Source organism: Nicotiana tabacum, chromosome 22, assembly GCF_000715075.1.
Source record: "Nicotiana tabacum cultivar K326 chromosome 22, ASM71507v2, whole genome shotgun sequence".
Taxonomy (NCBI): Eukaryota; Viridiplantae; Streptophyta; class Magnoliopsida; order Solanales; family Solanaceae; genus Nicotiana; species Nicotiana tabacum.
Genome location: NC_134101.1, coordinates 30,779,041 through 30,851,129, shown reverse-complemented (window position 1 = coordinate 30,851,129; position 72,089 = coordinate 30,779,041). Strand labels below are relative to the sequence as shown.

Genomic DNA, 72,089 nt, shown 5'->3' with positions numbered 1-72,089 from the left:
TTGACATCCTTAACTTTCCACATCACAAAGTGAAACAGATAAGAGCACCATGCTTTATCAAAAGCTTTTAGCTGAGAATTAAAAGCCAGCCTTGCTGGGCTTTCTTCTCCTGTAGACTCAATGGGACCTCCTATAATAATTTTAAGCAGCACTTCAAACTCTTTAACAAAGGTTCCAGCAGATTCAGCAAGAGCAACTTCAGACTGCCCCTTTTCAGTGAAAACTAAATCTGGATGTCCCAGAATCATATATGCACAGAGAACTACTCTGGCTGGGTACCTTGATAACTTGACTGGAGTAGCCACTTTCCCTTTAGATGGGCCTGAGGAAGCAACACGATTAAGAAGATGATCAATATTTTCAAAACAAAGTACATCTCTGGAACCGAGAAGCTCATGTTTGATACTAATGCGGCACTCCAGTCGATCGAGTAACCCTTTTGCCTTTTGGATGGTCGCATTTGACCCCATTTTCACTGCAAGTTGCTCAAAAGGCACTCCTTCAACAGATTTTCTGTTAACTTTTAGGGTCATATATGCTTTAGCCAATGAAAAAGTTGTTCGTCTTAGTTGGATGAACTGCCTCCAGCACCTGGAAATCATAATAATTATTGAGGTACTGCATATAAGGCTACAATCTATGTTGCTCCGACTCTCCAAAATACCGATGAGTGTGTGTCGGATCCTCCAAAAGTAGTGCATTTTTAGAGGATCCGACACGGGTGCGGCAGCTGTTTTGAAGAGTCCGTGCAACATAGGCTACAATGAGGAATGCAAGAGAACAACCACAATGCATGACCCATGCTATTGAGGAAGCCAATAAATAACAAGTTATATGTACATTATAAGATAGACTATTGAGTTCCTCTTTACATACAAGAACGTCCAAGTATGAAAAGCGGAAAAGGTGACACCACCTCACAGCGTTAGCACATCAAAACAGAGGGAACAAACACAAAGATTGCAATGTATTCCTTTTGTCTTTTCTTTTTTTAATTAAGATTGTGACGTATATTTCTTTTATTAAAAATAAAAAGAATATGTATTTCTCAAAGAAAAAGAGCAGCAATGATTGCTTTGTATTTTAACCACCAAGCAATATTCTGAAATCGTGGGATATGCTTCGGAGTTTATTGTTTCTTGGAAGAGGATGTAATTAAGGGCAAGCTGTTCTTGCCATTTGCTTTATCCTTAATGCATGGTACAGAATTCAGTACAAGAACAGGTTGATTACGCCATCCCTCCCATAATTTGTAGAACCAACTACATATTTGAGTAAACTGTAAGATATCTTTAAGATGCAAACTTACCTCAAAGCCACAGCCTAACTCCTCAGAACCACAAGAGAGAGATAGAGTGCTAATAAAAGAATGGTCGTAGCGTAATATGACAATATATGCCATGTAAGAATTATGACTATCCCTTCTATTTTACACGGTAGTACTTTAACTATTCCACTGGATCCCTACTATCTCCCACCAGCACGTATACAAAGTAAATCTGCCCATCAAAACTTAGACATATGGGAAAAAATCACCTAGAATTTTTTCTCTGTTGAGATTTAAACCCTGGTCACCCATGGGTTTCACCCACTTCATTGACTGCTAGGTCACACACTCGTGTGCACGAATTATGAACTTTCTCAAGAGCTTATTTGAAATGACATCGAAGTTCAGTATAACATACACTCCCATTTCACATTATGGAAGCCTAATAAACTTAGATACCATTGCTATTGCCTAATTGAACCTAGCATGTTGCAGCAATAAAAGTTCTTGAAATGGCCCTTCCAACCTACTTTTAAACATATTTGCTGAAGGAAGGGATGGAATAGTCTGGAACTCGACTTTCCATTCAGTTTGCTGATTTCCTTCCTTGGTTAATTAAGGGCAAATGACAAATACCTACTTTTAGTTTACAATTGATATCAACATGGGTGATCTACAAGAAGAAACATAAATAACAATGCATGCAAACATAAAGAAAGTATCTCAGAGCTCCAAATTTACCTTGCTAGCTTAATAGACAAAAACTCCCCCCACGCAATTATGTCTGAACAGGCGCGACGTGAACTTAGTAGACTTCTCCTCTGCTTCAAATATTCTGCTCTAAGCCTCTTAGCCTAGCGATTACAACAATATTAGACATTGGTAAAGCAATGATAGCTTGCACTTTCTTCATGTGAGAAAAAATTTAAAATCCAATAAGAACGGACGCCAAATCTATTGGGTTGTGAACATGTTTGTCAGTAACACCAGTCAGACAACACAGGCACATGTCTCATGCTAACCCAGTGTTGTCTTACCTTTTTAATGCATTAATTGAACGTGGACACATCTGTCACTCTACTAGACCCCAAGAGGATACTACTTTCATGTATGATGTTTATGTGAAGAATAGGTTTAGGTATATAGAAGGAACTTTATGAAAGGGTAAAAATTGGTTTAGTAGTAAAGAACTAATGAAAAACAGACTCTATGATTACCATTATCAGACCAAGCCTTAGCTTCGGAAACAAAGATAGGTACATTAATAGATTTAGACAATTGGTGTAGAATTAAATGCTTAGCATGTCAAACTCGTCAAATGCTCTTTTTAATTTTTAATCTGATTTCAAAACAACCCTTATACCCAAAACAATGTTCAACGACTTGAGCTCTATTACTTGTGATGTTAGAACAAATGCAAAAGCAGGAGTGCTGCTCTGAGTTTTTGTATATCTTCTGAAAATTCCCTCTGTAGGTTTTTTCCCCTTTATTTGGCCTCCTATTCATGTTGAGTCCCTTATATCTTCAAACTTGCACTCCTGAATCCATGTCTTTGTATGTGCTACAGAGCCTACTACCTAATTAATGTGACAAAACACGTAGTAATCTTGCACAATCCTTTAGATTACTACATACCTTTTGGAGACGATCCTCCAGCTGATCCTTTAGTCTTATCCTCTCAATCTCCCGTTGACTAAATACAGAGTTTGCTATCTGCTTAACTTGTAATACTCTTGCACGTGCCTTTGATCTCTCTGCTTCCAGCAATCCCAGCCGCTTCTTTTCAGCAGCAGCTCGCTTCTGATAAATAGCAGCCCGGACACACTCCCTGTATTTGCTCTCTTGCATTACCCTCCTCATTAACAACTGTGAAATCCTTTCCTTTTTTGCAGCCTTCCGTTGCCCACAAGCTTTAAGAAGAAGACTCCGATTCAATTCTGCCCGCTGAACTCGTGACTCAACCTTATTTCCCAGCTCATCACGTTCTTTCTCAAAACGCATTTCCACAGCATTTTTAGCCGCTTGTCTAAGCTCATCTAATCTTGCGAGGCGCTTCTGAACTTTTGCAAGGATGCTTAACCTGCTTGAATAACAATTAACAAGTACAAAGCCATTAACATCCATAAGTTTCTCAATATTTGACAGGTGTAGAAAGTTGCATGTACAGTTATTAGACTGAGGCAACCAGTAAAACAATAGGTTGGGCTTCAACTTGTCATCAAGGAAGCCCACCCCTTACCCAAAGGTTAATTGCACTTATTGTAGTCCTCACATTCTTCCATGTTCGGCCTTTTAACCTCATCCTTTATTCTCTTCTACACAAAAGTCCACTATGTCACGTGATTTACATTTAGTACAATTAGAGACTGCTAATTTTAACTCCAAATTATCCAAATGTAGTTAAAAGATAACCAATTAATAGATCCGTTCAGAGCACCAGCCTTTCCTCACCCTTCAACCCAATGATTGAGCCAATAGCCACCACGTTAACTCGCAGTTGCTGCTCCTCCTCTTTTATCCTCCTTGGACCTCTTCTCAATATGCCCCAACCTCAGACTTGCATCATGACTATATCCCTAAAACTAGCACACGAAATATTCATTTTTTTCTCAAAGTAAAATATTTTTTGGAACAAGCATCAAAAGGATGGAAACCACCCCTAAACATTGAAGCATGTAATGACCAAACTCAAACATCAAACACCGCATAAGAGAAGTGTAGAGAACTGTGCAGTTCAGCTTGGATGAATGGCATAATCTTGAGTGCTTGAGAAGCTTTGATCATAAGTATCTAGCTGGGAGAAAAGGGAAAAACATATTTCCTTTCACTCTGCTTTCTATTTTCCCCTTTTAATTCAGTTTTAATGTATTTTGTTTATTCTTTTTTTCAAATGTCAATCAATTTCCATATATTTCAGTTTTGAAATTACAAGCTGAATCCAAAAGAATTTTTTGCATTATGTTTTTTAATCAACGGAAAAATGGAAAACTAAGAATGTAAAACAGGAAAAAGCCAAATTCTCTTCCCAAAAATGAAAAGATGTCTAAAGTCGAAAGCTCAAGAATGATGAAGTTATAAAGATTAGAAATGAGATAAACTCACTACACCCCTTCCCAATTGAAAAATCAAAAAGAACCACAGGCCATATGTGCAACATTGAAGGCTTAATTTCTCCGATCATCATAGCTCAACTCTTAACAACATGACAAAAGTAAAACACTCGTTTAGCAATCAAAAAGGAGAATACGAGATGAAGACAATTGACATAAAGAGCCCGAACAATTTACCTCTTCTTTTCAGCAGCAAGAAGCTTCGCTTCTAGTTGCTTTCTGAGCTCTCCATCCTGCGAAAATGAGCATGTCGATGACCTCAATTTTGGCCGTGCCTTGCTCGCCAATAACTCATAAAATTGCTGCATTTTATTAAAAATTTGGTCAACGACTCAATAAAAAGGAACCACATCAAGCATAATAATATTTTGATAAAGTTCCTAGATTTTTGTCGCTCGGATCCTCCAAAAATGCCGCTGCACTCATGTTAGACCTCCAAGAATGCGTTGCTTTTGAAGGATCTGACACACACCCGATAGCAGTATTGGAGGATCCGTCAACTTAGCCTAGTTTAGCATTCATTTATACTCTATACCATCAAAGCAGCTTGACTTGGGTGAACTGAGTTAACTCATTTCAAGTTAAAAATTGTCGTAGCATAAAACTCAACAAGTTTTGACTAAACTTGATTGCTCACCAAGTTAAAGCGAGTACTTAGCTGAATCAAGTAAGTGAAAATCACACTATTTCAAATATTACATCAGACTAGACCTTTAAGGCTCAAATTTTTCGTAGCAGTATCATTCTATATCTTGTATTGTTCAAGAACTAGGCAAGTTAGCAACTTTCTAAAGTTCCGTTTATTCATAAGGATGAACTGGCACTATTCTTCCCTAATAGAATGCCGCCAAATCACAAACTTATTAAATTTTCACTTTCCACTACAAAACTTGTAAAAATCCTTCCGTTTTTGGAACATTCCAAATTTTGATACCAATCCATTAATAATATAGTCAAGAATGCAAATTCAATTTTTCAACAATTTCTATAATAATTTTGTTTCTGCTACCACTAATATAAATAGAAAATGTTAACATCTAAATTTCCTATCCTAGCAAACAGGATCACATATTTGCAATAATTGTGTAAACGTACAAGAAAATATAATATAATTAAGGGGTTTTGGCATGGTATAACAACATACCCATATAATTGGCAGAAAATAGCCCTAGTTATAGATATTGGCATCAAATAGCCAATAAATGTATATCACAATAATAATATGCATACCACAACTTTTGTTTTCTTCTTTGTCTATATCAACATGTATATTAAAATTTTATTTTCGTTCTTTGTATATAAATAATATTATTCTTTGTATATCAATAATATAAAATTATATATATAGTTATTGCTGCATTTATATCAATGTATATCACAATAAAAATATTGTATTATTTGTATATCACAGTGTATAGCACATCAGACATGTGTATACCAAAATAGATATCATAAGTTTATTTTTCTTCTTTGTGTATATCAAAAATTAATTTTCTTTGTATACCAAAATATTATTTACTCCCGCAATTATATTTATTATTTTTATATTTTAGAATTTGCTTAAACATGCTATATCAAAAAAACAATTCCTTTTTTGATCAATAATTAATAATTATATTATTTGTATATCACAGTGTATAACATAATAATAATGTGTATATCAAAAATATTTATTAAAATTTTATTTTCCTTCTTTGTATAATACATTTCAGATTGAAAACTCAAGTTCAAGACGACTCCACATGTGTATCCCCTATTGTAAGCCGTGTATATCTCTATGTACATCAGTGATATCTTATGTATATTATGTGTGTCTGTGTATATCCATGAAAATTTGTGTTATATATATGATATACAATGTGATATACACGGGCGTCCATAAATAAATTGTGTTGTATACACAATATACAAAGTGATATACACATACGTCCTTAAAAACTTGTGCGTGATATACACTGATGTACACGATATACAACGTGATAAACACATGTCGCAGTTGGATTTTTAGGTCTGATTTTTTAGGTCTAAATCACTTCTAATCTTGCTCAAATTTTGTATATAGCCTTGTTTAGGCATTTTCAATCAATTTCAATCACACCCCCTCATTCAATCCAAACAAAAAAAGGAAGAGAGAAGAAAAACGAAATTGAAATATATTTTTTCTCTCTTAGTTTTTGTTAATCTTGCTCAAATTTTGTATATAGCCTCGTTTAGTTATTTTCAACTAATTTCAATCACACTCACTCATTCAATCCAACCAAAAAAAGAAGAGAGAAGAAAAACAAAGTTAAAATATATTTTTTCTCTCTTAGTTTTTGCTTCTTATTTTCTCTGATGTGAGATCAACCTTAACTTTTCATCGCACTGATTTTTTTTGCATAATTTACAAGAATTTTTGCTAAACTATGAGGGAAAAGAGAAGAGATAGAACAAGAAATACAAGGAGAGAAAAGGGGTAGGAAGCCAAAGTAAGCGTGTAGTTTTTTTGGGGAGAATAAAAAAAAGAGTAGTTTTTTTTAAGATTTGGCTATATAATAACAATTGTTTAGAGCTATTTTGCCAAACCTAATATAAGCTAAAAAATTGTCAATTCCTAATATGTGTTGTTACAGGATGCCAATTTTTCTATAATTAATTACCTGCCGACGTAATTCGGCATCCTTAAGCTTAGCTTCGATATCTTGGGCGGTAATAATGGAAGGGCTTTTGGTTACCAGAAATCGTCGGCGAAGGCGTCTAGGGAGAAACGACGTCGCATTATTCACCGGAATGTTCAAAGCCATTCCGGCGACACGATCGGAATCTGGAGTCGCTGGCTCTATTCTCATCTCCATGTGCAGGCGATGATTGAACGACGATCGATGAAATCAACCGGCGAAAGTGTCCACGTTGAGGAGATGAGAATGGAATTGGCCCGAGCTGCAATTGATTCAATTGTTTCTACAAATATTTTTGGGTAAACCCAAAACTTCGAAAACTTTATGCACGTGCTATCCACGTGAGGTAATAGAAATACTACTACTAGTATATACTTAAAATCGATTTAGCTTATGGTGCTTGCATGAAACCACGTCCAGTTATCATAATTAAAATGATAAATTATGAGAAAATATATTTTAGATATTAATTTATCTTGATTAAGAGATTTAATTCAAAATTGCATGTCATATATTAATTTTTTCATTTAGAAAAAAGAAAAAATAAGGGTAGGAAAAGGAAAAATGGTGGAGGACATTACAGGATGAGTAATCAAATCCTCGCCAATAAGGTGAAAAATTCAGGTAACTAACCAATCGAGCTACTAATATTTTCATGTTGTTGATTGGTCTAGTTTAAGTACCATGTGTATAAAGGTTAAAAATAATACTAATATTCTACTAACATGTAATTCTGAGGATGATTTTCTATAAAAAAAAAAAAAAAACTCACGTTAAATAGACATAATTAATTGTGCAATTATGATGTGTTTCTTCCCCCGAATGCGAATCTATATCTATATATATATATATATATATATAATATATATATATATATATATATATATATATATATATATATTTACATATATACGCGACATATATATATTTATCCTTTAAAAATAGATTTCACAACGGATAAAATCGTAATTTAAATTAACTTCTTAATATTTACGATTTTCAAATCCACTTCAATTAATACTTAGCCTGATATTTAGGACTACAATGTATAATAAATTCTTTAGTTAAGATTAAAGAATCCTTTAATTATTACAAATCCTTTAAAGCTTCAAATGTACACGAAGTTAGAAAGCCACAAAACCTTGACATCATTGATAGCAAGTAATACTACAAAAGTGTACTTGTTTAATTATTATTATTATTATCATCATCATCATCAATATCGATTATTCGTTTAAGAGCATACCCCGAAAATTAGACATGAAATAACAATACATGAAGCTATCCGATTGCTCATTCAAAATATTATTGATGAAGTAATTTCAATACCACTACCATTGCTTGCCAAAACTCATGATGTTCCTATAATAGCTGGATTGTGGGATTTTCTAACTTTTTCTTTTGCAGGTTCATCACTCCAAGCAGAACTATTGGCATTAAAACATGGCCTTTAAGTAACAAATAATTTATGTCTCCTGTTATTGGAAATAGAAACAGATTCAACAGAAGCAGTACTCAAGCTTCTAAGTGATGATAATAGCATACTGACTTGCCTCACCAATGAATGCAGACTATTAATGCTCCAGGCAAAACACCCCATGGTCAGGCATAACTTCCAGGAAGGCAATGAAGTAGCACATTTACTAGCTAAGGAAGCTTCAAAAAGGTCCAAGATAAACAAGCCTATGTTTTGTGCATGTCCGCGTACTTTTGTTGAATCAAATGCTGCAAAAGAATTCGTGAAGGACTACCTCTTTGTGTTAAGCATCTATCAGATGCTACTTGTAATATGCTACCTAGTCTAGGAAACTTAAATATCCTAAGTGACACAACTATGTTGGAAAATTTTCCACCTTAGTATATATATAAGATATATCTCGTTTTCTCAACAAAAAAAAAAGTAATTTCACAATTGACATGTAGCATTATATTCAATGCGCGTGCTCAAAAATTACGAAAATTATAAAAGTACACTTACTTGCCAATTTTCTCCAAAACAATGAGTCAAGAATATTCAAAGCATGCATGATAGTACAAAAGAACAATCAAATTATATATTTACTGCATGCAAATTTAAACAAAAAAAAAATATTAGAAGTTAGAATATGTTATGAACCAAATATATGAATAAAATATATGGCTACATGATTGATTGCGCCAACACGAGAATAAAAATTGATATACCTAAAATGCATTATGAATTTGAAAGAAATCAGGATGATCTCAATTCTAATCGACAAAAGATATAGTATATAAATATGACTTGAATCCCAGAATCTTTACTTACTAAATTTTCTGATTATCTTCTTCTTCGGCACAATATTTTTCCAGTGTGTTTTACGACCATTGAGTGGTTCGAAGTTCACCCGCGTTTTTAGTACCAATACACTAGTGAGTTGAATCGTTTTATCCTGGGAGGATAATATTCCAGCACCTCGGGTACTTGAGGGGAATAATTTCCTTAAGGACACACTGTACATTCAGTGGGCTCGATTTATTCTGATATTGTTTTTCAAATTTTATTTTGTCAAACTGGTTCTACTAACCTTCTATTTCTGTTTCTATTTCAGAAAGTTTAATATTTTTATTGTTTATTACAACAATACAGATTGAATAACAATCTTAAGGAAATTAATTTATTGTATTCTGTTTGTGGAGATTAAAACTTGTGTGGTTTTCTACTCCTTCTGAATTTTACTATTCTGATTTGAAGATATAAAAACTTCATCAGAGTATTGAAATTCAGAAACGATTTGAAAAAACATAAAAACTTCATCGTTTTCTATAAAACAGTATATAAAAACTTTGATTTTTTATTTATTAAATGTACTGTTTATTGTAAATTACAATATTGTTTATTGTTATGTTTTCTGCCATTAATTGAACTCTTCTATTATTGACAGTGAGAAATAGCAATTGATAACGGAAATCCTTCTGTGACTGTTGCGACAACGACGATAGCCTCGTCAAGCCGAACTGTTGTTCCACCGCCCGAGAAACCGGGGGAATTTTCTGGAGCCAACTTCAAAGGATGGCAGCAAAGGGTATTCTTTTGGCTTACCACACTTGGTATACAGAAATTCACTAGTGAAGACCCTCCAGTGCCTACTTCGGACATGCCGGACAACGAAAAATTCATGCTTGTTGAGGCGTAGAAACATGCAGATTTTCTTTGCAAAGGCAATATCTTAAGCGCTTTAGAGGATGACTTGTACAATGTATACAGTGTGATGAATACTTTGAAAGAATTATGGGACGCACTTAAGAAGAAGTACAAGACTGAAGATGCATGCTTGAAGAAGTTCATGGTTGCCAAGTTTCTAAATTATAAAATGATAGACAGCAAAACTGTTGGAACCCAAGTTTAGGAGCTTCAACTTATTTTTCATGATCTTATTGTTGAAGGTATGGTTGTGAATGAAGCATTTCAAGTGGCTGCAATGATTGAAAAATTGCTTCCTTCGTGGAGAGATTTCAAGAACTATCTTAAGCACAAGCGCAAAGAAATGAAGTTAAAAGATCTTGTGATTCGTCTCAAGATTGAGGAAGAAAACAAAGCAGCCGAGAAGAAGTCTCGATGAAATTCAATGATCATGAGAGCTAATATCGTTGAGGAGACTACTCCAAAAAGTAAGAAGAGGAAGAGGTCTTCTGGACAGATGAAGGAGAAGAACAAAAAGAAATTCAAGGGCAACTGCTACAATTGTGAAAAAGTTGGTCACAAAGCCCCTAATTGTCGTCTCCCGAAAAAGGATAAGAAGAAGGGACAGGACAACATAGTAGAGAAGAATGATGACATTGATGATCTGTGTGCAATGCTTTCGGAATGCAACCTAGTTGGAAATCCGAAAGAGTGGTGGATTGACTCTGGAGCCACTCGATATGTTTGTGCTGTCAAAGAAGCATTTACAACTTACTCTACTGCTGGTCCCGAAGAAGAGCTTTCCATGGAAAATACTGCAACATCCAAAATTGAAGGTTATGGGAAGATATTCCTGAAGATGACTTCCGGCAAGGTGTTAACGCTCAACAACGTTCTTCATGTTCCTACTATTAGGAAGAATTTAGTTTATACTTCTTTACTTGTTAAGAATGGATTCAAATGTGTATTTGTTTCTGATGAAGTTGTTTTAAGCAAGAATGAAATGTGTCTTGGAAAGGGCTACCTCATAGAGGACCTTTTCAAACTAAATGTAATGGTTGTTGACAGTATGAATAAAATTTCAGCTTCTTCTTATTTATTGGAGTCAAATAATTTATGGCATATTCGTTTAGAACATGTCAATTACAAAACCTTGCGGAAGTTAATTAATTTAGAAGTATTACCTAAATTCGAGTGTAATAAATTAAAATATCAAATATGTGTTGAATCTAAGTTTGTAAAACATCCTTATAAGTCTGTTGAAAGGAACTTAAATCCTTTAGACTTAATTCATACTGACATTTGTGATATGAAGTCGACACCATCTCGAGGTAAGAAAAAAGTATTTTATTACTTTTATTGACGATTTCACTCGATATTGTTATGTTTATTTGTTAATAGTAAGGATGAAGCAATTGAAGCATTTAAGCAATACAAGAATGAAGTAAAGAATCAATTGGATAAAAAGATCAAAATGATTAGAAGTGATAGGGGTGGAGAATATGAATCTCTGTTTGCATAAATATGTTCGGAATATGGAATTATCCATCAAACTACTGCCCCATACACACATCAATCCAATGGAATTGCAGAAAGGAAAAATCGGACATTAAAGGAAATGATGAATTCTTTATTAATAAGTTCCGGATTACCGCAGAGTTTGTGGGGGAAGCTATCCTTACAACTAACCGAATACTCAACAGAGTACCCTACAGCAAAACACAATTTATTCCATATGAAAAATGGAAAGGAAGGAAACCCAACTTGAAATATTTCAAAGTGTGGGAGTATCCAACAAAGGTACAAGTTCCTTTACCTAAAAGGGTTAAAATCAGACAAAAAACTGTAGATTGTGTTTTCATTAGATATGCTACAAACGGTAAAGCATGTCGGTTTTTGGTTCATAAATCCGATAATCCCAAAATTCATGTTAATACGGTAATGGAATCAGATAATACTGAATTCTTTGAAAGCATCTATCCGTATAAAACTGAATGCGAGTCATTTAGTGAAAGATCTAAACGACCTTGGGAAGAACCAAAGAAAAATACTCCAAGTGTAGAAGATCCAAGGCGTAGCAAACGTCAAAGAACATCTACTTCCTTTGGACCAGATTTTGTGACATTCTTGCTTGAAAATGAGCCTCAAACTTTTAAAGCAGCTATGTCATCTTCTGATTCAGCATTTTGGAAAGAGGCGGTCAATAGTGATATTCAATCAATTTTGGATAACCATACATGAAAATTGGTTGATCTTTCTCCGAGAAATAAGCCTTTAGGTTCGAAATGGATCTTTAAACGGAAAATAAAAGTTGATATCACTATTGACAAATATAAGGCAAGACTTGTTGTCAAAGGTTATAGACAAAAGGAAGGCCTTGATTACTTTGACACTTACTTGTCAATAACTAGGATAACATCTATTAGGGTATTAGTGGCACTGGCGGTCGTGTATGGTTTTCAAATCAATCAAATGGATGTTAAAACAGCTTTCTTAAATGGAGAATTGAAGGAAAAAATTTACATGGAACAACCTGAGAGTTTTGTGGTTCCTGGTAAAGAAAAGAAAGTGTGCAAACTTATTAAGTCGCTTTATGGACTTAAACAAGCACCCAAACAATGGTATGCCAAATTTGACCAAACAATGTTGGCAAGTGGGTTTAAAATCAATGAGTGTGACAAATGTGTTTACATTAAAAACACCCCAGGACATGAAGTCATTGCTTATTTATATGTTGATGACATGTTGATAATGAGTAAAAATATGGTAGATATAAATGCTACTAAGCGCATGTTGGTTAGCAAATTCGATATGAAAGACTTAGGAGTTGCTGATGTGATCTTAGGAATCAGAATTCACAAGACTCCACAAGGTCTAGCATTATCACAGTCTCACTACATTGAAAAGGTACTTGACACGTTCAAGTATTTGGATTTCAAAATTGCCAAGACTCTAATTGATGTGAGTTATGCACTTCAAAAGAATGAAGGTGAAAGTGACTCACAACTTGACTATGCAAGAGTATTGGGAAGTTTGATGTATATCATTAATTGTACACGACCAGATATAACATTTGCTATTAGTAAACTGAGTTGGTTTACAAGTAATCCCAGTCAAATATATTGGATGGCAATGAAACGAGTTTTGGGGTATCTGAAACATACTCAAAATTACGCTTTGCATTATAACAAATATCCCTCCGTGATCGAGGGATATAGTGATGCAAATTGGATCACCGGATCATCTGAAGTTAAATCCACAAGTGGATATGTTTTCACAATTGGGGGTGGAGCAGTGTCTTGGAAATCATCCAAACAAATGTGCATCGCCCGTTCTACAATGGAATATGAATTTATAGCTTTAGATAAGACCGGTGAAGAAGCTGAATGGCTCCGAAATTTCTTGAAAGATATTCCATTTTGGCCCAAACCTTTGGCACCAATTTGTATACATTGTGATAGTCAAGCGTCAATAGGCAGGGCAGGGAGCATTATGTATAACGGAAAATCTCGTCATATACGACGGAGACACAATACCATTAGACAACTACTCTTTAGTGGTGTTATCACGATTGACTACGTAAAGTCAAGAGATAACGTGTCAGATCCACTTACAAAATGCCTATCTAGAGAGGCAGTTGAAAGATCATCAAAGGGAATAGGGTTAAGGCCTAGGACAAGTCATCATAACAGTAACTCTACCTAGCAGACTGGAGACCCCAAGAGCTAGGTTCAAAGAGATCAAACAAAGTTATGAAGGTTCAACATTGTCAAATAACTCACCTCATTATCGCGATGAAGACAATGTTCAGAAATCGAAGTAAAGCATTAAGCTTAAAGCTTTTTAATGATTTGCTAAGGCTGGCAGGATATGACCAGATAGTATGTCTATAGGATTACACGTTTAGAAATCACCTATGTGAGAGTGAAGTGTAAGCTGCTTTAAGGGGAATGAAAGTAAAGGCCCATTCTCTAAGCACTCATGAAACCAGACTGTGTTCATGGTTGAAACGAACACAACCGTGAGAACCATAGATGGTTAAGGGTTAATTGTGTGACTTATGTTGTCTAGGTATACAACAAAGCTCGACGGTTCAAAGATATCAAATCTACTGATTGACCGAGTATATCCGATATAAGTTCACTACGGAAAGTTCAAAGAGAAACTTACTTATCCAGATGCAATTAATTCTTGCATGTAAAACACACACGCGTCCGTGAATTCCTTTATTTTATAGCCATTCTCCATTCATGTGGGGGATTGTTGGGCTTTTAAGTCTGGTGTAGCTTAAAGAGGGTGAATAAAAAATGGAGGGAAAATGAAATATTTGAGTTTTCCTCCTTGGCAAAGGGACATTGTCCCATATTGTAGGAAGAAAAAACTTTTGATGGGTATATATATAATTGCTCTTCTTCTAGCTCTTAAAGAGTCAAGAAGAAGGCAAGCCTCGCGCCGTCGTCGTCGCTCACTCGGCTCGGCTTCGGCTTCGGATTTGGTCAAAGATCGATTGATTGATTAATCTTTTTGGACAAAATTTCTTTCAATTATTTAATTAATTAATTTAATTAATTAACAAAAATTCAATCCAGATTAACCCAGGATCCGCGACGCGACCCGGTCTGGTCCGTTTTCTTTCCCGGATTATTTTAAATCCGTTTTCTGTTTTCCCGCATTATTTCTGTTGAAATATTCCCACTTATTCCAACAGTTATGGCTGTTTCTGAAAAGTTGCAAACCTTTTCAGAAACAGTGCCAAATAGTCTATAAATATGCCTTGAATCCCAGAATATTTACTTACTAAATTTTATGATTATCTCCTTCTTTTTCTTCCGCACAACATTTTTTCAGTGTGTTTTAAGACCATTGAGTGGTTCGAAGTTCACCCGCTTTTTTGGTACCAATACACTGGTGAGTTGAATCGTTCTATCCTGGGAGGATAATATTCCAGCACCCCGGGTACTTGAGGGGAGTAATTTTCTTAAAGACACACTATGCATTCAGTGAGCTCGATTTATTCCGATATTATTTTTCAAAATTTATTTCGTTAAACTGGTTCTACTAACTTTCTGTTTCTGTTTCTATTTCAGAAAATTTAATGTTTTTATTGTTTATTACAACAATACAGATTGAGTAACAAAAATAAGTTTACTGTAACCGAAATAAAAAACTAAAAAGAAAAAAGAAAAAAGAAAAAAAATCATCTACATGAAAGGATTGTTTTAACTTCTTATAGAGGTTCACGCGACGATCATTATCCTCATTTATCTAAGACCGCGAGCTATCAAATACTTTGGTTTCAAGACTGAATCGAGACAGTGAAAACATAGATGTAACACAATTTTTCTTCTTATTATTTATACATGGTACATACGTAACGCGCTTACACTAAAACTAGTAAACCTAAATATGTTATTATGAAGCTTCAAAGTATAAACGTACAAAGCCAAATCATTTTATCATTTTTTCAAAATGAATTGTTTGTTTTATTTTTATTTTATAACTTAAATATATTTTTGAATAACGGTTATGTAATTCTTAAAAGGATATGAGGTACACATGCGACACATATACTTTAAAATTAGTGAGTAAAATAATATAAATATAACTGTTAGTGTGTAGATTTTCTTCAATGTATCGAGCATTTTCTAAGTTAATTGGCGATATGTCACATTTGACCGGAAAATAATCTGATTCGGGCCGCGTTCTGTCAAATATGCCGGTTTCAAAAGAATAATTTTTAGAGTTATAAGAATTATTTACATGAAAAATTTAGTTCGAGTGCTGGTATAAGATGTCGAAGTGGATTTATTGGAATGCTCTTGTGTTGAGTCAGGTTTGAAGCTTTTGGAAAAGACTTGAGCTAAATTGAGGAGCAAAAATTGAGAATGAAAAGAATTATATATTTTAAAGCGATAATTCTTAAAACTGATGAGTGTGATCAAACAATTAGACAATAAATTGTCAAAGATAAATGCAAGGACCCAATAATTTAAAGAAATTTTGAGATTTAAAATAAAAGCTTATGGTGAATTTATTGATAAAACTTATGTCAAATTTTGTGAAAGCTATTTTTTTTCATTATTTGAAAATGCAAAGTAACGCAAAACGGAAAAATTTAAATAATGTTTCGATATTTGATATTAGTGATATTGGTTTGGCCTCAATATTTAAGATAATGATAAATTATTTAACAACGTATAAGAACATTTCAAGTGAAATAGTGATTTTCACGTACAAAAATAAATTTCAACTTTAATTTTTAACTTCAAATACTTTTGTTCTAATTGCAACAAAAAATGTCCAAATACCTAAATTTTTTACGTTTATGTTTTATTGTGTTAAAAAGAAGGGTTAAGGTTCCCCTAATCCTAGTATAAGGAACCGTTTTAACTATTTATGTCACATAAAATATGCCGATAATTGTTTCATATTTTTTCAGAAAAGAGCATTTGCGGATTTTGGAGGGAACTAGAGTACACTTTTTGAACGCCTTCGTTAGTAAAAGAAAGACATTCCTAGACAGCTAAAAGTACCTTATTACCCTTCTAATCTAGATTAGTCTTCTCATTTAGTGTTGTGAAATTACGTTAAGACCCCTGTTAAGATTTCATCCAACCTTTGATTTTCCCTGATGTGAGTGATTGTTTCGTCAGACTAAAATATCATGAAGGACGAAACTGCCACTTAAGTTGAAATGTTGGTGGCATTTATGTAATTCCATGAAACTACAAACCTTATTTAATATAGTTACCCAAATAAAAATAATGAAGTTTCTAGACTCACCGAATTTCAAATAAATCATTCGCTCTGTTATTTTTTCTCCCTCCATATAACCAGAGCTTCTCTTTTCTTCTCTCGTTCGGCCTGTCTTCCCTTCGCATTTGCCTTTCGTTCTTCGATTTGTGAACCCTCTTTTCGTTCTTTGCTTTACTTTCCTGCTATTCATTTGATTTTTTTCTCAATAATTCAGTATTTTTCCTGCTTATTTATTGTTAAAGAGTATCTGAAACCCTCAACCGACTTCTTGCGCCGCCGCAAACAACTTATATTTTACCTAATTTATCGGAATTTAGCCCTAATCGGCGGATTCTCGGATCCAAAGTTTACAGGCTAACTTAAATTTGTGAGTTTTTTCTTTCCCTCTGTTTCTACAATTTGTACATTTTTTATTGTATTCTTTCGACTTCCGAAACCTAATTTGGAGTTGGAACCGAAGTGTATGATTCGATGGTACTCTTTTTGGGGTTTCTGTTTTTCTTCGAGGAGTGTTTTAAATTTTTAGATATTTTAAGTTTGGTTTGAAGGCTGTTGTGTTATTCTTAGCTTTCTTGAAACCCTAATTTTGTTGCACCTTAGGTATATTTGATGGAAATGTGCTTACTAAGTTTTGTGTCATGTTTTTAATTTGGGTGTTTGCACAGTTATATGGAAAAGCCCTAATTTTTTTCCGGACCATAAATTTTTGCAGTGAAGGTGTTAACCATTCGAAGTCATTTCCCTTTTCTTAGGTTTCTTTTTGAAAAGACATACTTGCTCTTTTATTTATTTTGATAATGATGATATGAGTTGAGCTAAATGAAAGGAATGCGGATTCATATCGCCGATCCCAACTTGTTTGGGACTTAGGCATAGTTGTTGTTGTTGTTGTTGTTGTTGTTGTTATTATTATTGTTGTTGTATGGTATGTTGCCTCTTCGTTGTTTACTAACTTGCATGTGATTGTCTTTTCTTGTCTACATTAGTGAAGGAATTATTGACGCAGCCATGGTTGAAGAGAGAAATGGAAATGGACCACCTTCAAATGGGAGTGTGGCAGGTGGAAATGCTTATACAATTGACTTGAATACTTTCAGTAGCCGACTGAAGGCCCTATATTCACACTGGCGCGAACATAAAGATGACTTTTGGGGTTCTTCTGATGTACTTGCTATAGCTACACCGCCACCTTCGGAGGACTTGAGATACTTGAAATCCTCAGCTGTCAATATTTGGTTGCTAGGGTATGAGTTCCCCGAGACAATTATGGTTTTTGGAGACAAGGAGATACATTTTTTGTGTAGCCAGAAGAAGGCATCGTTGCTCAATGTTGTGAAATCCGCTGCTAAAGAGGCTGTGAATGTGGAGGTTGTCATGCATGTGAAGGGGAAAAGTGAAGATGGGACTGCTCAAATGGAAAATGTGCTCCGGGCTATCCGTATGCAGTCAAAGTCAGATGGTCGTGATACCTCAGTCATTGGATATATTGCAAAAGAGGCGCCTGAAGGAAAACTCTTGGAGATATGGACCGATAAGATGAGAAATTCAAGCCTTTCTCTTAGTGATATCACAAATGGGCTGGCTAACCTCTTTGCCGTGAAGGACCAGAGTGAGATAATAAACGTGAAGAAAGCTGCATATTTGACTGCTTCTGCAATGAAGAACTATGTTGTTCCAAAGCTTGAGAAAATTATTGATGAGGAGAAGAAAGTTACTCATTCCTTATTAATGGATGACACAGAAAAGGCTATTCTGGAACCTACTAAAATCAAGGTGAAGCTGAAAGCTGAGAATGTTGACATATGTTACCCTCCAATCTTCCAGAGTGGTGGGAATTTCGATCTTAGACCTAGTGCTACAAGCAATGATGACCATTTGTACTATGATTCTGCCAGTGTGATCGTATGTGCAGTTGGATCGCGGTACAACAGCTACTGTTCAAATGTTGCCAGATCATTTCTTATTGATTCAACTTCGAAGCAGACCAAGGCTTATGAGGTTCTTCTTAAAGCTCATGAGGCAGCAATTGGTGCATTGAAGGCGGGAAACAAGCTTAGTGCCGTGTATCAAGCAGCTCTTGAAGTAGTTGAGAGGGATGCTCCTGAATTGATTAACAACCTAACAAAATCTGCTGGGACTGGGATTGGTCTCGAGTTCCGGGAGTCGGGGCTGATCCTTAATGTTAAGAATGAGAAGGTGCTGAGAGAGGGAATGGTTTTCAATGTGTCACTAGGTTTCCAGAATTTGCAAACTGAGACCAGCAAAGAAAAGAGTAGGAATTTTTCACTTTTGTTAGCAGATACAATTATTGTCACAAACGATGGCCGTGAGGTGGTTACTCAGCTGAGCTCCAAAGCCTTGAAGGATGTAGCCTATTCATTCAATGAAGAGGAGGAAGAGGAGGAGGAGGTTAAAGTGAAAACTGAGTCAAATAGGAAAGAGGCACTATATTCAAAGGCAACACTTAGATCAAACAACCAAGAAGAGCTCCGGAGGCAGCACCAGGCAGAACTTGCCCGTCAGAAGAATGAAGAAACTGCGCGTCGTCTTGCTGGTGGAGGGGCTTTATCTGGGAATAATAGGAGTGCTGCTAGGACCTCAACTGACCTTGTTGCCTATAAGAGCATTAATGACCTACCACCTCCTAGGGAGATGATTATTCAGGTTGACCAGAAGAATGAAGCCATTCTTCTACCGATATATGGTACTATGGTTCCTTTCCATGTGGCTACTGTTAAGACTGTGTCGAGCCAGCAGGATACCAACCGCAACTGCTACATCCGTATCATTTTCAATGTTCCTGGTGCCCCTTTTACACCTGTTGATGCAAATGCTTTGAAGAATCAGGGTGCCATTTACCTGAAGGAAGTTTCTTTTCGTTCTAAGGATCCAAGGCATATAAGTGAAGTAGTTCAGCTGATTAAAACTCTAAGACGGAATGTTATGGCCAGGGAGTCTGAGAGAGCCGAAAGGGCAACTTTGGTGACTCAGGAAAAACTTGTACTTGCGGGGAATAAATTCAAGCCAGTTAGGCTGTCCGACTTATGGATTCGCCCCTCTTTTGGTGGTCGTGCAAGAAAGCTTCCGGGTACATTGGAAGCTCATGTCAATGGTTTCCGGTACTCAACCTCAAGACCAGATGAGCGTGTTGACATCATGTTTGGCAACATCAAGCATGTGTTTTTTCAGCCAGCAGAGAAGGAAATGATTACCCTTCTTCACGTTCATCTACATAACCACATAATGGTAGGAAACAAGAAAACCAAGGATGTGCAGTTCTATGTTGAGGTAATGGATGTGGTCCAAACACTTGGAGGTGGAAAGCGGTCTGCGTATGACCCAGATGAGATTGAGGAAGAACAGAGAGAAAGAGATCGGAAGAACAAAATCAACATGGACTTCCAAAATTTTGTGAACCGGGTGAATGATATGTGGAGCCAGCCCCAGTTTAAAGGACTCGACCTGGAGTTTGATCAACCTCTGAGAGAACTTGGGTTCCATGGAGTCCCCTATAAATCATCAGCATTCATTGTGCCAACCTCAAGCTGTTTGGTTGAGCTGATAGAGACCCCATTTCTTGTGATAACCTTAAGTGAAATTGAGATTGTGAACTTGGAGAGAGTTGGGTTTGGGCAGAAGAATTTTGATATGGCAATTGTCTTCAAGGACTTCAAGCGTGATGTCATGCGCATAGATTCCATCCCGACCTCTGCACTTGATGGCATCAAGGAGTGGCTTGACACAACTGACATCAAATATTATGAGAGCAAGATGAATCTGAATTGGCGTGAAGTATTGAAGACCATAACTAGTGACCCTCAAAAGTTTATAGATGAAGGTGGCTGGGAATTTTTAAATATAGATGCTTCTGACTCAGAATCTGGATATTCAGAGGAATCAGATCAAGGTTATGAACCTTCAGATGCCGAACCTGAGTCAGATTCAGATGACGATGACTCTGATAGTGAATCTCTGGTTGATTCCGAGGAAGAAGAGGAAGAAGATGATGAGGAAGACTCAGAGGATGAAAAAGGCAAAACATGGGAGGAGTTGGAGAAGGAGGCAAGCAACGCAGATAGGGAGAAGGGGAATGAATCAGATAGTGAGGACGAGAGGAGGAGAAAGAAGAACTTTGGGAAGTCACGAGCTGGTCCAAATTCTGCTGCTCCTAAGCGAACGAAGTTCAGGTAGTTGTGACGGAAGAGCGTTCCAATTTGGAGCCTTAGATTGCTGAAGCGATTTGTTTTAGAACAATTATCTAGCATATTTAGTGTAGAATCTATTTAGAATGTTGGTTTGTTTGTTCCCTTTTCTTTATTTGTTTTTGCGCTTCAAGGGGGTCGGTAGTTTAGTTTTTTCTTGTAAATTTGTAGCCTTAGTGTTTGGCAAGTACTTTAAAACTGTTTCTTCGCACTCCACTTTGGGTGCTTGGAGCACGATTTTGTCAGCTGGTCCAACATTCTGATTACGCTCATTTAGCATGTGTTGTCTGGAGGTATATGGTGGAGTGTCTGAGCAAACATCTCATCTTAATGCCAATGGCAAACTGTTCCTTTCTGGTCAAGAGTTTTTGTTTAGGTTCTAAATTGATTTCAGATGGATGGATTCTTTTTCGCCATAGTCATCTGGGGAGTAAACGCTCCTTGTGTTTCAATGAGGAAAGGCTGTTGCACTTTAGAACTGGATTAAGGCAGCTGTTAAATTTCAAGGAATCTCTTACATAATTTCACTACAATGCTGCAAGTTTGAAGTGGCTTTAAACTAGTTTTTTTGACTATCGAGCTGATGACTGATGAGCGTTAAAGTGAGAGTGCTTAATTAGTGTCGCAACCCTGTAAAAATTTAAAAGAAAATGAAATACTAACACAAAAGCACGGGTTTAAAATTTAAATGCAACCAATTTTACATTCAAGAAGGGTCTTGTTTTAAACTCAAAAAGTTATTATTCAAAAGAATTCAGAGCGCCAACATCAGCTAAAAAATTGCGACTATTAAGTGTCCCAAGGTAGAAAGATGTTCACGTAAATAGTAAGTGAATGTGTTGGATTGGAGAATGAAAAGCCACGATACTCTTTTTTCAAGAAAGGCTTATTTATTCTCATCAGTTGATCCAACTCTCTGTATTCCGAACTGCAGTCTCTTTGTCAAGGTCAGCAAAAAGTTGTTCTTTTCCTTCTTACTTTCTCTCTTTTGTTTTTTTACTCCTTGTTACTGATTATGCCCATTTCATTCTCGTGTTATACATGATTTCATGTCGACGGTCCAAATTTGTGTTTTCTATAAAATGTAGAAAATGTTATTCTTGTCATCTTTTGCTTCTGTTATTGAGACTCCATCCACGGTCCCACGAAGATCTTTACGTACTTGTTTCAATTATTTCCTTCCAATATGGTTATAATTCTACATTTCCTCTACAGAGAAGTGCTTGTGGACTCTGCTTTTTTATATAATTATTCTGATCCGACCTTGTAGGTAATTTGATTCAACAAGATAAGATGGGTGGAAATGCAATGAACAATGATCGGGAATTTACTAGAAATAATGGAGAACGGACACCACTTGTTGGTCGTACAGGTAATGGAAAAAGTGGAACGGGCAATAGTATTCTTGGAAGAACTGCATTCAGGTCAATGCATTGCTCGTCTGGTGTTACAACTACTTGTCAGCTTCAGCGGACTCAATTAGACGACGGAAACATACTGAAAGTTATTGATACCCCTGGTATATATATAGCCAAATTTCTTCTTTAACTATAATTAGCTTGATTAGCATAATAATATGTTTACAGTATCTTGTAGGAGGATATAATATTTCAGAAAGTAATTCTGAAAATAAAAATATTATGACAATATAATTTTTTGTCTAAAAATTTCTAAAGAATTCATTTGTAAATTTATGGGGATTTACTTGCAGATATTTCCCTAGGAAAATCTGTAAGAAAACTCCTTTCTTTGGTGATCTTTTACCAAAAGTTTCATTCGATTTTTGGTATTTCTTACCAAAATATCCGCAAGTAATTTACGTGCGGTTCTAAAATCCCCGGCTAATTCACATGCAGATTCAAAATTCCCTTGGGACCAAAATATCCGCAAGTAATTTACGTGCGGATCTAAAATCCCCGGCTAATTCACATGCAGATTCAAAATTCCCTTGGGATTTCTAAAATCAGCAAGTAATAATTACCTACGAAGGTTTTTCCATTGGATTTTTTTTGGAAGGAAAATCCGCAAGAAAATTGAATTACCCGCGAATTTTCTTTTATAATTTCCAGAAAAATCCCCATGTAATACGCTATATTCTTGTAGTGTTTGTACAACCACCTTGATTGTCTCTTAAAGGTTTAAGTGAATTTCTGTTTCACTTTCACATATAGTAGCCTTTAATCTATCAATTGAAAGATCTCTTTTAGAAAAGATGTATTGAGACTCCATCCACGGTCCCACGAAGATCTTTACGTACTTGTTTCAATTATTTCCTTCCAATATGGTTATAATTCTACATTTCCTCTACAGAGAAGTGCTTGTGGACTCTGCTTTTTTATATAATTATTCTGATCCGACCTTTTGCTGTAGGTTATTTGATTCAACAAGATAAGATGGGTGGAAGTGCAATGAACAATGATCCGGAAATTACTACAGATAATGGAGACCGGACACTACTTCTTGTTGGGCGTACAGGTGATGGAAAAAGTGCAACGGGCAATAGTATTCTTGGCAGAACTGCATTCAGGTCAATGCATTGCTCTTCTGGTGTTACAACTACTTGTCAGCTTCAGTGGTCTCAATTAGACGACGGAAACATGTTGAATGTGATCGATACCCCTGGTATATATGTAGCCAAATTTCTTCTTTAACTATAATTAGCATAATTATATGTTTAAAGTATCTTGTAGGAGTATATAATATTCAGTAAGAACTCTAAGAGAGTTTCATTCTATAGTCAATGATAACTCTTAAGAATTCTTCACTGCGCTTATGTCTGTGATTTGTTAACATTTTTCACCTGTCTGTAAAACAACAATTTGGTACTTGCTGCGAGAGGCATATCCAAGGGAGGAAATGATCTCCTATGTCCAGTTAGAATTTGAATAGAAAAATAATAATCCTACAAAGATCTACTGTAATTTATTTATTGATCTCCTGTCAGTTTAATTGATCCCATTGTATTCGGTATGATCTATGTACAAAATGTGCAAATGGTTATAATGTATACAAAATAGTAAGATCAAATTCTCGACTAACATATGTTTGCTGCATCTTTTTTTGTTTCGTGATCTGTTAAGTTACTGATATGGCTGACGCTGTGGAAACTGTAGGACTGTTTAATATATCCCGTGGGCCTGATTATGTTCTAAATGAACTTGTTAAATGCATCGATTTGGCCAACGATGGTGTCCATGCTGTACTTCTAGTTCTGTCCATAAGAACTCGGTTTTCAAGAGAAGAACAAGCTACTTTTCAAAGCTTTTTGGACCTCTTTGGGAGCAAAATTAGTGACTACATGATCGTGGTATTCACTGGAGGAGATGAGTTTGATGAAAATGATGAGACTTTGGATGACTACTTAGGTCTTTGCCCCGAAGCCTTACAGGTTAGATGGAGATCTTTATGCTCGGATATTTTCGTACCCTAGCTAGCTTTTGGAGTAAGCTGACAGCGCTATCTACTAATAAAATTTATTTGCATCTGCTTGTTATACAGTTTGTGTGATGGATCGATATCTAGTATAACATCTTAATCAGTTTTCCTTTTCTCTTTATGATGCTCATGCCTGTGAAGGCTGATCCTATATATTGGATTATACAATTACAGGGAACTCTCAGCATGTGTGGAGAAAGACGAGTGCTTTTTGACAATAAGACTAAGGATCCAAAAAAGGTAGCTGACCAATTGAGTAATCTTCTTTTGCATGTGAATTTTGTTGTAGAAAAGAATGGTGGAAAACCATACACAAGCGACTTGTTCAAGGATTTAAAGGTACGTATTTAACTGTTACTAATTGGTTGTATTCATCAAAATCTTGTCTAGTTGCAAATGTTGGTTGGATATCAATTGAATGTTATTCCAAGGGAATGTTGGTTGGATATCTACGAGGGAGAAACAGCTAAACAAACAGCCGCGCGTGTTAACATATTTGACAGGTTAATTCTAACCTTCTGTTGGATATTAAGCATCTTGAAGAAGAAGTGGCAAAGGAGCGTGTTGCTCGGCTTGAAGCAGAAGAAAGTGCAGAAATAGCTCAAAAGAAATTGGAATATACGAGTCGTTTGATGAGAGCTAGCTTGGAGAGACCACGTCAAATGGCGACTGAGGAACTCCAAGCATCAAATCTGAGACTACCTGGAATGTGTCTTATTTTATGATTTAGCTATCAATGCAATGTATTAGAAAGACCTCAGATTAAGTTGAGGACTTATGGTTATGTTTTGCTGTCCTTTAATTTCTACCCCTCTTCTCTAATGTGGTAGAAAATTTTATGCTTTCACAACATATCTATCCAATTTTATGCTACTGTGGGTTTGATTTTATGAGAGCTAGCTCTCATGCTGGTCTGAAGGCTTTCTAATTATAACTCATAAATGTTTTATGATTTGTTGAAGTTTTTGATAAATTGATGATTAAGGCTCATTGGGATATCATTTGAAAGTTGTGATCAAAATTTAAAGTTATTCAATGAAAATTTTAGTTATTTGATGATTTTTTCATGAGTTGGAATTCGTAGGAGACAAAATCCAAATTTTTTAATACAATATTATACATTCAACGTTATATTAAGTCATGTATAATATTATATAATGAATGTATAAATACTGTTACAAGAAAATAAATTGAAAACATGCAATGAACTCAATAAAACATTCAAAGCGCGACTATTAAGTGTCCCGAGGTAGAAACTGTTTACGTAAATCGTAAGTGAATGTCAATGGATTGGAGAATGAAAAGCCACAAAAACTCTCTTTTACCAATAAATTAAGTTGTTATTTATTCTCATCCGTTGCTCAAACTCTCTCTATTCCAAACTGCAGCCTCTTTGTCACGGTTAGCAAACTGCTGCCTCTTTGCTCAAACTCTTGTTTCTATTTGTTGGAGAAACAGTTTTTTTGTTGGAGGATTTAGCCTATTTTATTAGTGTATAAAACATGGTTTAATGTTTAAAATCTGTGCACGTTAACATACTGTTTGTTTTTGCTTCTGTTTTGGTTTTGTTTTTCGACCCCATTAAACCATGAGGTTGCTAGCATATTTTTATGTCGTACGCTAAATGCATTTCTTTTTTTCGCATGGAGTGTGCAAGTTTGGTGGTAAGTTGTAATTTAGTGTCTTCCTTGCCTTTATTCACTTACCTAGTATGATATTTTCCTTTTTCTTTTTGGTTGAGTGTTTTGTTTTTGTGGGGTTGGGTTTTTCCCCCTTCCGTTTTAGATTAAGCTGAATTTATTTTTAGGGTAGCCTGTGTTACGTTCTTGCAAAATAAGGAGAACCTCTCATTTTTTATTTACTCTTGAAACTTACCACTTTTTATAATCCCAAACCAAACCAAGTGAAAAGTTCTTACCTGCACTAGGATTTTATTCCAATATGATTTTGAATACCATTTATTCATTTCGAACAATTCATCCTAAAGGTTTTTATTGTAGCTAGTAGGCATATTTTAACATCAGGATTAATCTCACATCTGATTCCTACCTCGAGTTTCATCTCTTATGTATATATATGTTGTTGCTCAACTTATATTATACTGAATTTGTAGTTGTCTTAAGCTTTGAAACGCCAGGAAAATGTAAATACTAAACTCATCCTAGTCTATTGTATGAGAACTTAATCTTCTCTTAAACACTTAAACAGTATATTTCTCATTCTTGTATTGTCAGTTGTATGTTCAGAACTCACATGACACTAGTTTTACTGTGTTTCTGTTAATGATGTATTTCTTCTGATGTTTCATCCTTTATTCTGACCGCGTCCTTTGTTGTAGGTATAGTTTGATTCAGAACGATAAATGGGTGGAAGTGCAGTTAATGATGATTGGGAATTTACTAAAAATGAAGCTCGGACACTAGTTCTGCTGGGCCGCACCGGTAATGGAAAAAGTGCGACAGGCAATAGCATTATTGGAAAAAAAGAATTCACGTCAAAGTACAGTTCTTCTGGTGTTACAAGTACTTGTGAACTTGAGAGTGCTCAATTAGACGATGGACTGACTATTAATGTGATCGATACTCCTGGTATAGCCAACTCCTTTCAAAGCTATAATGAACTTGATTAGCATATGTATCTTTTTTTACTTGTACTTTTATTTTATTTTGGTAATTAATGATAGATGATGAATTGAGTTAAATGAAAGGAACGAGGATTCATATCGCTAATCCCAACTTGCTTGGCAGTTGGGACTGAAGCATAGTTGTTGTTATTGATGTATTCTTCAAGAAATCTGTGAAATTTCTGATTGCTAAGGTTGTTGGAATTGTAGGGTTGTTTGACTTTTCTGGTGAGCCTGAAGTTATTGGCAAAGAAATTGTTAAGTGCATGGATTTGGCCAAGGATGGGATCCACGCTGTTCTTTTAGTTTTGTCTGTGCGAACTCGGTTTTCTAGAGAAGAGCAAGCCGCGGTGCAGAGCTTTCAGGAGTTCTTTGGTAACAAAATTAGTGATTACATGATTGTAGTCTTCACTGGAGGAGATGAGCTTGAAGAAAGTGATGAGACTTTGGACGGTTACTTAGGTGGCTGTGACTGCCCTGAGCCTTTAAGTGTAAGATTATGTGCATACATTGTTTTCTCAGATATATTTGCACCCTAGCCTTCAGAATTAGCTGACAGTTTATAGAATCTAATGTGTTTACATTGCATTCATCTGTTCAAAGAGGGTTCGTCGTTCTGATCCATTCATGGCGATTTCCCACATTTTGGCGAAATCTTTATTTTTGAATATTGATTCTGCTTGAGAAGAATTCTCATTGGTTTGTAATGTCTAGCATTTTCACACTGTGACTGTGCATATGGTTTTCTAAGTCGAGCGTCAGCCTCTCTGCCTTCTGCGTACACACTACCCTTCCGGGATTACACTGAATTTGTTGTTGATGTTGTTGTTGGTGTTGACTGCATATGGTTGAGAAAATTGTCCTGTTTGTAAAGGTTGTTCTGAAGTATTATTTGTATTACCCTCACAGGAAACTCTTAAGCTGTGTGATAATAGGAAAGTACTTTTTGACAACAAGACTAAAGATCCCACAAAGAAAGCCAAACAACAGAAAGAACTTCTTTCACTTGTGAATTTGGTTTTGGAGAAGAATGATGGTGTACCATATACAAATGAATTGTTCAAGGAATTACAGGTATGTATTTAATAGTTCGGTTGGATTATATTCTTAACTATCCTTGTTAGTACTTTACAAGGAATGTGACTAATAACGTTTGTTGGTATATTGAACATGAAACTTCATAATCAGGCCATGAGGATTAGTTACTTGATTGGTGATGCTGTGCACGAGAAAAATGAAACGACGGAACCAATTCCAAAGTATTATGAGGAGAAATATACGGGACTAACTGTAGAGGTATGTATCATTGCTGAAAAACTTTTGCTTTTTTCTATTTGAAAACATGTGTTTATCAATAGAAAATGAATGTTTGATTTCTGTATCTGTTCGTAGTCAAACAATGCTATCTTGTTTAGAATAAGTTGAAAATAGATTCCATATTTATCAGAGAACAGGAATTTGTTAAATGACTTGAAATCTCAAGCTTGTGCAGACTGCTTATTAGATTTCTTTAATTGCTGATATCATTTCCAACACTCGCTGCCCCCAATGTACGTAGTTATATTGCAGACGTCTTGTACTAGAAGCTAATTTTTGTTAAGTTGGAAATCCTTTAAAATTTGCTTTTAGGTCGATCCTGATTAGAAACATCAGATTCAGTATCCATTTAAGTTATAAGTCTAGATTTTCTAGCGGAGCCTGTGCATCATGCAGAGGAGAAGCCACTCTTTGGTTAGAGTTGTCAATTGACCGCTCTTTGTCAGAAAATTACACTGCATATATATATAAAATATCAGGTTTTAGAGGTACATAACATTTTTTTAAGTTTGAACACCTTGAGAAAATTCTTGGTTTCGCCACTGGCATCACGGTATTTGACAGGTTACGAATAAGCTGATGGAGGTCACGCAAAGGCTTGTAGAGCAATTGGCTACGGAGCGTGCTGAGAGGGTAGTAGCTGAACTGAAAGCTAAAAATGCTCAATCCAAATTTGAGGATGAGATTCGCGTGTTCAGAAAACGTTTGGACAGTGCTCAACGGGATACTGAGGAAGCTAACCGTCGTATGAATGAGAAACGCTGCCATATTTTATAAATCTGATATATATATATATATATGTGCTTCTTTTTGGAAACTCATCTCTAATTGAGTCTATGTTTTGCCAACTCTTTAGTTACTGTTTTTGTTTGCTGTGTGATGTCTAATGACTTTTTTTATTACTTGAACGCATTACTTTGCAAATGGTGAACGTGAATATCTTTAAGCTTTTTGTGTCATTTATCTTCAAGAGTCTTTAGAGAACTCGCAGTATTTTCATAATTTTATCTCTAAATCTTTCCTTTATTTTGTTGCTTGTATGCACTTGTGAACTGGCGTATTTTAATTCGTTAATCTATGTCATGATATGCAGTTGTGTTTTTGGTTTTTCCAGTGGCTTTTTGTCGTTAAGATCTTGATATTAGAAGTGAGAAGGCTTTCGAATTCTGTTACAATCTTTAAAGGCTTTTCTAAAAATTGTTGTGTAGTAAACATTAATATTGAAAATTAAATATTTACACTATCATATTACATAAAGGATCACTTCTTTTGATTCCTATTTTAATTCGTTCTTAGCGGATTCCATCATGTCCCCACTGCTACAAGATCACCATTCTTCTATTTCATAATATATGATCAAGTCTACTCGTGTTAGTAATTAATTGTCCCGTTTAATTTGGTGACTTGACCCAAAATTCACGTAGACACTTTATAGCCGTCTCTCAAAATAATAGCCGAAAATATATATATATATATATATATATATATATATATATATATATATATATATATATATATATATATATATATATATATATATATATATATATATTTTGTGTATATATATATATTCCGTATCTTATATACAAAAATTATATAAATTTTACTCTTTTTCGACTACCGATGTAAATAATTTTGGCACGTGCTAAAATCGATAATACCCCAAACTAAATGAGCACTGCTTGGACATCTACAGGCTAAACCAATCCTTCCACAAGTATCAACTGCATGTCCTCCTTGATTAGCACAAATGATTTATATATTCTCTTTTCATTTGTCACCATTTAAGTTTTGACCTTACTAAAAAAAGAACTATAAAAAAAAATAACCTTTTCGCCGGATTATATATGCAGCAAAATCTCAAAATTTCTTATTTGATATTGGGCATAACTTACCTAAACATCTGCCAATAATTAAATGGACCGTATGCTATCAACTAAAATGGTGCAAATAGTACGTGCTAGTCAGTTTTCGGATTGGTAATTAAAAAATCGTTTGCAAAGTCATTGAAAAATAGACACTATTTTAGTGCAACACGGAAAGTTCTAGCATAATATACTGGAGATTGGTGCACATGTGTATGAATTTCCAGCATATTACTATTTTAGTGCAACACGGAAAGTTCTAGCATAATATACTGGAGATTGGTGCACATCTGTATGAATTTCCAGCATATTATGCTGGAACTCCAAACACGGAAAGTTCCAGCATAGTATACTGGAGATTGGAGCACATGTGTATGAACTTCCAGCATATTATGCGGGATCAACATATTATACTGGAACTCCAGTATATTATGCTGGAATATTTTTCGGATTTTGAACAGTGTTTTCGTTCATATTTATCTTTACATGAAAAGTGACTAAATATCGATTACTTTTGAAACTGTGGCTATTTTTTAATTATCACTTGTAAATATGACTATTTTTGAATTTCACGGTTTACAGCTAGGGCTGAGCATAATTTGATAAATACCGAATTGCCGTTTCGAAACCGAAAATTTTGGTATTTGGTATTTAGTATTTTAGTATTGGGCTTAAATTTTGTTAAAAACTTGGTATTAGGTATGGTATTCCGTATTCAAAAATAAAATATTGATACCGTACCAAAATATATACTAAGTTGCATAATACACATATCATTATTATAATATAAATATTAAAGTTCTAAATTTTACATCCCTTATTTTTATAATTCCCTTTAACCTTTAACATAATCTTTTCCCACTATACTTGCCTTTTTCACTTTTCTTTGGTTGCCAACCTTTCTCCGTTCTAGGTTTAGCATTTTTGGATTCCATTCTTTTTTTTCACAATATTATAATATTTTTATTTTTATATTCGTAAATATCTTACTTAAGAATATTATAGTATATACATTAGTTAATATTCGAGTCGAACAAATCGAAGTTATCTTACCGAATAAACCGAAAAGTGAAAAGCCGAACCATATCGAATTTAATTAGGTATGATATTGACATAACATTATAAAAAATTGAATACCGAAAAATCAAATCTAAATACCGTACCGTAACGATCAACGAACACCTCTATTTACAACTGTCAACTAATCTGTATCAACTAAGGCGCAATGGGTACAACTATATTCTACCTTCATTTATTTAAACTTTGAATACGTAATCGTGAAAAAATAAATTAAAGGCCAAGCAACACATGCAGGTTAAAGTCAGGAATTGGTCCCAAGTTAACAGTATCCAAGATTTGGACTGCTTCACATGCCTTTACCCGTTCCCATGTTTTGCCTTATTTGCCTTTGCATTGACTATTTGTTGTGTCTCTGCTTCCTGTTTTAGTGTAGTTTTCTGCTTTTGTTCCATCATTGTCCGTTTTTGAATCATCTACGCTTTGTTCAAAACAACAGCCTACTTCCTATCTTTACAATACTTTCATCACATTTTAATTTCTTGTAATGGGACCAAAGTTTCTTTGGTTTCATCGCAAGATTGATAATTTCTTTCTTCTGTGTTTTCTTCTTCGCAAGGAAACCCATCTCGAAACCAGCAAGTTGCCTAAAATCTCCCTTGTTGTCTTGCTTGCTTTCGGATAAGAAAGACTAGTCACTTTAACCTACCTTCCTAGCTTTAGTTGCCTTAAGGCTCGTCTTTCTTTCAGAACCTTGTTACTTTAGGTTAGTAAGCTACCTCTTCCGCTTTCAGGCAAGGGTAGCTCTGAAGGAAGAGTTGAGCGGAACAAGCATAAGGAGCAACAGTTTTCTTTTTATTGCCTTTATCATTTTTCATTATTGGTAGCAATAAAGTGTAGCACACCATATTCTTTACGAGTTTAACGGTGTAAAATAATATTTACCCGTAAAAGATAATTACATATAACTACTCGTAATAAGTTAACTAGTAACCTGAAAAAGACAGCCAATTTGCTATAAAAATTCCCTTCACGTGCTATTGCTTTTAAAAAAGGAGTAATGAGTATATCAAAGCGTGTTACTATTGTTTTTCAAAAATATTATATCAAAAATTAAAAAGAAAAGCAGTATTATGAGCTCGTGGACATCATAGATAAACTCTTTGTGTCATGTTTTCTCTTTTAATCTCAGTGGATAAGATGATAATTAATAAAGGGAATTAGAGAATACAAAGCCAAAGTACTTCTAGTTATTTTTTCTATTTAGAAATTTGCAGAGAGATTCCACAGGAAATAGGAAGGCAAACCATAATAATTTTTATGCCATCTTCAAGTGAAGCATGATTGACATAATTGTTAATTTGCACGGATTATATCTGTAATCTGTGATATGACACAAGGCTTAGCTTTCAGTGAAAAACATTTCCTTTTTACTTTTTCTCTTTTCTCATAAAGCAAACAGAAACATATGCATGTGCTTTGGAAGGTGAATCCGAACTAGATTATTACATATAATATTTCACACAAAAGTATTCTTTTACAAAATTGTTTTAGTTTAAAATTAATTTTACATAATATTTTCAAAAAGAATATTTTAAACCAAATGAGTGTTAGTTTCGTTTATTATTGCTATATTCTTAGTTTATTACTCAATATTTTCTCATTCCCTGTGGCCTGTACTTGTTAATATATAAACTGAATATATTTTCACATTTTCGCACCTCTCTATTATCAACAAAAACACCACAAGCTTCCACTATTGTCGTACATTACTTCATCCGGTCCATGACTATTTTATTTTTTTATTTTGGTCAAATATAAATGTCAATTTACATAATTAAGAAAAAATTAATTTTTCAAAATTTGTTCTTATTTACATATTTTAATATGTCAAGGTAACAATTAATTAAGATTAATTTAGTAAATACATTTTTTTTTAGATGATCCACCAGAAAAGTACTAATTTAAATTCAATTAAAATGATTAGTGAAGCCATTATTCTTTTAAAATAAATATTCACAAACAAAATGTTCTTTTTAGAAAACCGATGTCCTTTCTTCAGTGAATCCAAAGAAGTCAAAGGTCCTGCATTCACATGGGACCAAAACCAAAACCAAAACCTTGGAACTAAAATTTCCGAGATTCCGGGGCAATGTTCTTCAGTTGTTTGACTAAAGCTTCAAATTTTGGTCAACGGAAGTTTTGCTCTTATCGAAGTTAAGTTATAGGCATTGAACATGGGTGGGGTTTTAAAAAAAAATAAAACGTAAAATGTTTGGATAAGATCAAAGTTTGGTCACATTATCTAGTGAAATATTTTATTCGCACCCAAGTTTTACATCAAATTATAATGGGTAAAAATTATTTCGATCCCCAACTTTATCTTAAAAATCAAATTCCTCCTTCAATATTAAATAACTAGTCTTAGGGTACGCACGTTGCGCGTATACCCTACTATCAGTGAGTATAAAATTTTAAAAATTATACAAATATTATTAAATAATATATTTTAGCTACTAAATATAAATTATAATATAGTATAAGTTCTTGAAATAATGTATGCCAATTCTATTTAGTTAACTCGATAAAAGAAGAAATTACGCCATATTTAAATCACCAAATGTCATATTTATAACTTTTCCATATGTGATGAATAAACCGCTAGATAGAAGCACAAGGTGTTTATGTATATTCTATGTTATTCACATTAATATTTCAACTCTTATATAACCTTTACGCTTCTCTAAAACTATAATTTGAAAAGGCAAGCTCGAATATTGCAAGTTTATAAGAGAAATTATTGAGGACAATTCAAGCTTATCAAACCCATGGTGGTTATGAAAGAGTCCTAATTGAATTAGGGTTCGATTAAAAGCTTGATTAATATTCATTTTTCTTATTATAAGGTTTTACTTTAGCATGAAGATGGAGAGTAGTGGCAGAAAGCCGAGAGTCAAGAGAATTTAATTCCTTGTGATTTTTGGATTTGCCTCCAACTTACCGTAGTTGTGCGATTATCTATTTTCTTAGATTAATTAGCAGAATATACTTGAGGTGAAGAAATTAATTTATAGAAGATTGTAACAATAATCTCTACATCTACTCTAAAATTAGGTACTCGAACTTGATGTATTAGTTAAGTGTCTTATCATAAGAATTTTTAAAAATATGATGTTTAATTAATGAGTACAGTTATGTTGAAAAATTGGAGAGATTATACCTAATAATATCTATTAAAATGAATTTATATTTTTCATACATAATATTATATGATTGAAGAGTAAAAAGGTCGTGTGACTTTAAATTGGCATTTTGAGCTATTATTATTATTTTTTTTTGGTTCATCCCACTTTTTTTTGGGGGGGGGAGGGGGGTGGGAAGGGGGAAGGTAAATGCATTAAGAAAGAAGCATGAAAATTTACCTTAAAGTACAAAATTTCTCAAATAATATGATTGTGTGTTTTTCTTCAAAATCGATATGTATATAACAAACTATTTGATTCTATCTTAACCAATTTTTTTATTTTTATAAATAATGTTTTTGATGTAATAAATTCTTTATTTTTTCTTCTTTGTGGTCATGATTAATATATTAGTTTTTATTGTTTAAATTTATTCATATTTATTATTATCAGTGTTGGTGACTTACCTTAATAAAGCTTTTGTTGTCTTCAACTTACTCATAATCTGGTATAGCAATATGAATAAATGCCATATCTATTTTTCGTTTCTTAGTTTTTCCTTATGTCCTTTTTGACAACTCTTGAAACCAATAGTCAAATAAAAATTAATTTTATTTATTTATTGATATTTCTACCTTTTCTCTATTTGCTTTGCAATAAATGATTATCAATTTCCTATTACAAACAAATGATTACTATTTTTTACTATTCCAAAAATTAATGATAGACACTAAGTTTTAAAAATAGAAAACCAAGCTTTTAAATAAATATTTACTGTTTAAATTTTTTATAAAAATACAAAGGACAAAGAATACAAAAATTGTTGTGGAGTTTCCTCGTAGGAAAACAAAACTTTCCTTATACTTTTAATAGTTAGTGTGAGCACCTAAATTTTTATTATATTTAAATTTTTATCACCTTCCACTGTGTAAATATTTTTAGAAATGTAATATATACTTTTTAGCTTTGTTATATTTTTTTTTTTTTATATAGGGTAAAAATTTAAAATAATTTAAAAGATCAATTATTAATATTAATATTATTTTTATTTTTATTTTTATCTTTATTTTAAAATAAAATAAATTATAAATCAAAAAAAATTAAATAGTTTTTTAAAATTTTTGGATGAGAATAAAAAATATGAAAAGTAGAAGTATGGATTTAAAAAGTAAAAGTAAAAGTAGGTGGAAATTGTTTAATTAAAAAGTAAAAGAAAGTGGAAAATTAAAAAATAAAAAGTAAAAAAATGTGGAAATTTAAAAAAAAAAAGTAAAAGAAATTTAAAATTAAAAAAAAAAGAAAGTAAAAGTAGCTAGAAATTAAAAAAAAAATTAAAAGAAAGTGGAAATTAAAAAAAAAAGTAAAAATAAGTGGAAAATAAAAAAAGAAAAGTAAAAAAGTGGGAATTTAAATATAATAAAAGTAAAAAGTGATAAATTAAAAAATAAAAGTAAAGGAAAGTGGGGAATTTATTATTATTTTTTTTAAAAAAAAATGAGAAGTGAGAATTTTATTTAATTAAAAAATAATAAAATAATAATTAAACAAATCTGAATAAATTCCTAATTTTTTTCTTTAAATAGAAGAGAAATGTGAGGAGAAAGAATGGAAGAACGAAGAAACAAAAAAGAGAGAGGAGGGAATGGAGAGAATATTTTTTCTTCTTCTACGCTAAGAGAATTTTTACTCGTGTCATTCTTTCTTCTTCTTTCTTTCGAAAAATCCAGCAATTCATCATCCCGTTTAAGACTCCAAAAAACCCCAAAATCCAGCTTCAAAGCACCCAAAATCATCCCCAAAAAATACCGTCAAAAGCCAACGCCGGTGAAGTCGCGTTAGAGCTCCGTCGTTTGAGGTTCTGGTTAAGCGCTATTTTTTTTTGATTTTTGCTGTTTTGGAGCTTCTCTTCACTATACCTGCCAGAAATTTTAGCAATAAAGGTTCATCCTCTCTTTAAATTTCTATTTGAATTTGTCATGTTGGATGTTTATTGATAAGTAGGGATTTTAGCCTATTAATTGCTCTCTTTTACTTGTGTTTTGGACCAAAAATGCGTGAAGGTATTCCTGAAAACTAACTTAATATGATTGCTTGCAGGGATTATTCAAAATGAGCCAAAGGAACCATAATCAACTTATAAAGGAGTCAAAACTTGAACAAAAATCAAAACTGGGCCAAGAGGTGTGGAACGCGGACCGCGACAAAAAAGTGCGGCCGCGAAAGTATCAACACGGATATTATTTCACGGTCCGCGATATGAAGAATCAGAGAGATGATTTTTTAGGCACAAACATGAACGCGGACCACGACAAGAAGATGCGGCCGCGAAAGTACCAGCGCGACCGCAAAGGGAATTTCGCGGACTGCGGTTGCTAAGGTTCAGAGAGTGTATAATTCAAGCAAAAATGAGAAAGGCGGTCCGCGTCAAAGTTACGCGGCCGCGGAAGTCTCTCACGTGGACGCGGTAGATATTACGCGGTCCGCAAAACAAGGTTCAACCCAGGTCCAGATGTGAAGAAACGCGGACCGTGATCAGAATTACGCGGCCGCGAAAGCAAGTGTGCGGCCGCGGTCAGAATTACGCGGCCGCGAAACTTCCGCAGGGGTATTTCTGTCCGAAAATTTCAGCTTAGTATAAATAGATCTTTTTGTGAATTCTAGGTTATGTTATTTTTTTGCTGAGTGCGTGAGACGTCTAGGTTTTTCTTTTTGGGCAATTTTGTACAAGATTTACTTTATAACATTAGATTTTCATCTTTTAATTTAGTATTATGGATTATATCTTCTCCTTATCTTTGATTTCTACTATTATTATGAGTAGCTAGACCCATAGCTAAGGTTGTGACACAGTCCTAGTGTGAGTATTTAATGGGTCTTGAATTTTAGGGCTTGGATATTTATGGGTTAGTGATATTTAGCCTAGTTCTTGCTAGAATTATAGAATTAGTGGTTGCAAACACTGATTCATGCCTTTATGATTTGGTTTCTTCTTGAGAAAGAGGGGTTAAGTCTGGAAAAACTAGGCTAACAAGGAATTGGAGTGAACTCAAGAAATTGATAGCCCCAATTAAAGGGTTAAACCTAGAGATAGTAATACCCGACTTTAGCTAATATCACATGACTTGCATGAATACCCAGTTGGACTTGAGAAAGCCAAATTGGGCAAAATCACTCAAACTATCGAGAGATATAGAGTGAGTACTTGGGTGTGATGGCTATATTATAGTCCCAAATTAATCAAGCTTGCCCTAGATTCTTACTACCCGTTAGATGTCCACCTAGGCGAAAGTCACTACCCTAGTCCTTTTAAACACTTGAAAACCAACATAAAAAATATTGTACTTAGCTTTAATCTTAGCATACAATAGAAATAGAAATAGAAGTAGAATCAACACCATCATGTTTGGAAGTGAAATTAGGAACAACACACATAACTAGATTTAGATAAATACCTAATTCCGAATCAATTAACTCCCTGTGGAAATCGATCCCGACCTTGTTGGGTAAAACTACATCGACCATCCTCGCTACTCAATAGTGGTGTAGGTTTGGACCCGATCAATTTTTGGCGCCGTTGCCGGGGAGTTAGACGGTCTTAGCTATATATCTAACTATTTGTGTGTTTTATTTTTCTTTCTTTTTATTTTTCTAATTTTTGTGTGTCAATTGCTTTTAGGTACCAAATGGCTCTTAGCGAAGTCCTCAGACATATTCCTCAGGGGGAGGAGGTAGATGAAAATGAAGTAGACGAGGTTCATCTTGAACCTCAAGTACAAAGAAGAGGCCGCCCGTCTCATGACAACGTTCCAAACCTTCCCCCACCTCCTCCAAGGGCAGCACACCGGGTGTTGCCCAATGAAGGCTACGCAAGTGCAATTGTCCCGCCCCAAATTCGGGTTTGGTAATTTTCAAATAACCAATGTCATGGTTACTCTATTAGAACAAATGAGTTTCTTCACCGGAGCTCCACATCAGAATGCATATAAGCATCTCAAAAGTTTTGTAGACACATGATGTGGGAGCAAGCAGACAAATGTATCTGAGGACGCTTTGAGATTAAGGCTTTTCCCTTTCTCACTTAGAGGGAAGGCATTGGATTGGCTTGAGAGGCTACCCAACCATTCCATCACCACTTGGGATGATTTGGCCGTGAAGTTCATAGCAAAGTTCTTTTCTCCGGGACATATGGCAACATTGAGAGATGAAGTCCTTGCTTTTAGACAAGAGCCAAATGAACCGTTACATGAGATTTGGGAACGGTACCAGATAATGGTCAAAGAGTGCCCCAACAACGATATGACTAAAGCAATGATCCAACAACCTTTTATAGGGGTATCAACAGAACTAATCAGTGTGTGGTGAATCAGCTCGCAAGGGGTAACTTCATGAACACGCCATATTCAGAAGCATGTGAAATATTAGATGAGATGACGGACACCTCTTCAGCTTGGCAAAGTCGGGCCAACGTTCCTCAAGGTGACCCTAATGTTATCCACCTTCACAAGGAACTCCATGATCACGGACAAGCCATAGCAGAGTTGACAACTACCATGAATCAGTTAGCCAAGGCACAACTTCAGCAGGTTCAGGGGTCAAAGCAAGTAAATTCCATGGAAGGAGTGAATGTAATGGTTAACAAGAGGAGACAAAGATGTCAACAAGTTCAACACAATCAGGATCAATTTGAGCAAAGTGGTAGTGGTTACGACCAAGATGACGCTTATGACGATCAAAGTGAAGAGGTTCAATATGTGAACAATTACCAAGGTCAACGGAGCAGTGCTCCAAATTAACAACAATGGAGATCACAGAGAAACAATCAAAATTGGGGTAACCAAAGCCAAGGGAATTAGAATAGTGGCAATAACAACAATCTGAACAATTGGGGGAACAACAATCAATATTGGGGGAATCAAGGAAATAACCAAGGCAATTGGGGTGGCAACAATAATAGTAATTGGGGAGGCAATGGAAACCAAGGGGGTTGGAACAACAATAATCAAGGGAACCGGGGGTCGGGCCCTTAAAGGCCCCCGATGTATTAACAACCTAACAACCCGCCTCCATATCCGTCACAAGGGCAAAGTTCTTCCAACAATGAGATGGGACGGATAGAAAGTATGTTCAAGCAAATGATGGAAAGAAATGCCGACTCCGATGCCAAAATAGCCTCTCACATTACTTCTATCCGCAACTTGGAAGTGCAAATGGGTCAAATTTCTGAAGCATTGAATACCTGCCCTAAGGGGTCACTACCAAGTGATACGGTAGTAAACCCGAAGGGTGGGAACAATACAGGCCATGCTATGGCGGTGACTACAAGAAGCGGTAGAGGTGGATATGCAAGTACCTCCAATTCAAGAAAGATTGTGAATGATGATTTGGTTGTGCAAGAAGATGATGAGATCTAAGCCAATGATGCGAATGTGAATGATGAAGATAGACATTGATGATAACGTGGAGGATACACAAAATGATGTGAAGCCGTCTAGGGAACATGTGATAGACATACCAGAAATGGTAGTGCCCAAAGCCAAGGCCCCTTTGCCAAGGCCTCCTCCACCGTATCCTCAAAGGCTTGCAAAGCAAAACAACGAGAACCAATTCAATAAATTCATTAATATGATGAAAAGTTTGTCCATAAATGTACCTTTGGTTAAAGCTCTAGAACAAATGCCGGGATATGCCAAGTTCATGAAGGACTTGGTAACAAAGAAGATGTCAATGAACTGTGAGACGATCAAAATGACAAATCAAGTGAGTGCCATTGTGCATTCCATGGATCCAAAGCTAGAAGATCCCGGTGCCTTTACAATTCCATGCACTATCGGTAGTGCCAATTTCGCCAAAGCCTTGTGCGATTTGGGAGCAAGCATTAATTTGATGCCATATTTTGTGTTCAAAACATTGGTGATTGGGAAACCAAGACCTACTTCCATGAGGTTGCAAATGGCGGACCGAACAATGAGGAGGCTATTGGGGATAATTGATGATGTGCTAGTTCGGATTGACAATTTCATACTTCCCGCAGATTTTGTGATACTCGACTGTGAGGTTGACTATGAGGTGCCAATCATATTGGGGAAACCTTTCCTAGAAATAGCAAAGGCATTGGTTGATGTAGAAGCTGGGGAGCTCACCTTCCGGGTGGGAAATGAAAAGGTTATGTTCCACGTGTGCAAGTCAATAAGGCAGCCTAATAGCAATGAAGTATGCTCTTTTGTGGATCTTGTGATAGAGGTGATTGTTGATGACATGAGTGCTATAATCAATGTGGAAGACCCTCAGGAAGCTGTGTTGTTGAGTCATGAGGATGATGAGAAGGCAGGCTTGATATGATGTGCAAATGCTTTGCAAGGAATGGGATCCTACACATATGGACCCCGTAAACTTTCCCTGGACCTTGAGAACCGGAAAACTCTGCCAACAAAGCCCTCAATCGAGGAGCCACCAATATTGGAGTTGAAGCCCTTGCCTTCATACCTCAGGTATGAGTTCTTAGGCCCTTGTTCCTCATTACCTATTATTCTTTCTTCGTGCTTAACTAATGTGCATGTATATTCCACCCTTGCGGTGCTTCAAAGAAGGAAGAAGGCAATAGGTTGGACATTAGCAGATATTCGGGATATAAGCCCCGCCTTCTGCATGCACAAAATCATATTGGAGAAAGATGCCAAACCCTCCGTGGAACATCAAAGGAGGTTGAACGAGGCCATGTAAGAGGTAGTCAAGAAAGAGATCATCAAGTGGCTAGATGCAGGGGTTGTGTACCCTATTTCTGATAGTCCATGGACTTTGCCGGTATAATGTATCCCAAAGAAGAGGGCATGACTGTGATCACAAATGATAGAAATGAATTGATCCCCACAAGAACTGTCACCGGTTGGAGGGTATGCATGGATTATAGAAAGCTGAACAAAGTGACCCGCAAAGACCATTTTCCATTGCCATTTCTCGACCAAATGTTGGATAGACTTGCCGGGCGTGCTTATTATTGCTTTTTGGATGGGTACTCCGGGTACAACCAGATTCTCATTGCACCCGAAGACCAAGAGAAAACCAACTTCACCTGTCCGTATGGCACATTTGCATTCTCACGGATGCCGTTTGATTTGTGTAATGCATCGACTACCTTTCAGTGGTGTATGATGGCAATATTACGGATATGGTGGACGACTCCCTAGAGGTGTTCATGGATGATTTTAGTATTGTGGGTTATTCCTTTGAAGAATGTTTGGATAATCTTTACAAAGTGTTGGCCCGATGTGAAGAGACCAACTTAGTGCTTAATTGGGAAAAGTGCCACTTTATGGTCGAGGAAGGCATTGTCCTCGACCATAAGATCTCCAAGAACGGTATTGAAGTGGACAAAGCAAAAATTGAACTGATATCAAAACTCCCTCCTCCGACTTCCGTCAAGGGAGTGAGGAGCTTTCTTGGTCACGCAGGGTTTTACCGTAGGTTCAGCAAGGATTTCTCAAAAGTGGTGAACCCCTTGTGTAAGTTGTTGGAAAAAGATACCAAGTTTGTGTTCAATGATGATTGCATGAAAGCTTTTGAGATACTCAAGTATAGGGTGACTACCACTCCCATCATTATCGCACCCAATTAGAGCTTACCATTTGAGCTCATGTGCGATGCTAGCGACGTTGCGGTAGGAGCGGTATTGGGGTAAAGAATCAACAAGATATTTCATCTGGTCTATTATGCAAGCAAAATAATGAACGATGCCCAAGTCAACTATACGGTGACCGAGAAAGAGCTATTAGCCATTTTCATCGCCATGGAAAAGTTCCGCCCGTACCTCATGGGTACCAAAGTGATTGTGCACACCGATCACGTGGCACTTCATTATTTGATGAGTAAAAAGAACTCTAAGGATAGGTTGATGAGATGGGTTCTTCTTCTACAAGAGTTTGACCTTGAAATCATAGACCGAAAAGGGAGTGAAAATCAAGTGGCGGACTATTTATCCCACTTGGAAGAGGAGGAGCGGCCCCATGATGGCCTCGAGATTAATGATTCATTTCTGGATGAACAACTCCTCTCCGTGTCTGTGACTGGGATACCTTGGTTCGCCAATGTGGCTAACTTTCTTGTGACCGGCATTGTCCCGAATGAGCTCTCTTCAAACTAAAGAAAGAAGCTCAAACGGGACTACTTGGATTATTATTGGGACGAGCCATATCTTTTCAAAATTTGCAATGATGGTGTTATCTGAAGATGTTTTCCGGAAAAAGAGCAATTGAGTATTCTTGAAGCTTGCTATTCCTCGCCCTATGGTGGTCACCATGGTAGGTCAAGAACTTCTACAAAGGTCCTAAGCTGTGGATTCTATTGGCGCACCTTGTACAAAGACGCTAGCGAGATTTTTAGGCATTGTGATGAGTGTCAAAGAGCTGGTGGCATTTCCAAGAAGAATGAAATGCCCCTCACCACTATTCTTGAGATTGATATTTTTGATGTGTGGGGCATTGACTTTATGGGGCCATTTGTGAGTTCATATGGGAACACTTATATTCTGGTTGCTGTTGATTATGTTTCTAAATGGGTTGAAGCTGTGGCTTTTCCCAACAATGAGGCACAGAGTATGGTGGCTTTTTTAAAGAAAAATATCTTCACAAGGTTCGGCACCCCAAGGGCTATCATTAGTGATGGGGGTTCTCATTTTTGCAACAAAGCCTTCGATACTTTACTTTCTAAGTATGGTGTCAATCATAAGGTGTCAACACCTTATCACCCACAGGCTAGTGGACAAGTTGAGGTCTCCAGCAGGGAGATCAAGAGCATATTATCCAAGACTGTCAATGCAAACCGGACTGATTGGTCAAGGAAATGCTTTATGGGCCTATCGTACATCTTACAAGACACCAATTGGTATGTCACTGTACCGATTGGTATTTGGGAAAGCATGCCATCTTCCAGTTGAATTAGAGCACAAGGCCATGTGGGCACTGAAGAAGTTGAATCTTGAATGGGATATAGCTGTCAATCTTCGGGTAGAGAAACTAAATGAACTTGATGAGTTCTGATTCCATGCTTATTCCAGTTCATCCTTATATAAGGACAAGATGAAGTACTTACATGACAAATATATCCAAAACAAAAAATTCAAGGAGGGTGACTTGGTTCTTCTACTCAACTCTCGGTTACGGATGTTTCCAGGAAAGCTCAAGTCAAAGTGGAGTGGCCATTTTGAAGTGGTGCATGTAACTCCGTTTGGTGCTCTCGATTTGAAAAACAAAAATGGTGAAATCTTTAGAGTCAATGGGCATCGAGTGAAGCATTACCTTGGGAACATTGATGATAGACACGTAGTGGCCTTGATCCAGTTCAAATGATGATAGTAACATGCGTCGTGCTGCGGCATTAAATCATGCGCTTCTTGAGAGGCAACCCATATGTTTTTCTTTCTTTTGATTTTTTTCTTAGATTAGGCATTATTTTGGATTAACTGGTTGTGAAGTGTATGTAGGAACTGGTTGTGCAGTGCAAGATTTTGACAGGGAAAAATTTGGCCAAGTGTTGGAAGTTCGCAGACCGCGCCAAAAATTTTGCGGTTCGCGTGAGCATTTCGCGACAACACATTTTTGTCTGCGGACGCGTACTTGAAAAGAGCAAAATGCCAACTCTCTGAAGTTGGATTGTCAAAAATCCTTCAGAGACTGCGGCCGCGTTCCAATTTTTGCAGACCGCGTTGAATTTGGCGGCCGCGGCCAATATTCCGCGGACCGCACCCATGTGCTTGAAGCTGGTCTACATAAGGTAACATAGCGCGGACCGCGATAGAATTTTGCAGCCGCGCTCATGTAAGACGGTGGGTTCCACAGTTGATTAGTATAAATAAGGGTTCCTTAAACAGTTTACACTTTTCGAACCCTAACATTTCACCGCACAAAAAGCACTGTTCATCTCATCCTGTGCTCAATTTTCATCTTATTCACATTAAGAGTTCATCTCCTACTACAATTTTACAACTGGTATGTTCAATTCCATGATATGCTTTTTTCTTTTTCTTGTCTTTTCTCTTTGTTTTAATTTCTTTTGTTAGTTAGGGTTAGATGCATGCCATGATCTCAAATTAATGCTTAATTGATACTTAAATACATATGGGTAGTGTTTATATGCCTAATGGGGGATGGGGTTAGTAATTTTGCATGGTTAATTGAACTAATTTTTGCACACTTAGTGAAAACCCTAGTTATCAGTATTCTTAGTACCGATATTATTGGAATTTTGCGGCCACGGTCCACTTTTACGCGGTCCGCGATATGGTAGGCGGCCGCGTTCATTTTTTTCGCGGTCCGCACTACCCCAGCTTTTAGTTACTGAGTAATTGCTAAGAGTTTGCGGCTGTGGTCACTTTTACGTAGTCCGCAACTGGTCCTTCGTAGTTGCGTTCAAGTTTTCGCGGTCCGCGCTTGTGAACTTCAAAGAGTCTATTAATTGCTTTCGCGGCAACGTTCATTTTTTTGCGGTCCGTGATTGTTCATTCGTGACTGCGTCTACTTTTTTGCGGCCCGCGTGTGTCCAAGATCAGAGAGACAGTAGTCTGAACCTGACCTCTTCGCGACCGCATTCACTTTTTCGCGGTCCGCAATGCCCTGTTTTGAGAAGAACTGTTATTCATTTTATCTGTGCTGCTTTAAGGTATGATTGAACGCCAATTTTAATTATCTTTCACTAATTGTGTGTTGTAGAATATGGTGCGATCTCGTGGAGGAGCAGAAAAATAAGAAGGGAGGGCAGAATCCTCCCGAGGCTGGGGCAAAGGAAAGCAGGCTTTGCCCTTAGCAGCTCAAAGAATCCTAAGCAAAAAGAAAACCCTCACTAGACCTCCTGCCGAATCATCAGACACAAGTGAATATCTCCCATCCCGGGAGATTTCTGAGGGGGAATATACACAACCTCGAAAAGAGGCCCAATCACAACCCTTTCGCCTAATCGATGAAGCTAACTCCTCTTCTGGGTCGTCTGATAGCTCAGAGGGAGGTAGCGAGGCATCGGAGCCATCTTCCCCACCTGTTGCAACTCTGGCCTCAACAGCTGCTCCTATCAATATAGATGAGGATGACGAGGTCCCGAATGATGGGAGATGGGGTGATACTAATGTGGGTGGTCTTTCTAGATCAAGGAAACCGGAGGTGTGGGTGGATAGATTCGCGAGTGATAAAGCATACCTCAAATTCCGGGAATGGTGGCCCTAAAGGTCGCTCATCTTTGAGCGACAGTTTATAGACAGAGATCTCCTTCCTCACAATCCAAATGTCAAGAGACAGTCTGAGGAGAGAAAAGGATGGAAGTACTTCACCAGCAAGATTCCGGATGCCAATTAGTACCTTGTCAGGGAGTTCTACGCAAATGTTGCCCACATCAAAAAGGGCACCACTGTGACAAAGGTACGGAACTTGAAGATACGGTTTGATGGCGACACCTTGGACAAATATGCCGGTTTTGAGGATGTGGAAGCTGTACAGTATTTGGAGAAGATGACCCTAGATGAAGCAGCCCGACCTTGGCTAGCGGAAATAATAGCCATCCCAGGGACAACACAGGCCTGGCTCGCTGCTGGAGTCCCAATCGCTAGAAACACCCTCAGTTTTGAAGCCAAAGGGTGGTGCACATTTGTATGCAGCCGGCTTAATCCTAGCCATCATCATAGTGACATCCCACTCTCCCGGGAGATCCTAATAACTTTCATCATGTCGGGGTATCCAATCAATGTGGGAAACCTCATGTCCCACCTTATCTCTAAAGGAACCGGAAAAGAAGAAAGGTCCTATCCCTACCCCAACTTCATCACTATGTATCTCGAGGACCAAGGGGTAGATGGGAGGCACTATGACATGAAGGTGAAGCCGAAGAAACCTTTCTTGTGGTATAGCCTTCAAGGACCGGACAACCCTAAAGCAAAGGGTAAAGCCACTACCTCCACTGGCCAGTCTGAAGAGTCAAGGGTAGTGGCCACCAGGTAAGAGCCTTCCACAGTAGAGGGACTTTCAGCTTCCATCACTGTGCCACTATCTGTGCCCTCATCTTCTACTTACCCCCAAACTGCACTGCGGGTTTCTCAGACCTTATCCAACATTAACAACTGGATGCAGGTAGCTACATCAAAGTTGTCTGTCTTATCCAGTGCATTAGCAACACAGTCAACCCCAACACAGCTTCAGGTACCTCCATCAGTAGAGGATTCATTGACGGAGCTTCTGGACAACCAGAAGAAGTACCTGGACAACCAAAAGAAGATCCTGGAGACTTTGGATACTCATGGCAAGGTGATCAAGGATCTGGGCAAGCAGGTAAAGAAGATGAGAAAGACTCAGGCCTCAAAGGAGTCAGTGAAGAAGCTGAAGAGGGAGATAGAGAAGTTCACTTCTGCTGGAGATATCCCACTTTACTTGCTTATGGAGGAGACTGCCCTAGCAACACATGCAACAGAGCATGAGCCAGACAGAGCTCCAGTTAGAAGATTTGTGGTCCCCCAGTTAGAGGATTTGGAGATTCAGTTAGAGGACCCGGAGGGAGCTGATGATCCTATACAGTCCGAGGACCCCACTCATGTGCCTGACCCCATGCAGACAGAGACTACATAGGTAGTTTTCTTTACTCTCTAACTCTTCCCTGATCTTATTTTGATATTAGCATTGAGGACAATGCTATATTTTATTTGGGGGTAGTCCATTTTGATTTGGTGATGATTTGATAACATTGGTATGTAATAATTATGATACTATTTTTCTTTACCTTTATTTATAGTTAGTTTAACTTTCATTATTTTTCACTTTTGGTATGTATATGTTACACCCCATATTTTCGTACGTGAAAGTGTGCCATGAATAAATTAATGGAAGCTCGGAAATGAGATGTTACATCCCGATTTTTCGTACAATAAAGTTTCGTCGTAAGTTAATCGACGTAAGTTCAGGAATGAGATTATTTTAAGATTATAAGTATTATGCTAATTCAAAGAAAGCCCGGTAAAATCTTTTTCAAGAATATCATACGGATTTTTCCCTACTTCGATCCGACGTTATGTGTTTTCACAAAAAAAATCGGTTCAGGTATGTTAAGGTTATCCCTTCTTTTTTTTGGCATGATCCAAATAATACAAATGAAACGAGCAAAATACACAACTTTCATAAATGACTATATTCATAGAAATACTAGGAGTATCTATATTCTTGATTCTCCATGTGAATTATTATTATATCTTCTGTTCATGGGTCTTAGAAAAATATGTATTTGATAAAGTTTATCTGAAAGGCATATTGATTTTTATGACATTCCGAGAAATCTTATTAACGTATTTCTTATGCATTTCATGCATTTATACACGTACATTAACCCATGACCAGATGGCGTTATATACGCGTATATATGTATATTATATGGATATGGGATATGGGAAAAGGTTACGGCGTTATATACGCACCACCACCTGATCAGCTGATATACGTTGATGATTTGCCCACAATGGCCGAAATGATATAGTGGGATGCCCTCAGAGGCTTGATGATGTTATGAACGCATATACCTATGCATGGTATGGCATTTATATGCATATTCATGACATTATAAAAATGAAATGATTCATAGAGCTATGCAGACGTACATGTCGAGTCTTTTACTCCATGTTTCTCTCATGTCTATTATTTACTGATTTCCATTCCTTGCTTCACTTGATACTAACACATTTACCTTTGACCTCATGGTTAGATACAAGTTGATTGGCAAAGATTAGCTCTAGTTGTGACCTTTAGACTCTTGCGTTGGCTAAAACAATCATCGAGTGGTTTCCTTGAGCCATTTGTGATTTTAAATCTTAGCTAGAGTTGTTGTGGGCTCTCGACTCTGTTATCTTTAACAATCCAACGGCTTGAGAGGTGAGGTATTGAATTGCAAGTCCAAGTCCCGTGCCAATAAGTCTAGAACTTGCCCTGAATGTTTGTGTAGGCGAAATTCTGAGGGTAGCTCGACTTGAGAAATGATTGTATGCTCTCTTTGGTCCAAGTTGAACTTTGAAAGCTTCCGTAGCCTACCAATATGATATCCCTAGTCAACTCCTTTGAGCCTAAGCCTTTTTCATTCAATAGCCACATTACAAGCATTTATCTGTTCTATAATGACCCTTTCTTGGCACTCAATCTTTCCTTAGCATTCATGATGAAAAATTAGCAAAAGCATATGTTTGGGGGAGAGACGATTAATTTGAAAGTGATAAAAGGTTCAAAGAAGAAAAAGAAAGGCAAAGAAAAGGAAGAAAAGCCAAAAAGAAATACGTCAAAAAGAAAGAGAAGGTTGAAGGGATTCAAAGAGCATAATGATGAAAGGCAAGGAATGATGAGAGAAGGAGAAAAATGATTATCATGAGTAAGAAAGAGTGACGGTTTGTCTCTCTAGTTCCCCTAAGGAAGAAGAAAAATGACTCAAAGAGTCAAGAAAGTATGAGCCGAAATGAGAAAATGAAGTGCTTAAGGAAAGATGAAACCATCATAGTTCGTTATGTCCTACCTTGATCCAAAAGCCTTCATTACATCCCTGCTAAAGCCCTATATGATTTCAAGTTGAGTGAGCCTACATTAGTGATGATTTACATAAGGGGCAAGCTTATGGTACTTAGAGCCGGACTTGTGGCATTCTTTTGAGAGTGATGAGCGCACTTCTTTACAATCTTTGTTTTGACTGTTACATTCTAAAAAGATAGATTTGCTCATGGAGAGTAGAGGAGGAGGAGTTTGGGATCCACAATGACCTACGTGAGAGAGCGAGCTTCCTTGATGAATTGAGTCAACTCTTGATGCTCTAGTGTCACATTAGAACTATGGAACTCAAAAGGGCATAACACGACATTGTTGATAATTCATTTGTGTTGAGGGTAATTGTTAGTCCCAATTGATGCTTGATGAAGTCACCTTAGGCCAGCTAAAATATCCTTTTCTTTTTCTTGTGGAGGTGGGAATTACCTTATTTGCTTGAGGACAACCAAAAGCTTAAGTTTGGGGAGTTGATAAGTAGGGATTTTAGCCTATTAATTGCTCTCTTTTACTTGTGTTTTGGGCCACACCTTACTTGCTTGCACATATTGTTCAAAATGAGCCAAAGGAGCCATAATTAATTCATAAAGGAGTCAAAATTTGAACAAAAATCAAAACTGGGCCAAGAGGTGTGGAACGCGGACCGTAGCAAAAAAGTGATGCCGCAAAAGTATTATTGCAGACGCGGCCATTATTTCGCGGTCCGCGATATGAAGAATTAGAGAGATGATTTTTTTAGGCACAAACATGAATGCGGACCGCGACAAGAAGATGCGGCCGCGAAAGTACCACCGCGATGGGAATTTCACGGACCGCGGTTGCTAAGGTTCAGAGAGTGTATAATTCAAGCAAAAATGAGAAGGGCGATCCGCGTCAAAGTTATGCGGCCGCGGAAGTCTCTCATGCGGTAAAAATTATGCGGTCGGCAAAACAAGGTTCAACCCCGGTCCAGATGTGAAGAAACACGGACCGCGACGCGAAACTTCCGCAAGGTTATTTTTGTCCGAAAATTTCAGCTTAGAGTAAATAGATCTTTTATCAATTCTAGGTTATGTTATGTTTTTGCTGAGTACGTGAGACGACTAGATTTTCTTTTTGGGCAATTTTGTACAAGATTTACTTTATAACATTAGATTTTCATCTTTTAATTTAGTATTATGGATTATATCTTCTCCTTATCTTTGATTTATGCTATTATTATGAGTAGCTAGACCCATAGCTAGGGTTGTTACTCAACCCTAGTGTGGGTATTTAATGGGTCTTGAATTTTAGGGCTTGAATGTTTATGGGTTAGTGATATTTAGCCTAGTTCCTTCTAGAATTATAGAATTAGTAGTTGCAAATACTGATTCATGCTTTTATGATTTGGTCTCTTCTTGAGAAAGAGGGATTAAGTCTGGGAAAACTAGGCTAACAAGGAATTGGGGTGAACTCAAGAAATTGATAGCCCCAATTAAAAGGTTAAACTTAGAGATAGTAATACCCGACTTGAGCTAATATCACATGACTTGCATGAATACCCAGTTGGACTTGAGAAAGCCAAATTGGGCAAAATCACTCAAACTATCGAGAGATATAGAGTGAGTACTTGGGTGTGATGGCTATATTACGATCCCAAATTAATCAAGCTTTCCCTAAATTCGTACTACCCGTTAGATGTCCACCTAGGCGAAAGTCACTACCCTAGTCCTTTTAAACACTTGAAAACCAACGTCAAAAATATTGTTCTTAGATTTAATCTTAGCATACAATAGAAATATAAATAGAAGTAGAATCAACACCATCATATTTGGAAGTGCAATTAGGAACAACACACACATCTAGATTTATATAAATACCTAATTCCAAATCAATTAACTCCCTATGAAAATCGATCCCGACCTTGTTGGGTAAAACTGCATCGACCATCCTCGCTACTCAATAGTGGTGTAGGTTCCGATCATTTATTTGTTAGAATAGAGTCTGCTAGATTAAATTGATATAAATCCTCGTAAGTTTGATTACTTGCATAATATCTCTGATTAGTTATTTGAGGTTTATTAGATAGTATTCTGTCTTAGTTTAGTTTGGTTAGTTTATAATTAATTGCTAAGTGGATCATATTATTTGTTTGCAAATTAATTTTAGGCATCATTAGTTAGTAAGGTTAAATGACCCACGTTTTGGGCCCAAGACAAGAAGAATAATTAATTTGTTTTCGTGTTCCCAATAAAGATGTAAGCTAGCTCTCCTTTATAAATTAATATAACTTCAAATGACTTCCATAATACCTACGACATTCACAATAACCTCCATAATTCAATAGCTTCACAAATAATCTCAAAGTAGTTTAGCAAAATTAACTCATGAACATCATAGCTTGCTTTAGGCGCGATTAATTTTAAATTATCGTGACTATGGGTACGGCTCCTGTGGCATAGTCATGATACATAACCCCAAATTCGAGTGTGCGTTTCATGTGACTCGACCTTACAACTTCAAATCAATTAATAATAATAAACATGTTGCAAATCACGGGTACGTTTCACGTGGTGCGATTTGCAATATGTATAAAAATAATGAGTGCACAACATCGCGACTTGTTCAAATAAATTCCATAAATATTAAAAGCGGTTAAAAAGTAAAAATGCATAATAGGTTTTAAATGTGTAATAAATCATAAAATTATGCCAATTATTAATAGTTAAGTGACCGTGCTAAAACTACGGAACTCGGGAGTGCCTCACACCTTCTCCCGGGTTAACATAATTCCTTACCCGGTCTTCTGTATTCGCGGACCGTAAAATAAAGTCAATTTCCTCGATTTGGGATTTTAAAAATAAACCGATGATTTGGGACACCATAATAAATATTCCAAGTGGCGACTCTAAATTAAATAAATAATCCCATTTGGATTAATGTCATTTTAATTGAAAAATCTCGCTATTCCTCGAAAAAAAGAAGGTGTGACAGCTCTGGCGACTCCGCTGGGGATCGAACCCAGAATCTCTGGTTCAAGGTTCAGAATTCGAGCTTAGATGATTTTTATACTTGGCTTTTGTTTATTATCTGATTTTTATGTGTTTGAGCCTAATGTGCTAAATGCCGCTTTTTACTGCTTTGATATTTTGTGATATGTATATAAACTATTACGAAAATCCTTCTTCTCTCTAAATCTTCTAAATCTTACGGGAAATATGCGTTTTACGTGGCTTCTTTTCTGTTAGAGTCATACCCTAATTTTAGAATGAGGATCGGACAAGTTGCAAAGTCAGTGAAGCTTCTGTATTCCCGGTACGCTGCCTCCCCCTCCCCCCCTCCCCGGCTCGAGTTGTCCACTCGGGTAAGCCAGGTCTAGAACAACACACCCAGGATTTAAACCTAGAATAAAGTGCCTCATGTGGGATCTCTAGTAGGAACGTTTGTTTGCATCACGTGCATTTCACTTTGAGGACTCAACACAGAGGTTGGGTCCGTCTAGGACAGGTGTACCCAATATAAAAGACCATCCTGATGCGTTTTTAGGTGCTACTTGTGCATATATTTGTTTCGGCTAGCATGTTGACCGGTTTCTAAAATAGAGAAAGAAAATTTAAAAGAAAAAAAAAACACAAGAGTGAAAGGTAGGTATTTGAAAATTTTCGAAACTCTGCCGAAATTTTGAAAAAGAAAAAAGAAAGAAAATAAATTGATGTTTTCAAAAGTCATGCTTCTTCCCCTATTCCGTCAAAACTGACTAAACTACGCGGGTCTGATTCTCACCGGATGTGAGATACGTAGGCAAACATCATCGGTTCCGGCCCCAATTTTCAAAAATCCAAAAATAATTTCATTTAATTCCTTCTTTAGAAGTCTTTCTTTAGAAAATCCCAAATAAAAAAAATTAAAACAAAAGATATTTTCTTTCTTTTTAGAAGTCTTTCATTCAAAAAATAAAATAAAATCAAAATCCAAAAATATATTTTTTTCCCTTCTTTAGAAGTCTTTCTTCGAAAAAAATAAAATTAAAATTGAAATTCAAAAAAGCAATATTTTCTTTCCTCTTTAGAAGTTTTTCTTTTCAAAAATTCTCAAAAAAAAAAACATAAAAAGAAATATATTTAAAAATAAATGTAACAAAAAAAAAATCAAAAATATTTTCTTTACTCCTAAAGAAGTTTTCCTTTCAAAAATTCCCCTCCAAAAAAAAACAAAAATATCAAAACTCAAAAATATGTTCCTTGTTAAAAGTTTTCGTGGTCTGTTTTGTGTATGAGTAAAAAAAGATAAAGAAAAAAAGGGTTAGTTTGTTTACTTTATTCCTGATCTTCCCCGAACTACGCAAGATCTGATTCATGCGGCGTTATGATACATAGGCAATCCCCATCAGATTCGATCATAGCCATTAAATAAATCGAGTGAAAAAAAAGAGAAGAAAGAAAAATAAATAAAGGAGTGACAAAAATAACAAAGAAAAATAAAGAGCGAAAAACAACCAAAAAAAAGAAAGAAAAAAGAAAGCAAGAGTGAAAAAAAAAACCCAAAAGAGAACGCTTTGTCCAATTTGAAAATGAAAATCGCCGAAAGGTTCCTTGAATATGTTGTCAAATGCCGCGAGCAAGCCGCTAGGGTAAAGCCTCCAATAGACGAAGCAGAAATAGTTACGGTTTTCCTACAGGCCCAAGAGGCGGACTACTTCCAGAATATGATGTCTGCTATGGGTAGACCGTTCGCTGAGACTATCAAAATTGGGGAGATGGTCGAAAATGGTTTAAAAACGGGCCGAATCTTTAGTCATACTGCCTTTAAGGCCACATCACAGGCCGTTCAGAGGGTTTGATGAACAGAAATCGAAGAGATGAGGAATTTGATCCGGCGCTGAAGGTCATTGCAGCCATTGCCGAGACAAAAGAAAAGTCGAAAAACGGTTGCCAAGCTTGAAAGTTCCCTATCAGACGGTAGTTTCGGTAGTCAGTCTTGCTATTTTTTCTGCGTCCAGATTATCTCAGGGTGTGATCCGGATGTTTTACTTTATTGTTTTACTTTCCGATGTAAACCCTTCTATCATTAAATTTTTTTTAAAAAAAAAATCAAAAAAAATTAATATTTCATTATCCAAGAATGTCTCTTTTCTTAATTTTATCACTTTTTCTTATTCTCTTTTCAGTTCTGTTAATACAGATTATAATAACATGACATGCTTGCGGATCATTGGAAAATAGAAAATTGGAACGAAGCTGAGATTTCCTCTCTTCGGATCATTGTTGAAGCCGAGATTGAGGATAATATAGATTGATTCAAGAACGGATTTGAATAATTGACACTGATTGATGAAAAATAATTGGTCGTAGTTTGCCACGGGCAGTTATACTAACAAAGAATGGCTCGTGTCTATAACAAGAAAGAGCGGCCCAAGAAATTTGGAATAGGATAACTCATTCTGAGACGTATCCTCCCACCTCATGAAGAAGTTAAAGGAAAATTACTCCAAATTAGAAAGGTCCATACATTATAACGAGAGTACTGCAAAAAGGAGCGTTGTACCTAAGAAGCATCGAAGGAAATGACCCCTAGATAATTGTCAATGCAGACGCGGTCAAAAGGTATTATGTTTGAGCCTTTTACGCAACTTTAATGCTCTCTTATTGGGATGACGAATGCTTTCATTCTTGATACCCAAACACTATTAACCCTTTGCAAACCCTTTGATACCTTTTCTTTGATTACCTTCTTTGGAACTTGAAAGTGTTATATATATTTAAAAAAATACAAAAGAAAATGAAATGAAAAATGAAAAAAAAAAGGAAAATGTAAGGAAATAGAAAGAGAAAAGAAAACGAAAAAAAAGTTCCTTGAACTACGTTCGACTTGATTCCGAAAGGATATGTAGGCAGCCTCTCTCTCGGGTTCAGTCACACCAAAACAAAAATCCAAACTCCCCCAAAAGTGAAACTAGGGCAGATGTTATAATGGTTTCGCGATGGTTTCACCTAAAAGGTTCCAAAATTGTAGTTCAATCCAAATTCTTTTTATCCCAAATCATGTTCAAGTCCTTCCGATCAATCGGCAAATAAGTTCAAAATGGAAGGATACAATTACTTAGATCTGATGCAATCAAATGAGAGAAATTAAAATGAGAGAATCTCGTTAGTAAAAACTCGTAAAGAGCACTATAAGGCAATGGTGAGAAGAGAAATGAGAGAGGTTAGTCGGTGAAAACCCGCAAAGGGCGCCACTGATCGAAAAAGAGGATTCCCACAGTTACTGGCATCGACATAGTCCTGGGCAAGGTTTTTCGGTTTCGAGGTAAACATTTGATGAATTTCTGAGAGTCGGACGGTTTACACATATCAGGCTTCCAGTCCAAAAGGCATGTCATGTTCATTGAAGTCCGCATGTACTCCAGATAAGTCCTTTTTCCCTTTCCTCGAAAGGGATACCTCTTGTCTAAATTAATTTGTCCATTCCATTATTATTTTTTTGAATCCCTTTCGGTCTAACTCTGTTCCAAAACTAAGGCAAAGAAGGGATGGCAAAACTGATTTATAGAGCTTTCGTTTGATACAAGCTAATATATGCAAATGGCACCCAGCCTTAGCATGGGCATCAAGTTGACCCCGACTGTCCATAGTAGCCGATGCTTCGAAATCAAAAGTTCTCAAAAGAAGAAAATCAAATTGAAGTACCTACGAGGGAGAAATAAAATTAAAAAGGTTTAGTCCCACGTGGCTAACCGTCATGGAAAAGTGTGAAAAGCCAAAGATTTCCCAACGCTCTGAAATTGAAAGCTTTGGAAGAAAGAATGTCAAATGCCCACAAAGGCAAAACAAAGATTGAAAAGGTTAGGTCCCATGTCACCAACCATTATGGCAAGGTTTGGAAAAGCCAAAGGTTCTCCAGAAGTGCAATCGATATTCAGGAAATAACCAGTTGCAAGTGAAAATTATCATAAAAAAATCAGGCCAAGATCAAGTGACTGAAAAACTCAAGGCCGCAAAACCAACCACCGTTTGAAACTAACAATTGTTCTTTGTTTGAAAAAAAAAAATAGGAAACAGGTTTAATCCAAAAGCAACCTTGCAATAAGTAGGTGCAACCTAAAAAACAAAAAAAGGAAAAAGAAGAAGAAATTGCGCAGGAGCTAGAAACAGCTCTACAACAACAACTCCAAAAGGGAAGTTTTGTCCAAACCATTTCCCGTATTTTACTCATTCTCTCTTAAAAAAAAGGAAATGAAAAAACAAACATTAAAATGATGAAAAAGAAAGAAAATAAAGTTCAAAATCATGGCAGTATAGGGTACACCAATCCCTAGTCGTTTTTCCAACATAGGGTCTCCACTCCCTAGTTGAAGTTATTTTTAGACATAGGGTCTCCACTCCCTGGTCGATTTTCCAATATAGGATTTCTACTCCCTAGTTAATTTTATTTTTAGACATAAGGTCTTTACTCCCTAGTCTCTTTTCCAACATAGGGTCTCCACTTCCTAATTGATTTTATTTTACATATAGGGTCTCCACTCCCCAGTCTCTTTTCCACCATAGGGTCTCCACTCCCTAGTTGATTTTATTTTAGACATAGGGTCTCCACTTCTAGTCTCCTTTCCAACATAGGGTTTTCACTCCCTAGTTGATGTTATTTTAGACAATGGTCTCCACTCCCTAGTCTCTTTTCCAATATAGGATCTCCACTCCCTAGTTGATATTATTTTAGACATAGGGTCTCCACTCCCTAGTTGATATTATTTTAGACCATAGGGTCTCCACTCCCTAGTCTCTTTTCCAACATAGGGTCTCCGCTCCCTAGTTGATGTTATTTTAGACATAGGGTGTCCACTCCCTAGTCTCTTTTCCAATATAGGGTCTCCACTCCCTAGTTGATATTATTTTAGACATAGGGTCTCCACTCCCTAGTCTCTTTTCCAACATAGGGTCTTCACTCCCTAGTTGATTTTATTTTAGACATAAGGTCTCCACTCCCAAGTCTCCTTTCCAACATAGGATCTCCACTCCCTAGTTGATGTTATTTTAGACAATGGTCTCCACTCCCTAGTCTCTTTTCCAACATAGGGTCTCCACTCCCTAGTTGATGTTATTTTAGACATAGGGTCTCCACTCCCTAGTTGATGTTATTTTATACATAGGGTCTCCACTCCCTAGTCTCTTTTCCAACATAGGGTCTCCACTCCCTAGTTGAAGTTATTTTAGACATAAGGTCTCTACTCCCTAGCTGATGTTATTTTAGACATAGGGTCTCCACTCCCTAGTCTCTTTTCCAACATAGGGTCTCCACTCCCTAGTTGATTTTATTTTAGACATAGGGTCTCTACTCGCCAGTCTATTTTCTACCATACGGTCTCCACTCCCTAGTTGATTTTAATTTAGACATAGGGTCTCCATTCTCTAGTCGCCATTTCCAACATAGGGTATCCACTCCCTAGTTGATTTTATTTTAGACATAGAGCCTCCACTCCCTAATCTCTTTTCCAACATAGGATCTTCACTCCCTAGTTTATGTTATTTTAGATATAGGGTCTCCACTCCCTAGTCTCTTTTCCAACATAGTATCTCCACTCCTAGTTGATTTTATTTTAGACATAGGGTCTCCACTCCCTAGTTTCCTTTCCAACATAGGGTCTCCACTCCCTAGTTGATGTTATTTTAGACAATGGTCTCCACTCCCTAGTCTCTTTTCCAACATAGGGTCTCCACTCCGTAGTTGATGTTATTTTAGACATAGGGTTTTCACTCCCTAGTAGATGTTATTTTATACATAGGGTCTCCACTCTCTAGTATCTTTTCCAACATATGGTCTCCACTCCCTAGTTGATTTTATTTTAGACATAGGGTCTTCACTCCCTAGTCTTTTTTCTAACATAGGGTCTTCACTCCCTAGTTGATGTTATTTTAGACACAGGGACTCTACTCCCTTGTTTATTTTCCAACATAGGGTCTTCACTCCCTAATTGAAGTTATTTTAGACATAGGGTCTCCACTCCCTAGTCCCCTTTTCAACATAGGGTCTTCACTCCCTAGTTGATGTTATTTTAGACATATAATCTCCACTCCCTAGTCTCTTTTCCAACAGAGGGTCTCCACTCCCTAGTTGATTTTATTTTAGACATAGGGTCTCCACTCCCTAGACTCCTTTCCAACATAGGGTATCCATCCCTAGTTGATGTTATTTTAGACATAGGGTCTTCACTCCCTAGTTGATGTTATTTTAGACATAGGGTCTTCACTCCCTAGTCTATTTTCCAATATAGGATCTCCACTCCCTAGTTGATGTTATTTTATACATAGGGTCTCCACTCCCTAGTCTCTTTTTCAACGTAGGGTCTCCACTCCCTAGTTGATTTTATTTTAGACATAGGGTCTCCACTCCCTATTTGATGTTATTTTAGACACAGGGACTCTACTCCCTAGTCTATTTTCCAATATAGGATCTTCACTCCCTAGTTGAAGTTATTTTAGACATAGGGTCTCCACTCCCTAGTCTGCTTTTTCAACATAGGGTCTCCACTCCCTAGTTGAAGTTATTTTAGACATAGGGTCTCCACTCCCTAGTCTCTTTTCCAACATAGGGTCTCCACTCCCTAGTTGATGAGTTTCCAACATAGACTCTACTCCCTAGTCGCCTTTTCCAACATAGGGTCTCCACTCCCTAGTTGATTTTATTTTAGACATAGGGTCTCTACTCGCCAGTCTATTTTCTACCATACGGTCTCCACTCCCTAGTTGATTTTAATTTAGACATAGGGTCTCCATTCTCTAGTCGCCATTTCCAACATAGGGTATCCACTCCCTAGTTGATTTTATTTTAGACATAGAGCCTCCACTCCCTAATCTCTTTTCCAACATAGGGTCTCCACTCCCTAGTTGATTTTATTTTAGACATAGGGTCTCCAGTCCCTAGTCGCCCTTTCCAACATAGGGTCTCCACTCCCTAGTTGATTTTATTTTAGACATAGAGTCTCCACTCCCTAGTCTTATTTCTAATATAGGGTCTCCACTCCCTGGTTGATTTGATCTTAAATGCAGGGTAAACCATTCCCTGATATCATTGTCAATATAGGGTATACCATTCCCTGGCCACATATTCCCAACATAAGGTACACCAATCCTTAGTTGAGACATCCTTTTGACAATAAAGGAATACTATCCAAAAAGAAAAAAATTAACATGACTTTTTCGGGTACACCACTTCCAACCTTTTATTGCTTTAAATAAAGAAGTAGTTTAGAATTTTATTACAATAACTCACGAAACTTTCCTAGTGCAAACTGGAGTAGAAAAATTTCATTCATTTGTTTGTTTTGGTGTCTGAGTAGGTTTTACCTCGAGGCACAGGGTTTGATATGACCAAAATAAGAAGTCTCAATTCAGAATAAAAGATAAAAAAAAATAAGTGAATCCAAATTGTAAAAGCAGTTGAAAAGATGTGGAATGCTCAAGACATGACTGAAGCCATGAGCATTGGAGTCCCGTTTTGATTAGAATAAACTATATAGCAATGAACTAGAACCTACAGCTAGCGAGCATCAAGGTTTAGATCAGAGTCTGCATGAAGAACCAGTCAAGACTCAAGATCAAGTTTCAGAAGACTCATAGATAGGAATCTTGTAACTCATAACTGATAGGCTTGTTTAGTTTCTTTTTTATTTTGATATAATAGCAGGACCGCGGACCGGAGCCTCGACAGAACCTCACTCGACTCCTCAACTCATCAATCTACCATTCTCCTTGAACTACACACGACCTGATTCCCCTATAACCCGGGATATGTAGGTTGTCCAAAACCAGGACTCGGTTGCACCCTATCTTTTATTTCTTTTCCTTTTGAATAACGGTTTGGTCAAAAATTAGTCACATGGCTCACATAGTCTTTGCCTAAGTTTTGACTACATTTTGAATAATGGTTTGGTCAGACCTGATTCCTTTTGAATAACGGTTTATTTTACTCTTCATGTTTTCAAGCAAAGAGAGGCAGCTGTGAGCACCTAAGTTTTGACTACATTTGAATTTTTATCACCGTCTACTATGTAAATATTTTTAGAAATTTAATATATATTTTTTAGCTTTGTTATATTTTTTTTATATATAGGGTAAAAATTAAAAATAATTTAAAAGGTCAATTATTACTATTAATATTATTTTTATTTTTATTTTTATTTTTATTTTTATCTTTATTTTAAAATAAATTAAATTAAAAAATCAAAAAAATTAAATATTATTTTTAAAAAATTTTCGGATGGGAATAAAAAAATAGGAAAAGTAGAAGTATGAAATTAAAAAGTAAAAGAAAGTGAAAAATTAAAAATTAAAAATTAAAAGAATGTGAAAATTTTAAAAAAATAAAAAGTAAAATAAATTTGGAATTAAAAAATAAAAGTATAGGTAGCTGAAAATTAAAAAAAAGAAAGTAAAAGAAAGTGGAAATTAAAAAAAGAAAAGTAAAATAAGTGAAAAATAAAAAAAAAGTAAAACAAAGTGGGAATTTAAATATAATAAAATTAAAAAAAGTTATAAATTAAAAAATAAAAGTAAAGAAAAGTGGGGAATTTATTTGTTTTAAAAAAAATGAAAAATGGGAAGTGGGAATTTTTAATAAAATAATTAAATAAAAAACAAATCTGAAAAAATTCCGAAACTTTTTCTATAAATAGAAGGGAAATGTGAGAAGAAAGAAGGGAAGAAGAAAGAAAAAAAAAGAGAGGAGGGAATGGAGAAAATTATTTTCTTCTTCTATGCTAAGAGAATTTCTACTCGTGTCATTCTTTCTTCTTATTTCTTTCGAAAAATCCAAAGCAATTTATCACCCCGTTTAAGACTCCAAACCCCCCCAAAATCCAGCTTCAAAGCACCCAAAATCAGCCCCAAAAACTACCGTCAAAAGCCAACGCTGAAGTGAAGTCGCGTTAGAGCTCCGTCGTTTGAGGTTCTGGTTAAACGCTATTTTTTTTTTATTTTTGCTGTTTTGGAGCTTCTCTTTCACTGTACATGCTGGAAATTTGAGCAATAAGGATCATCCGCTCTTTAAACTTCTCTTTGAATTTATCATGTTGGATGTTTATTTGTTAGAATATAGTCTGCTAGATTAAATTGATATAAATACTCATAAGTTTGATTACTTGCATAATATCTCTAATTAGTTGTTTGAGGTTTATTAGGTAGTATTGAGTCTTAGTTTAGTTTGGTTAGTTTATAATTAATTGCTAAGTGGGTCATATGATTTGTTTGCAAATTAATTTTAGACATCATTAGTTAATAATGTTAAATGACCCACATTTTGGGCCCAATGCAAGAAGAATAATTAATTTGTTTTCGTGTTTCCAATAAACATGTAAGCTAGCTCTCCTTTATAAATTCATATAAATTCAAATGACTTTCATAATACCTACGACATTCACAATAACCTCCATAATTTAATAGCTTCACAAATAATCTCAAAGTAGTTTAGCAAAATTAACTCATGAACATTGTAGTTTGCTTTAGGCGCGATTAATTTTAAATCATCATGACTATGGGCACGGCTCCCGTGGCATAGTTATGAACCCCAAATTCGAGTGCGCGTTTCACGTGACTCGACCTTACAACTTCAAATCAATTAATAATAATAAATAGGTTACAAATCACGGGTACGTTTCACGTGACGCAATTTGCAATGTGTACAAAAACAACGAGTGCGCAATATCGCGACTTGTTCAAATAAATTCCATAAATATTAAAAGCAGTTAAAAAGTAAAAATGAATAATAGGTTTTAATTATGTAATAAATCATAAAATTAGGCCAATTATTAATAGTTAAGCGACCGTGCTAAAACCACAGAACTCGGGAGTGCCTCACACCTTCTCCCGGGTTAATAGAATTTCTTACCCGGTCTTCTATGTTCACGGACCGTAAAATAAAGTCAATTTTCTCGATTTGGGATTTTAAAAATAAACCGGTGATTTGGGACACCATAATAAATATTTCAAGTGGCGACGCTGAATTAAATAAATAATTCTATTATAATTAATGTCACTTTAATTGGAAAAACTCCCTATCCCTCGGGAAAAAGGAGGTGTGACAGTTAGTATAGAGATTATTTTAGGGCTTAGTTGATGAGTTGGGACTATTTTGTTTTTTCTTCTCTTTGTAACGAACTTTAAAGTCCTTTTAATTTTAAATATTAAAACTTCTTACTTAGTTCATATAAGGAATGATTTAAAAATATTTATAAGGAAAATAATTAAATGACTATTCCTAATTAGTAAGAAATTAATTAAATGTTATTCATAAATATTAGAAAAATTAATTGAATGACTATTTTGTCCAGTGTTAACTCTATTTTAAAAGGATAAAAAAGGCGAACGATATTTCACTAAGGGCCTTCGTGCTTTTAATATAGTACTCCTATCATATGCATTATCTATTTACCCATAACATTTTCAATTCCTTCTTTTTGCATATATTTTTTAATTATATTATATAAGATATGTTTTGTCTTTAGTTAAGTGTTTTACTAATTTAAATATATTATTATAAATTTTATAATTAAATATCAATAAAATTTAACTAGAATTACTTTTATGAATTTTTAATAAAATTTATTGTTACTCTTTTTAATTGTTACTTTAATATTAAGTATATTTTTAAGTTTTACTTTCTCTTTTATTCTTTATTATGTGTGTGTTTGTGTTTATGTATATATGAATTTTTATTCTTATTGTTGAAGTATTTTTTAAGTTGTCATTTAAAAAATATCTAAGTTATAAATATGTAATATTTTAGAAATTTATTATAAAATAAACCTCTTTTTTTAATTAATAATTTTTATATTACTGCACTAACTTATATTAAAAAGTTTTTAAAAAAATAGAGACTAAGGCTGATAAGATCGACTAATTCCACAAGATACATGTTATCTCTCACTAGCTACTGAAGAATAAATTATCTTGAAAAATAAAATAAAAAAGTAAAAGACAATCTGGGAGCCACCTTATCAATTTGTCTACTAAAAGTATAGGAGTAATTCTTTTCATTAATTGAAGATTTTTTAATCATGTTCTCCCTCTCATTTTTTCATTATTTCTTCTTTTTCTTTTTAGGTGCGATTAATTAAACCGACCCATCTACAGTGGTAAAAAAAGAAGAGTTTTTTACACACTTGATCCTTTTTTAACTATTATTTTAAAAAATAATATCATTTATTGTTTATTCCCTAAAGAACACTTTTTTTTTCATTATTAGCATATTACAAAAATTAAGCCCAACATTCATCTTCTTTACTCCATTTTTAAAAATCTGATGCATATGTGAATGCCACCTAAATTCAAGATGTATTGATTTATACATCTTTTATACTTTGTATATCAAGTATCACTTTAATTCAAAATGTATTTTTATGTATATAATTTTTGTATATTTATTTGTGAAGTGGCATCTTATTTTAAGATGTATTTTAATGTATATTTTAAATATATTTTATATGGCAAGTGCCATTTTAATTCAGGATGTATCTTTTATGTATATTTTTTTGTATATTTATATATTTTTTATATATATATTTTTTGTATATTTATATGCCATCTTAATTAAATTTAAGATATATTTTTTTATGTATATTTCACATGTCTAAGTGTCATCTTAATTGAAGATGTATTTTTTATGTACATTTTTTGTATATTTTATATGTGTTAATTCAATATTTTTTTTTTAATATATGTTTTGTATATATTAACGTATATTATTATCGAAGTAAGATCTTTATGTTAAGAAAGGAAGAAAGAAGGAAGAGAAAAACTTAAGAAAGATAATTAAAAAGAAAACGAATGGAACAAATTTAGAAAATATATTGGTTTCGGCAGAAAATAAAATTAAGAAGACGAAAAAAAAGAAGGAAAGCTAATAGATAAAGAGAAAAAAGGCATGATTTTTGTACAAAGAATTATTGACTTTCCATTCAAATGGCTTATGTTTAGAGATTAATAATTAATATTTCTATTTTAATGGAACGATGTGCTACAAATATAAATATTTTCCTGCCACAACTGTAATATTGGAATTAATGCTACGAATTTGTTATATTTCTTTTAAATTGTGACAGTTATGTAAAGTTCCCGATAAAAAATAGTTTATAACTTGATTCTGGATCCAAAGTAGAAATTATCTCATTCTTATTAAATAATAAAAAATTTACTCACCAACTAAATAAATACATGCATACGTCTTTAGATGCACTATTATCATTTAACATGGTTAATTCGTGAACGTTCTTTCCTCAATTTTATCACTTGATAAATTAATATAATTTAATATAAACAACGAAGGTGGATAATTTTTTTTCCTCCGAACCCCGTCCCTTTCCATTCCCTATCTCCTTTTGGGATATGTATCAACTTAGATTTAGCCACAATTAAAGGCTGAAAATTTTAGCATCAACAAAAAATCTTTGGATTAGATAAGAACTTGCAGTATGAAATGTCCTAATAACATTATTGCTGGGGCCATTGACAACAACAAGAATCCATCGACTCCTTTTTTTTAAATTCGGAGACATCTAAAACCTGCTCATTGATGACGATGTAAAAACCTATAGCTCTAAATATTTTATTTAATGTAAAGTTGGTGGGTAAAATGATTAGAACCTCACTTTAATAACAAACCTTTGCAGGTTGAATAATAAAATAAAACATATAGATAACTACTTTGTTGAAAAAGAGAAACAACTTCATACAAATACCTGCTTTACGTGCTCTAACAGTATTTTTTTACCAGCTTTTTTTGTGTAATCTTTTCCTCTTTTTGAAAAGAAAACTGCTTTTAAGATCAAAATATATGTCTGTTCTTTGTCTTACGTCACTTCGGCTACGAATATAATTTCAATTCAACACATGCCCAAGTCAACTTCTAAATTCAAGAATGGAAGATCACCGAGATATATATCCCCATTAAATCACTGGTCTAGTTTTTTTCTTTTTCACATAGTTAATTTAGATAGTGGAAATGTTTAACTAATCAGCAGTAGTTGAACTCATTGAAAATCGAACTCGTGACATTTACGGTAAGCTGTTCTCAATGCAGCATTACCTTAAATTTGAGTCTCTGTCTTATGGTTCTAAGTTGAAACATCACATTTTCTGAGGATATAAATACACAAGTTTGGAAAACTATGAGGACTATCTTGAATTACACATAAAAGGACTATTTTGAATCTATGTCCTAAGTTAAGACTTAAGAGACAAAGGTGAACCTTTTTTCTGAATTTTGTAGTGGCTTTATTTTTCAAATGAAATGCTTTATAAAATATAATAATTTGGGATCATCTCCACATAAAGACTAAGAAAAAGGACAACTATCAGAACGAACCAAAATATAAGAAACAAAAGGACAACAATCTCTCGACAAAGAATTCGTTAACTTTAAGCTTCACATCACAAAAAAGGAAAGGAAAAGGACATCAGCAATAGATTTACAAGAATATTTCAGAAGAAAACGTATCAATAAATCAGTAAAAAGGTTCTGTCCCACATTCCAAATACATTACACATATGTTCTCTCCATCCTTTTCCATTCCCATGAAATATTTCCCATAAAATAAAAATCCAATCAATCCAACACTAACATAATTTTCAAGAAACCCCAACAAAATATTTAATAAATATCCCAAAACTCAAAAATTAAATTCAATATCAACCACAGAACCAAAAAGATAACATGTAGTTCTCAATCTGAGGGCTTGTTCTTGGACCTGTAAACAAGCTTCTTCTTTTTAGAGCTTTGGTTGTCAAATGTGATCACCACTTTTCCTGGTTCTCCTGCCTTGTAGGTGTTGCTTATCACTTTTTCATTTGCCCCAACTTTTCTTGATTTCTCTATAATGATTGTGTATCCACCTTCAGCAGTTGGTACAAATTCAGCTCCATAAGATACATCCCACCCTGTCACTCTTGCTTCCCAAACCAAAGTGCACTTCTGCAAGATCCAACATTTTCCCACATTCAACACAATAAAGTTGAGAAATCCAACAAATGAAATGCAAATCTGGCTATAGTACAATTCTATAACTAGGAGTCAAGCGTTTAACTTCTATGCACTAACAATATTCAACAACAATAACTAACTCTCTATAATAAGCCTAATTATCAATATTACATTATCAGTGTATATAAGTTAAATCCTTCAAGAAATACTGAACATACCTCAGTAACTGGGAATTCAATGGTGTGTTTAGAAGCTGGCTTAATGATGTCCTCTGTGGCAGGTTCAGCAATAGTGAATTCCTGTTCACCTTCCTTGCTAAGTCCACCATATTGTACTGGTACTTGCTCAGGGGTTATGTATCTGAATTTTCATCACATTTATTACAAATCAGAATTTGCTCAATGCAAACAATATAAGTTTGAAAGTCATCAGAATAAGGGGAAAAAAGGGGCAAAATTAGAGTACTGACTTGAAAAGAGTCTCAGCAGATCTTGAAGGACCAGCAAATACAAACTTGCTCTTTGTCCTTGTAGTGAAAATTGCATTTATCATCCTGTAGTAAGCTGGGTACCACCATGGAACATTGATGAACACCTTCACATTATAACACCCAAATCAATTTAATGTCCATATACCAACATCATATAACAATATAAAAATATCAAACACAAAAGTTTTTATCTTTTACCTTTTTAATCTATCTAAAAAAATGTTACCTTTATATATTTAGAAACAATTTAACTTGAACATTTCTCTTTTATCCTTAAAAGAATCCATAATGAGATGGATTTATAGCTACACAAATATCTAAAACTTCAAAAGTTTCAAAAATTTTTCTTGGTTAAATTCGATGCCTAGTCAAATGGTATCACATGGACGAATGGGTGTCTTTCTTTTCATTTTAAAGGGTTGATGCTCCAGCCAAAAATCAAAGAAATTGAAAGGGAAAGGATCATTAATAGTAACTCAAAGTACTAACTTTGACAGGATAACTACAGTACTTCAACAAACAAGAAATGCACAGACACAAAATGAACTTTGAAGGACAGAAAAATACCTGCTTGGCAACAAATTCAGGGTAATTATCCTGAAGCAATTGAAGGGCACGATTGGTAGCCTGGCGAAGCTCTTTCTTGAAAAAGAAGAGACCAGGAGAATTCTTAAGATCAATGACTTGAACAAAAGTGCAGATACCATCAGGGCTAAAATCAAGATTCCTGATTGACTTTTCCATGAACTGAATTCTCCATCTGAGGAATTTGGTTAACTTCTCCTTATCAGCAAAAGTGTTTTGATACAATTCCTTGTTTTGGAACTCACCAAATGCATTGTAACAAACAGGGTGACCTTCTTTGTCCAAACCATGATTGTACACAACTTTCTCAAGTCCTTGACCTAATTCTTTCTCATCCAAGAGTTCATCAATTTTGAATTCTTTTCTCCATGTAACAACACTTTTCAGCATGGTAAAAGCTTCTTTCACCTTGAAATCTCTTGCTCTTAGAAATTTGAGAAGGATGACGTCACTTCTCTCGTCAGCTAAAAGGGATATTCCCCATATGGATACTTCTTCTGGTGGTGGTGGTGTACACTCTGTTTTTGGCTCCTCTGCTTCGTCCGTTGCTGGTGGCTCTTCCTCGGCCGCCGCCACAGCAACAGCCGCGGGTACTTCGACAATTGTTTCCTTGATTTCTTCAGCTGCCTCCACCTTCTCCGGCTCCGATGGTGTCTCCGGCGCCGTTACAGGAGTTACTTTCGTTTCCGGTGGAGTCACTTTCTCCTCCTTTTTCACCAATTCAACTTCCACCGTCTTCGGTGCTGCCTCTGCCACCGGCTCAGAGGTTACCTCTGTAAACGGCTCTGCCTCCGGTGCCTCAGCAGGGGCTGCGTTCTTCTCCTCCTCCTTCTCCTTGGCTGCCAGAGGTGACGGCGGAGGCGGAGGGGAAGTGAATTCGTGTGTGTTAAGGGCTTCTTGAATCAACTGTTTGAATTCAGCCAGTGCTTTTTGTTCAGGATTAGGGAGTTCTTCAACCTTGTTACTTTCTTCCTTAAAGGAAGTGGATTCAGCGACAAGGTCCTTCTCATCCTTATCACCCTCAACCTTGGATTCTCCGGTGACCGGAGCAGCAGGTTTCTCCGGTGACTCCCGCAATTTTTCCGGTTCAGGTTGAGGTGTTTCCATCACTGTAACATCAGAAACCACTACTTCTGGCGTCGTCTCTTCGGCCATTTTCTTGGTTTCTTCAGCCATTTGATTAAATTTCAGATACCCAGAAATGAAAAGGGCTTAAAGATTGGATTTTGAGAAGTGGGGTTGAAATCGTGGAGGAAGAAATGCTTGGTAATGGTGAAAATGGTGGTAATGGGTAAGGGTATATATGTACGTATAGAACTGAATTTGGGGGTGGGGGGTGTTAAAAGGGAACAGTCTGTCGAGGAGTTTCAAAGTATGAGTTGACAGCTCGTTACCCACAGTAAAAATGGGGTCCACGACAACCTCGAACACCGCTAATTCAGCCTATAATTCTAACTTTATTTTTTCAGAGAGATTGTTTGAAATTGTAATCATTGTGCCACTGAATCTTCTTTGTATTATCCTAGTTGGCATCAGTATGTATTTATAGAGTTTTATTAAATTTTTCTTTCATAGTTACAAAAAATATAGGAGTATGTATACTGATTATCAATTAATCATATTCATTTGTCGTTAAGTTGTTTTACTTTCATAGATTTCTTTGCGCCAAATTATTCGAGTAACGATTACGTGCTCTGTATAATCGTGGCTGATGGCACAAAGTTAGCCGAGGCTTATTCATCATATATAGTTATTGATTCTTCTCCGGAAAAAGAAGTTCACGATCTGTAGGTCTTCTGCCTCCACGCGACCTTGCTCTATTAAACTTTCGTCCATGGCGAAAAATTTCCCACTATTGCCTTCTATAGGAGTCTATGTCGTATCTCAATTTCAGTGTGAACGATCATACTCTTTGATCAACTACTTATTATCTTTTTGATAAGCTTTACCTCATCAGCTAGCTAATCAGAAGCAAGCAAAAGAATGAGGAGAAAGTATAGCCCCAACTTGGAAGTATTTTAAAGAGTTATTTTCTTAAAACTTTGATCTTTATGTAAATTTATATAATTGCAAAATTTGGGTCCAACTAATTCTGTTTTTTTTCTTCCTTTGATTCCTTTGTTTCTATTGAATTCTTCAATAGATGGTTGTAAAATCAGGATCATTATCGGGCCAATAATTTGGGAAATATTCATGTGTTGACATTATACACTTCATTTAGGAGTGACGGAAAATTGGCGGCCGATTATGATGAGCAGCACTTCTATAATGAAAAAAAGATTATAGATATTTAAATACTCAAAATCTCTACCAATCTTAGATTATTAATCCTCTTTTTGTTAATTTTTTTTTTCTAAAATCGGTGGAGGCAATGATAGCCATTCCACTCCTATCCTACATACCATATTTCTATAATACTAGTTTTTGGGTACGCGCGTTGAACAATAATTCCATCTCAATGAGTATAATTATTTTTTAAAATCACATAAATATTATATTGATAGTCGTGTTTGAGTTATAAAATAAAAAAATTAAGACAAAACTATAAGTGAAATGTCGAATGTTGATCCTATTTAATTAATGAACAATTCTTAACTGTTAATACTGTATAATCAATTTTCCTCTATTTTTTATTTCTTTAAAGCAATACTTTTATAAGGTAAAATTTTAATGGACTTTAAAGTCCTAAATATTAGGAATTTCAATCTTGTTCAAATAAGGATAGATTTAATTATTTTTTAATTTAATTTTAAAGTCCTAAATATTAAAAATAATAATTTAATTACGACTATGTCTAATGTGAAGTTAATTTATAAAGGGTAAAAAAGAAGAACGACATTTCGCTAATGAGCTTCATACTTTTAATATAACTAGTTTAGTGTACGTGCGTTGCACGTGTACCTCGCGTCAGGTAAATATATGTGCAAGAATAATGTGTTTGACTACAGATACTTCATTCCGATTTGTATTTTTTTCTTATCAATTTAGCATTGATATATTTGTGATAATTTCTATATAAACTAATTTTGTATTACATTTTCTTTTGTTGTAATTTCAAAGGGAAAATATTTAGAAAAAAAATATGAAAAATTATAGTTTTCGAATAAGAAAAATGAATCTAGTCATCTAAAAAAATTTAGGGTTATTCTCACCATTTCAATCCTATTTTGTTCCCTTTTTTTGATTCGTCTGCTTATTCTTATATCAAAAAAGTTTATAAAACCAAATTGGCATCAGAACAATATAAAACAAATATCAAATATATGAATAAAGTTACATATGAACATAAAAAATACTAAGCAACATGGAATTTAGATCAATAACTAAATTAGAATTATTTAGGATTATGTCATCATACCAATAAAAAAAATTAGAATTATTTTTAAATACATGGCACATCAAAAACAATCTAAAAGACTAAAAGAATTCATTCCTACTCACTTTGCGCGTATACCACATATTAAGAAGTTTAGAACTTTTAAAAAATTATATAAATATTATTAAATTTTGTATACCTAACTGCAATTGTTAAGTGTCATTTAGAAAGTATTTTTAGCATTGGATGTTGATTAAAGAGTATAATAATTATAAATATATCTAATTATAGAATTTATTATAATATTTTATATTTTGGTACATATATTTTATACAGTTTGAATCTTTGATTAAAGGCTAACGACTTCTACTAAATAGTTTTTTTCACTTTCATTTTTTAGTTAAAGATAATTAAATTATATAAAACTAATTAATTATAATTTTATACAATGAATAATTCAAACCTACAGCAAATAATAGTTATCGTTTTACTTATTCTCTGTGAATATTTTCATTTTTGGTATTATATCACGTAATTAAAATAAGGAAAGGATCTAATGCGCAAGGTTTAGTTGAAATATTAAATAAATTTCCAATAAGATGTATGTGTTTGCATTAGTCTTTTTATTTTTAAAGTAGCTTAAGATTGGTATCCGTTACTTTCAAGGTATTGCGATTCAAAAGAATTTTGAGATTAAATCCAACACTATATAATTTTTGTGGTGTGTTATTTTAAATTCAAGTTAATCGTGCTTTTTGTTTGGTTTTATAATTATATAAATCTGATATCTCCCTTTTTATCTAGTTTCAATTTGTAAAATAAATGCTAATATATGAATGAATAGACATATTTACCTAAGAACCAATCATTTAAATACTCAAACAAAACAAAAAATCAATCATACATATTATTATCTAATTGATGTAACATAAATTTGAAATTTAAAATATAGCTCATAAAAGATGCTCTAGTTTTACCACCATATTAATGACGTAAAGTTTCCATGTACATTTTACATTTTTACGTCGACATATTGCACAGTTTATGTTTGGAAAGGATTTCTATTAGTTATTATTTTTATTTTAATTGCATTGAAAGTCCTAAATATTTGGACTTCTTATATAGTACTATTTTAAATAAGGAAGGATTCAATATACAAAATTTTAGGTGATTATAAGATCCTAAATATATTAGGTTTTATAACGTCCACTTTCTTGTAACATTTCTTGCAAGAAGAATACCATGGTTCGTCTTTATTCATTACATCTTTTATTCTTGCATTAAATTTAAAATATGTATCCTGCAAATAAATATAAAAAAAATGGGTTAGATAGGACACTTTTAAAAAGTATAAATATTTCTGAAGTAGTTGGAAGAATTTACCTCTTTATTGTCAAACGAATCATCTTTGGTGTCCTCAATCTTCACTTCCTGAGTATTTTTCAGTTGTATACTTGGCAATAAACTAATATTTATGTTTTTTGCCTTCTTGTAGTCGTGCCTGCATATTGTGTAATTAGTAAATAATAATAACTATATTTTACTAAGATTGCTTAAACTTTAAAAAACCTAAGCAAATATTATCATTTTTGGAGAGCTACCGCCTTTTCAAACTTTGGATTTATCATTATACTACTAATATATGTAGTAGGTATTGAAAAATTT

At 35.2% G+C, this 72,089-nt stretch overlaps 5 protein-coding genes across 5 annotated transcripts in view; 3 read left to right on the top strand and 2 right to left on the bottom strand.

The window, feature by feature from the left end:
- LOC107801999 (uncharacterized) overlaps positions 1-7,321 on the bottom strand; it is a gene marked incomplete at its 3' end in the record, with an annotated part of 10,962 nt that extends 3,641 nt beyond the window's left edge. The window contains 5 exon segments of the mRNA XM_075244064.1: positions 1-591; positions 2,009-2,121; positions 2,903-3,347; positions 4,555-4,679; positions 7,017-7,321. The exon segment at positions 1-591 is cut by the window's left edge and continues 124 nt beyond it. Of these exon segments, the coding sequence (XP_075100165.1) occupies positions 1-591; positions 2,009-2,121; positions 2,903-3,347; positions 4,555-4,679; positions 7,017-7,211 (1,469 nt within the window).
- Positions 7,322-16,962: 9,641 nt separating this feature from the next.
- On the top strand, positions 16,963-22,541 carry LOC107802000 (FACT complex subunit SPT16-like). The gene is made up of 3 exons (XM_016625435.2): positions 16,963-17,299; positions 17,919-21,119; positions 22,405-22,541. Exons 2-3 carry the CDS (start codon positions 17,941-17,943, stop codon positions 22,406-22,408), a joined length of 3,183 nt encoding a protein of 1,060 aa, XP_016480921.2. The 5' UTR covers positions 16,963-17,299; positions 17,919-17,940; the 3' UTR covers positions 22,409-22,541.
- On the top strand, positions 22,428-25,294 carry LOC107801996 (immune-associated nucleotide-binding protein 1-like). Its single transcript, XM_016625429.1, has 5 exons — positions 22,428-22,653; positions 23,505-23,756; positions 24,215-24,522; positions 24,744-24,908; positions 25,073-25,294. Exons 1-5 carry the CDS (start codon positions 22,428-22,430, stop codon positions 25,292-25,294), a joined length of 1,173 nt encoding a protein of 390 aa, XP_016480915.1.
- Positions 25,295-26,835: 1,541 nt separating this feature from the next.
- LOC107801997 (immune-associated nucleotide-binding protein 9-like) lies at positions 26,836-29,349 on the top strand. Its single transcript, XM_016625430.2, has 5 exons — positions 26,836-27,157; positions 27,403-27,683; positions 28,102-28,266; positions 28,381-28,488; positions 29,074-29,349. Exons 1-5 carry the CDS (start codon positions 26,932-26,934, stop codon positions 29,284-29,286), a joined length of 993 nt encoding a protein of 330 aa, XP_016480916.1. The 5' UTR covers positions 26,836-26,931; the 3' UTR covers positions 29,287-29,349.
- Positions 29,350-65,532: 36,183 nt separating this feature from the next.
- On the bottom strand, positions 65,533-68,540 carry LOC107802001 (patellin-3-like). The gene is made up of 4 exons (XM_016625436.2): positions 67,091-68,540; positions 66,503-66,627; positions 66,252-66,393; positions 65,533-66,024 (listed from the first exon to the last, which is right to left on the bottom strand). Exons 1-4 carry the CDS (start codon positions 68,282-68,284, stop codon positions 65,776-65,778), a joined length of 1,710 nt encoding a protein of 569 aa, XP_016480922.1. The 5' UTR covers positions 68,285-68,540; the 3' UTR covers positions 65,533-65,775.
- Between the last annotated feature and the right edge of the window lie 3,549 nt (positions 68,541-72,089).

What these genes read in the sequence shown, in the direction of transcription:
- LOC107802001 (XM_016625436.2), bottom strand. Translation starts at nt 68,284, where the DNA reads ATGGCTGAAGAAACCAAGAAAATGGCCGAAGAGACGACGCCAGAAGTA. An exon ending in TCTGCTGAGACTCTTTTCAA is followed by an intron (nt 66,394 to 66,502) that starts GTCAGTACTCTA and finishes ATGAAAATTCAG; the next exon opens with ATACATAACCCCTGAGCAAG. An exon ending in TTGAATTCCCAGTTACTGAG is followed by an intron (nt 66,025 to 66,251) that starts GTATGTTCAGTA and finishes TGGATCTTGCAG; the next exon opens with AAGTGCACTTTGGTTTGGGA.
- LOC107801996 (XM_016625429.1), top strand. Translation starts at nt 22,428, where the DNA reads ATGGGTGGAAATGCAATGAACAATGATCGGGAATTTACTAGAAATAAT. An exon ending in GAATGTGATCGATACCCCTG is followed by an intron (nt 23,757 to 24,214) that starts GTATATATGTAG and finishes TGATCTGTTAAG; the next exon opens with TTACTGATATGGCTGACGCT. An exon ending in ACTTGTTCAAGGATTTAAAG is followed by an intron (nt 24,909 to 25,072) that starts GTACGTATTTAA and finishes CATATTTGACAG; the next exon opens with GTTAATTCTAACCTTCTGTT.
- LOC107802000 (XM_016625435.2), top strand. Translation starts at nt 17,941, where the DNA reads ATGGTTGAAGAGAGAAATGGAAATGGACCACCTTCAAATGGGAGTGTG.
- LOC107801997 (XM_016625430.2), top strand. Translation starts at nt 26,932, where the DNA reads ATGGGTGGAAGTGCAGTTAATGATGATTGGGAATTTACTAAAAATGAA. An exon ending in ACTGCCCTGAGCCTTTAAGT is followed by an intron (nt 27,684 to 28,101) that starts GTAAGATTATGT and finishes TTACCCTCACAG; the next exon opens with GAAACTCTTAAGCTGTGTGA. An exon ending in ATACGGGACTAACTGTAGAG is followed by an intron (nt 28,489 to 29,073) that starts GTATGTATCATT and finishes GGTATTTGACAG; the next exon opens with GTTACGAATAAGCTGATGGA.